The sequence below is a fragment of the Cygnus atratus genome, chromosome 2, assembly GCF_013377495.2.
Source record: "Cygnus atratus isolate AKBS03 ecotype Queensland, Australia chromosome 2, CAtr_DNAZoo_HiC_assembly, whole genome shotgun sequence".
Taxonomy (NCBI): Eukaryota; Metazoa; Chordata; class Aves; order Anseriformes; family Anatidae; genus Cygnus; species Cygnus atratus.
Genome location: NC_066363.1, coordinates 103,129,337 through 103,201,425, shown reverse-complemented (window position 1 = coordinate 103,201,425; position 72,089 = coordinate 103,129,337). Strand labels below are relative to the sequence as shown.

General features: G+C 38.7%; 1 long non-coding RNA gene across 3 annotated transcripts; it reads right to left on the bottom strand.

Moving 5' to 3' along the window:
* Window positions 1–15,991: 15,991 nt before the first annotated feature.
* Window positions 15,992–22,264, bottom strand: LOC118257406 (uncharacterized). 3 transcript variants are annotated; one of them, XR_004781551.2, is made up of 5 exons: window positions 22,143–22,264; window positions 20,020–20,137; window positions 18,554–18,623; window positions 17,386–17,425; window positions 15,992–16,713 (listed from the first exon to the last, which is right to left on the bottom strand). It is a non-coding gene; the product is annotated as an uncharacterized LOC118257406 (long non-coding RNA). The 3 variants fall into 3 exon arrangements; XR_007707935.1 differs by lacking the exon at window positions 22,143–22,264 and adding an exon at window positions 20,441–20,509; XR_004781550.2 differs by lacking the exon at window positions 22,143–22,264 and having other exon boundaries at window positions 20,020–20,353.
* Window positions 22,265–72,089: the final 49,825 nt, after the last annotated feature.

Genomic DNA, 72,089 nt, shown 5'->3' with positions numbered 1-72,089 from the left:
AAAACCCACTCCCCTAGGCCTACAATCAACCCTGTGTCTACTAGGATTTTCATTCTGGTTGCAACACGTGCAGAACTTTCTAGCATTATAAAATCTCTAAGGGCAAGAAACAAAGCAATGACAATGAAAATCTGCTACAACTCTGCCAGAAATGGCTGATCTACAAATGATAGATAGGGCTTAAGTATTGGATGAGACTGACAAGGACTGTTTTAATAAGAGGATTGGCTCAAATCATCTCAGTAGCTGAAAACTCCGAATGTGTTCAAACAGCCTGTAGGGAAAAAAGCTGCAAGGAAAGACAGGTAGTTGTACAATTCATCTTTCCTCTATGCTAAAGTTCATGGGTTGTAGAAAGTATAATATCTATTTCCCAGGACCAGTTTAGAAAACAGAATGTAGAGCTTAACACATTCCTCTTTACGAGACTAGATTTTCCTTTAGTTAGAAGAATAACAGAATGTTTCTAACATAAGAATCATGATGCTTCTACTAATGATTGACTGGATTTTATTGGTAAGTATTCACAGTTTAAAGCCCTAATTATTCTGAAGTTCCTATAACATGAAAATAAAATATGTTGTTCCCAACATGCTATAAATTACTTTCACATATACTTCTTTTGCTGAGTACCAAGATGTACCAGTAATTATTCTTGCAATTATAACTGGGATGAAGAAAGAGTAGAAAGATGAGAACAAATTATCATAACATAGTGTAGTTCACAATCATGCTATTCTAGTATAATTAACACTTTATGAGTAATAATGTTATATAGAAACTTACCTGTGCCAACCGCTTTTATAATCATTTGACTACCTTATTTTACTTTTCCAGATTGTTTCCTACATTAATCAAACATAGATTCTTTCTTTCTTTCTTCTTCTCATTTGCAGGATGTGTATATATGTGAACACACATGCATGTATATGTGTATGCGTGTGTGTGTATGCATGTGTGTATATGGAAATATATATTTACACACACATATGAAACTACCACTCACTGCTTAGTTGACTTGGAGAGTGCTGTTTTAAAAGCCACAATGACCCTTTTCTTTTCTTTCTTTTCTTTTCTTTTCTTTTCTTTTCTTTTCTTTTCTTTTCTTTTCTTTTCTTTTCTTTTCTTTTCTTTTTCCTTTCCTTTCCTTTCCTTTCCTTTCCTTTCCTTTCCTTTCCTTTCCTTTCCTTTCCTTTCCTTTCCTTTCCTTTCCTTTCCTTTCCTTTCCTTTCCTTTCCTTTCCTTTCCTTTCCTTTCCTTTCCTTTCCTTTCCTTTCCTTTCCTTTCCTTTCCTTTTTTCTTTTTCCTTTCCTTTCCTTTCCTTTCCTTTCCTTTCCTTTCCTTTCCTTTCCTTTCCTTTCCTTTCCTTTCCTTTCCTTTCCTTTCCTTTCCTTTCCTTTCCTTTCCTTTCCTTTCCTTTCCTTTCCTTTCCTATTTTCCTTTCCTTTCTTTTCTTTTCCTTTCTTTTCTTTTCTTTTCTTTTCTTTTCTTTTCTTTTCTTTTCTTTTCTTTTCTTTTCTTTTCTTTTCTTTTCTTTTCTTTTCTTTTCTTTTCTTTTCTTTTTTCTTAAAAAAAAAAAAAATCTGCCAAGGTGGCTTTTCAAATGCAAGCTATATTGTGCTTATGTGCAAGGTTTTGGTAGCAGGGGGCTGAAGGAGTGGCCTTTGTGAGCAGGGCATAGAAGCTGCCCGATGTCAGATCAGAACCATCTCCAGCTGGCTCCAAAAGGGACCTACCACTGGCCAGAGCTGAGCCAGTGAGTGATGCTGGGTGGGCCTCTGGGAGAGCAGATTTAGGAAAGGGAGGAAACTGCTGTGGAACAGCAGCTGGGAGAGAGTGAGAAAGTGTGAGAGAACCAGCCCTGTAGACACCAAGGTCAGTGCAGAAGGAGGGCAGGAGGTGCTCCAGGCACCAGAGCAGAAGTTCCCCTGTGGCCTGTGGAGAGGCCCCTGGTGGAGCAGGCTGTCCCCCTGCAGCCCACGTGTCCCACATGGAGCAGATCTCCACGCTGCAGCCCGTGGAGGAGCTCCCAGTGGAGCAGGTGGATGTGGCCTGGAGGAGGCTGCAGCCCATGGAGAGCCCCTGCAGGAGCAGGCCCCGGGCCAGAGCTGCAGCCCGTGGAGAGGAGCCCACGCAGGAGAAGGGGGTCTGGGGGGAGCTGCTGCCCGTGGGGGAACCCGTGCTGGAGCAGTTTGCTCCTGGGGGATGGACCCCCGTGGTACGGAGCCATGTGGGAGCAGTTCTGGAAGAGCTGCTGCCTGTGGGAAGCCCCAGCAGGATCAGTTCAGGAAGGACGGCAGTTCGGGAAGGAGCATGGGCAGAGAGTGACCGTGAAGGAGTAGCGGAGACAAAGTGTTAGGGACTGACCTCAGCCCCCATTCCCCATTCCCCTGTGCTGCTGGAAGGTAGAAGAGGGTGGATGAAGTGGAAAGTGTTTTTAGTTTGCCCTTTTTTTTTTTTTTTTTTTTTCACTGCTCTAGCTTGTTAGTAATAGGTAATAAATTACATTCATCTCCCTATGCTGAGTCTGTTTTTCCTGTGATTATAATTGTTGAGTGATCTCCCTCTTGAGCCCTTTTCATCGTAATTTCTCCCCCTGTCCTTTTGAAGAGAGGGAGTGAGAGAGTGGTTGTGGTGGAGCTCAGCTGCCCAGCTGAGTAAAACCACCACAGAAGCAGAACAGATTCATAAAGATGAAACCTGGACATATATCATTCTAGCTCATTTGTTAGGTGGGAAATGAAAATTTTAACTTGGAAACATATTCATCGCTGAGTAAAAGTGTGAGGACAAAGACTGAAACTCTGTGTCCCAAGTCACTTACCCTAACTAATATTCATTATTGTGCAGTCATGACATCATAATATAAGACCCAGATGCCAATAAAAATATGTAAATAAGTGTGCCTGTAAATCTCTTTTCTGAGATTGTTCAATACAATTCAAAACATACTTAATCCAAAATATTTTATCAGCATTCTGCAAGTTTTTTTTTTTTTTTTAATTAGTCTTATACTTACTTTTGATACAGGGAAATAATTCAATTAAAAAAAAAAATTGCCATATATTCTTCATCTTTTGCAATGGCATATAGACATGCCTAGAAAATGGGAATTCATTTCAATGCATAAATGACAACCATAATATTGTTTTTCTTATCAAATTTGTAGTTAATTAAAAAAAAAAAAAGGAAAGGCAAAGACTTGAAAAATTGTGCTTATTTTTATAAGGTAATCAGCACATATAGACTAATTTCATTCAGAGTCAAGACAACATTTTTGGCTCTGACTCTGTCTTTTTAAAAAAATATTTTAGTGTAATCTCAGTAAAACAAAGTCAAGGAAAAAAGTTAAGTGTCAGGTGGTCCTAGTACAAGGATTATTCTTCTGTATGCTGCTGTTGTATCTCTGGAGGCTGCAGACTATTAAACGCACTGATTATACCTGTTACCCTAATGCATTATACATGAAATTGGCACCACAGCATCTTCAAACAGTCTGTCATTTTCCATTACTTTCCATCAAAGAAACCATATGCTGTTCTCACAGTATATTGATACCAGGGCATACACAAATCAGACAGACACACAGAAACACTATCTGTTTTCAGATGAGCTTTTCAAATAATTATTATTAAACATCACTTTTATATAAACACTATATAAATATATATTTATATATATATATATAATATATATTTATTTATATATTTATATAAACGCTATATAAACACCACCGCCTGTTTGATTATTCAGTGCTTAAGCTATGGAACTTCAACAAGGAGAGCGATTGATGACTGCTTTTTCTACAGTGAAAATGATGCAATTCTCTTAAATATAAACAGCCTGCCACTCAATGGAACTGCACTACAAGATATTTTATGAAGGGTGTTGTACATCGAATCTTGTTTTGAAGTTTTGTTCTTCAGGTATCTCTCAATTAAACTTGGAATATCTAAGAAGCAGTGCTTCATTATGAGAAATCAGGCTTGTTCCCCTCCCTACTCTATGTGAAGTAAATCATGTTTTTGAACAACAAACTATGTTTTCATGATCACTTTTAAGTTAATCAACAACAGTCTAATTGTATGCATTAAACTTTGCTGAAAATTTTGCGAAATTGTCCAAACAATACCTGATCAAGGGGGAAGGAAGACCAAACAAACGAACAAACAAAGGCCCGGCTGGGTGCAGCCACGGGGAGCGGGGCAGTAGGCGGGGAGCGGGGCAGTAGGCAGCGAGGTGGGGAGGCTTCTCCAAGCGACCCCAGCTGTTGTTTTTTCTTGTCTGGAAGATGTGCTGTGCAGGTCGCAGCCACCTGGCAACTGGCTCTGAGGTTCATTAGAGGGGTTAGGTTGGAAATCAGGAGACGTTACTTCTCAGAGAGTGGTCAGGCATGGGGATGGGTTGCCCAGGGAGGTGGTGGAGTCACCGTCCCTGGGGGTGTTCAAGGAAAGGCTGAACATGGTGCTTAGGGACATGGTTTAGTGGGTGACATTGGTAGTAGGGGGATGGTTGGACCAGATGATCTTGGAGGTCTCTTCCAACCTTAATGATTCTATGATTCTAAACAAACAAACAAAAAAAAAAAACACTCCCAACTCCCAAAACCCTTTAGGTATCTCATGAAAAGAAATAATAATTTGTTCTTATAGACATTTGGTAATTCCACTATCCTTTTCTAAAAAATGTTTTTGTAGACAATTACTTATTTTATAATGTGATTTCTGTAAAACAGCAAATATATATATATATAGACTTCTTTAAAGTCTACTGATTATTTATTTATTTGTTATTATTTTTAATGGATTTCAATCAATGTTTAAATCCATTATCATCTGAGCCATCATTCATATCAACACTTTCCACTAAGATTTTAACTTCACCCTCTGTTCAGCATATAACAATTTTATGGGCTTAAAACAAAGAGGAATCAAACTCAGATGTACAGAAGGAGTTTAAAAGTAATGTTGGCTCAATTTCTCAGTGTTCTTTTTTCCTTTGATATCCCTAAATTAGAACTGAACTGAAAACTCAGAGTCTGGGTCACTAGTTGTCTACACGTTTGCTGGGAACAGCTGAGGTGCATTCAGTGGAAATACACCTACTTATGGTCCATGAGACTGAGTTTGGTCCTGAATGTCTAAACTAAGTCATGACATTAACAAGACATGGTAGGCACTTGAAAAGAGAGTTGTGGTGGGTCCAAGTCACTGTTACCTCAGTGGGATTTTGCCTTCTCTACTTCTGAACATGAGATGTTTTCTCACACACCCACACCCACACCCACACCCACACACCCACCCACACACCTGAAAAGCTCACTTCAGCTATATCTGGACGAAATTAAAAAGAACATGACCAAATAATCTGTTATATTAGAAACAACAGATTAGTCATTATCTCATATCTAATACAGTCAGTATTCAAGGCATCTAATTTTCTCATATTGCTTTGCCTTTAATGGATCTTCTTAAAGATAAAAAATTATTTCTAGTGGAGGTAGGCTCAGCATTTTAGTCTTCACAAGCTTAATATATGGGGGGGGGGTGTTTTTTATGTGAACTAATAATTAGGACTAGTTGATTCACACTCACTGGAGCCACAGAGTCATACAATCACACCTCCTACTTTCTGCTTCTGATAATGTAGGATATCATCCCAACTGTAAACCTCCTAAAAACAAGATCATTTCATTTGGCATTACAGTGAAGGAAAGATTTGAGTCCCACCTAGATCAAAAAGGCAGCCATGTGTCAAGGTCCTGCATGCACCAATGGGCTTTGCAACTTCTTCCACCCTCCTACGGTTGGAGTGGGGGTGGAAGCGGTTGAAGTACGGTTGGAGCTCTGCTGTGGGGTGGAGGTGACCTGTGATGAGGTCTGGGAGAAGTCTCCTTGGGACCTCTCCTCTTCCCGTGAAGGCTGCACAGGAGCTCAGGCCCTTGCCGGTAAGAGTGCCTCTTCTCTGAAGGAGTGCCTGTGCACTACTTCCTTGCTGCGCCAGTGTGGTGGTTTTACTTGGGTGGGCAGCCAAGCTCCACCACAGCTGCTCGCTTACTCCCCCTTCTCAAAGGGGAAGGGGGAGAAAATACAATGCAAAGGGCTCAAGGGTTGAGGTAAAGACGGGGAGAACCCTCAACAATTATTGTGATGGGCAAAACAGACTCAGAGTAGGGAGACAGTAAGATTTATTGCCTATTACTAACAAGCTAGAGAAGTGAGAAACAAAGGAAAGAAACCAAAACTGCCTTTCCCCCATCCACCCTCTTCCACCTCCTCCCCACCAAGTGGCGCAGGGTAACGGGGGAATGGGGGTTGTGGTCAGTCTATAGGACTTCATTTCCACCCCTCCTTCAGAGTCACTTTCTGTCCCTGCTCCATGTGGGGTCCCTGCCACGGGATGCCGTCCTTCCCAAACTGATCCTGCAGGGGCTTCCCACAGGCAGCAGCTCTTCAACAACTGCTCCTACACAGCTCTGTACCATGGGGTCCATCCATCAGGAGCAAACTGTTCCAGCATGGGTCCCCCATGGGCGGCAGCTCTCCCCAGGCCCCCTGCTCCTGCGCGGACTCATCTCCACAGGCTGCAGCTCCGGCCCGGGGCCTGCTCCTGCGGGGGCTCTCCATGGGCCGCAGCCTCCTCCAGGCCACATCCACCTGCTCCACTGGGGGCCCCTCCACGGGCTGCAACATGAAACCCTGCTCCACCATGGTACACCATGGGCTGCGGGGGGCAGACTGCTTCACCATGATCCTCAGCACAGGCCACAGAGGACTTCTGCTCCGGCACCTGGAGCACCTCTCCCCCTCCTCCTTCACTGACCTTGGCGCCTGCAAGGCTGTTTCTCACTCTTCTCTCTCTCCCAGCTGCAGTTTCACAGCATTTTTTATTTTTTTCCCTGTCTTAAATATGCTCTCACAGAGGTGTAAACAATATCACGTATTGGCCCAGTTCTGGCACCGGGGGCCCTTATCTAAAATGGGGCAGCTTCTGGACTCTTCTTGCATAAGCCACCCCTATGCACCTCCTCCCCTCCCCCACCCCCACCCCCCCCTACCCCACTACTTAAACCTTGCCACATAAACCTACTACACCCAGACCTCTCACCTCAGCAATACCTGTCTCCGTCCCTGTCCACATGGCCGTGCCCAACCACCCTGGCACTTTTTCTGACCCAGGTTACCGTCAGTGGTCTTTCTCTGCTCTCCTTGTTGAAGCACTATGGATGTAGCTTCATGTACACACTATCCTTACTTTATTTTGTTGCATTTTATTAGGTGAAATTTTCCTTTTCCTCCCCATGTGTGATAACATCAGCTTGTGTTCTCTGCCATAGCAGATGACCTTTAATTGTATCCCATATTGGGAGTCTGATGTTGTATGACTGAAGATTTACCTTGAGATTGTCTCAGTAATGTTTAATGGGTCAGTCGTAACCATTCATTCTATTTAAACTGTCCATACAAAATGCTTATGGATGGTTGGCTATCTAATATATGCACCAGATGTCTGGTACAGCTCAGCTCACAGGAGCATTGCTTTGATGATAACTGTAGGCAATGCTCTAAGACTCAGTGTTCAAGACACTTAACCATTTTGTACTAAGAGCATGAAGACAGCTGATGAGTGACTCCTAAAACATTTGATGTGACAGCTCTGAAAAAAGACACAGACATGCAGAGAAGTGGTGAGAACTGTACAGTACCCAATTTTATTTGAAGCCAGATTTTTTTCTCTGCCAAATATACTGCTTTTCCCAGTCACTCTACCAGCTTTTACTGTCCTGTGTGACTTCATTTTGAGGCATGCTTTCCTCGGCACACAATGCTAAAGTATTAGACTTTTCCTCAAATTTCATTGTGTACTACTGGTTTAACTTGTTTTCCATCAACATTCTGAAAAACACTTCAAGTGAAATAATTTGCCATAATTAACGTACTTTTACATACATATATATATATGGGACCCATGCATAAACCTGCATAATGATAAACGAAACCAGTGCAGGAACAGTGCTTTGTCTGGTGACATTTTAGGTAACAAATGTTTCTGACATTTTTGCTACTGACATTTTTTTCTGACATCTTTGCTACTGAAACTTGCTGTCTTAAAATGAGTAGCTATGGACTTGTCTGGACAGAAACCTCTGTAGATGTTTTCATAGATACTAGTAATAATGACTTTTGTTAGAGGCAAGGAGCATACATAGACCTTGATTTTGGTCTTTGAACTTTCCTCGATTTTGAAAATCAGTTTTTTTTTTATTATTATTTTTTATTTTTAAGATTTTTTTTTCCCCCTTGATCAGAAAATCACATCAACTTGGTCTTCACCAAACACATTGCCTTTAGGAAGGACTCTTCTAAACGTATTCTGCTGCCTCTTATTCTGTCAAGGACACCTTCCAGAAGCTGAGAGAAACAACATAACAGTAGTTTTCACTGTCACTATCATGCTTGTAGGGATGGATGACATTTCCATTTTCAAGTCCCAATCTATTGTCTCTTTATGCCATATGGTAATTGCCAGTTGCTATGGTGTGGGGAAAAAATAAATAAATAAATCTATATTTGAACACTTAGTCAGAACTATCATTGACTTTACTGGCAGCCACTGCCTTACCCTGAAGCATCTGGATAATGATTTCAAGACTTACTGATACAGCACTCCCAGCTGATCCGATCCTGAGCTGGTTGCTGTGGAACTCAGTTTAATGCTTTTCTAGTTACGGCAGATTGACAGTTTAATAAATAATGTGCACTACAACTGAAACCTCTGATGAGGACTTTTCATTCCAATTCACTACCTTCAGCTTTGTTCAGTCACTGAATTATAGCTGTGCCTAGAGATCAAGCTAGACATCTGCTGTTTTAAATATTTCAGTGTTTAATCCTATTAGGAGTTTGATTTAACTCGTTTTGAAACCATTAGATAGTTATTGACATATGACTCTTCATTAATCAAAGATCAGACCAGAAATCAGGACCATGTTTAACTTCTTATGGAACAAATATCAAAGTGACAATATCACTATGTGACCATTCTCTTTCAGTCAGCATGTAACTGAATATCAACACTGTACCAGTGAGGCCAAGCTGAAGATCTGAGAAATATCAAGTAAATCATAAGATGCTATTTGACTTTTCTATGCCACTAACATAACAACTGATCAATTTGTACGTTAAGATTTGCAATGTCATACAATTTATTTAACAATGCTATTCTGCAAAGATCAGCACGTTGCTCTTGACCTAACCTGGCCAAGTCATTGTCAATAGATAAACAGTACTCATGGTGCTATTAGACTAGGATATTCATGATGTCAGTTGGTTACTTACAACTTTACATAGTGACACGACAGTGATGTTCACTCCAGTACTGCCCGTTCAGGAACACTGAGACACATTTTCTAACATGCAAACCCAGTGTGAAATAGAGCTGGAAGGGACTTACCAACAGAGAGGAAGCTATGAAGAGCTGTGAGCTACAGGAATCAAGCACATGATAAAATTCTGTTCAGTCTTCATGTCGTGTGTCAATAGTACAGTGAATTGTTTATTGACACATTTAAGAACCTTTACAGATATTTGGTTTTGCTTTTTAAAATTTAAAATTAAATTAAAATTTAAAAATTTAAATTGTCTTTTTTTTTTTTTTTCCAGAAGTAAATGTAACAGACAGTTTTCATGAAGGGACATTTTCCTTTCACATCTCCAGAGTGAGAAGAGTAACAACATTGAACTCACAGATTATATGACTACTGTAAAGGGTATGAAACTTATTGTTTCTCCAGATCCCTGATGAATGATGACCTCTTTATGTCCAGTTTGCTACTGGGTGATTTCTAGCAACATCCTCTGCTGTTTGCCATTTTCTTTGACTCAAGATTTCATTAAGGACAATATATAAGACACAGAAGGGTCCACACAATTAGTTGATTACAGTGAGAAAATACCAGTCTTATCTTGTCTATGAATGTAATTTCTTCTATCAGTATAGCAGACTAAAAGTGTTCAACCGTGAATACAGAGCTAAAACTGACTGTCAAATGGGAACAGTATGCCTTGATACCAACTTCTTCTGTCTCTCAACTCAGATGGACTTTTTATTGTTATTATTTATTTTTAAGAAAGCAGTTCAGTTAAGAACAGAGGACACAGATCTCTAACAAATCTTTGTTTCAGTGGTTGACCATTCTCTGAAATCATGGAATCATAGGAAGGTAGAAAACATTAACAGAGGCAAGAATTTACACTTGCTAAAAATCTAATTTAGCTTAAAAACAAGACTCATTTTATTATTATTATTAAATTTAACTATTGATCATACTATTAATAATTCTGTATTTGTATTTATTAATATAAATAGATATAAAATTCATTGAAAAAGTCCTGTTAATTATTAACTTACAATGGTACCTATTCAGTAAGTGTAGTTTTAGCTTATAAATGCAGACAGGGATGATGCAAAACAAAAGTCTAATGAAAAACCTGAAATATATATTTAGAATTTGTACCTTTTACTTCTCTCTCTTATACATTGGAAGATCTTGTAATATAAAGGCCTTTAGAGAGTTCACATCGGATCTTTAAAGGTTCAAAGACATTGTTGCTTTAATTTGTTAATTTCTGGAATATTTCTTTTACAAGTGAAAGTCATTTACCATATATAAAAAAACAATTATTTAATGAAAGTCAAAGTGTATTAGAAAAACTATTTTTAGAAAACCCTCCAAATGTGTGTACACAATTTAATTATCAAGAGTTGAAGCACAGGACATTCTTGAGAAGAACATAAAGCCTGTGTATTTACTGAAGAATAAAGGTAACTGTACTCAAGATATCTAATTCTCTGTAAGCAAACTCTAATAAATACTGTCCTTAGTATTTATCGCCTAGCCTCCACATTGAAATGAATGTTTGCTGCAGAGTTTCCCAGATTTTTGTGTCAGTATAGAATTAAAATCCTGAATATGTGATTAACCCTACATATTTATTCACTTCAATTTTGATGTTAGGAAGTTATTTTTTGTATTTATACATATATATACATACATATATACAAACACAAATTCCCTGTACAACTCTTATATACTTATATACTTCCCTATACAAACTTACCTTATTTCTTAATAAGACTTCTCCTGTAATGTTTACTGCAGACGTTTTCCAGAGCTGTCAATATCGGACACACACTTGTCCTACTGAACACAATAGTTTACTCCAGTTTGAAGAACAATGGACTAATTTTGAACTCTTTCAAAATCTTTTTCTAACTTCTAAGATATTCATTAAAATTTACCGTACTGTGTTTTGTAGTAACAGAAACCTGACACAGACATTGAGGAATTTCAGGACTCAAAGAACAGCTGCCAAATGAATACATAAACAGGTACTCTGATTTTCCTTTGCTCAACATCTTTATGTTCACATCACAATTTATATTTTTAAGGTTCCACTTCAACATTATAAATTTAACATAAATATAATTTAACTATAGTAAACTGAGATTATTGAATCACAGAACCATAGAATATCCAGAGTTGGAAGGGACTCACAAGGATCATTGAGTCCAACTTCTGGCTCCACAGAACGTTAAAACCACGTCTGAGAGCGTTGACCAAACTCTTCTTGGCAGGCTCAGTACCATGACCACTGCCCTGGGGAGCCTGTCCCAGTGCTTGACCACCCTCTCGGTGGTCACCTTTTCCTAACACCCAGCCTGACCCTCCCCTGTCCCAGCTCCATGCTGTTCCTCAGGTTCTGTCACTGTCCTCAGAGAGCAGAGCTCAGCGCCTGCCCCTCCACTCCCCTCGTGAGGAAGCTGCAGGCTGCCATGAAGTGACTTAGGTGATAGTGCACTATTTATGTGTGTATAAAACATTTTCACATTTAGAGATGCTCACAAAGGGAGGTCAGGCTGAGCCTCTTCTGAAAAGTAATAAAAATTCTGAGGCAGTATGTGTATCTGATGAGATCTGTTACTATGGTAAAAATAACTAAAACTGTTATTCAGCAACAGAATAATTTTTATGTCCATCCTAAACCAGGTGTAAGTTTGACTGGTAATTTTATTTTCCCACATGAACACAATCAAGGTGGAATTCTCTTTAGTTGGACATCTATTTTCCTTTGATTTACATATCTCATGAGCACATAATGAACAACTCATTTCAAATACAGGGAAAGTCAATGAATAACAGAAGAGCTTATCTTACTGTTAGGAAAAACACAATTTCCACATCTTTCTGATAAACAGGAAAGATAGAACATTAAAGATTTCATGAAATTCTATTTGTTACAGTATTTTTTTTTGGGGGGGGGGATATCATTTGTTACTTTATTAATGGATCTACATTGGAAAACAATCATGAGTAGAATTCTATATCGCCACTGTTTCTATTTAAAGCAAGTAAAATTTCTATTTATAGCATTTAATCTATTTCTTCTTTTGCTTTTAGCTCCACCGCAAATTGCATTTTGATAAAACAAGGTCTTTAATAGAGGGCATCATATTAAAATGGACAGACCTTTCTGAACTTGCTCCAGGAAATTACTACATCAGAAAGAAATCAGGAATTATGTAAAGTACTTGTAGTAAAATACTCTCATTCTTCTTATGCTTCCAAAATGGCTTTCTTCCCATTTTCTTTTCTTCTTGATATAAGCATAAGTAGAAATTCTTGAGATGTAATCAGCTCACTGGCAGTGGTTGGCAAAAAAAATTTCTGTTGGTCTGTGGAGAAATGGCTACTAACTTGATGAGGAGTATTGTTGATTTCATCTCATAAAAAGCATACTAAGAAACTAAATGAATGAACTGTTGTTGATTTCATCTCATAAAAAGCATGCTAAGAAACTAAATGAACCCCCTCCACCACCTCACTTATTTCTGTCATTTGCAAAGAAACACAGTACCTTTTGCTATATTTATGCTGTTATTCTCATGTCAATATCATTTAGCTCACACAGCTGGAGGTATTTTCTCACAAAACAGTTATCACTTCCTAGTTTAAAGCTATCCTGCTCTAGTCTTCTGATATTTCTGTATCATAGAATCATAGAATGGTTTGGGTTTGAAGGGACGTTAAAGATCACCTAATTCCACTGTCTCTGCCATGGGCAGGGACACTTCCCGCTAGACCAGGTCGCTCAAAGCCCAATCCAGCCTGGCCTTGAACACTTCCAGGGAGTTCACAGCTTCTCTGGACAACCTGTTCCAGTGCCTCACCACCCTCATACCTATTTCTGCTATTCTCCATGCTACTAGGTTAATATTATGTTATTGGGAAAACAAAACAAAACAACAAAAAATATGTGAGGCCAAAACAACAATTGGATTGCAGATCTTTCTTGATTAAAAATAAATTAATATATTCTGGTGTATTTACCGATTTATTGATGCTATCTGTATAACAATCCACAAATAGGTACTACTATAAAGCATTTTTTTCTGTAAAAGAAATTATTTTTCTGCTTCTACAATGACATTCAGTTGACATATAAAATACTTTAAAATTATAAATTTAAAATATAACTATCTTTGACCTTATGAAAATGATTTTTTTTCTATCATCTCTTGCATTTCACTGGAACTTACAAATTAATATATAAAGAAAGACACATTTTTATTAGAATGTCTCACAGCACATTCTCTAGTCTCTAGAATACTGGAAATATTTATAACAAATAAATTTATTCAAACTGATTAGATTTTAACAATTCCAATGGCAGGAGATAACATCAGCAGATAATACATTTTTAGTTGAATGTTTCTCTAGAGTGATTCCATACCAGCATATTTCTGCCACAGTTCTCTCTTCTCAACCTGGGTAACATTCACATCTCATTGAAACAATTTGTTTAAATGCATACTTGGCTACCTGCTTTTCTCCACTCTGTAGTCAAAATAGAAACAGAACTATCAAATATTATATGTTTTTTTTTTTTTTTGAAACCATAGGAAAAAAAAGGAATAATAACACTGTGTTTTATGGTTTTAGACTAGACTATAATACTAGATTAGATACTGGGAACTGGAATACTGCAGAACACCTTGAAGGCAACGTAAGAAAATACAAAATCAGGGAATGTTCTGTTCACTTCTTTCTTAATATTCTTATTTTATACTCAACAGACTTTATTTTAAATAAATAAATAAATAAATATCATGTTGTATAATTTAGGCATGGAAGAGTAAGAAAAGTATGGACTTTTATTGAAGAAAAGTGGTGCTAATAAAAGGTGGATTTTCTTTCTTCACAGGCAGAAATCAAAGATATTTAATTATAATTTATTCTGCAGATGTAATTCTTTCTGCTTTCCTTTTAGGTTTCTCAGCGAAAGTATCCCTTCATTTTTCATCCACTGAAATTAATATTGCTGAGGAATTATCAGTTCATTACCAAAATGGCTTTTTGCTTGCATTGTAAAACTGTTAAAGATTTTTTTATTTTTTTTTTTTTTTCTCTTCTATGAGTAAGGATGCTGGACTTTATTTGTTTAGTCTTTCTAGTAGAGGGCTTATACCAAATATAAGTGAATGTCTTTCATTTTTATATGAATTAGTTTTTAAAAGCAGAATATTGATATTACTGTGGCAGAATTTTTAGTATTATCCCAAGTCCAGGACTAATATTGCTTTTAAGTTGTTAACCCAACAATAGTGTTTCTCCTCAAGTTTGTTTAAAAAAATAAGAAATAAAAATAGAAGTTGCTTGAGCTGAATGATAATTAACAAGCTGCTGTTTAGGAATAAAACTTTAATACTTATTTGACTGCAAGGCTTTTCTTTATGACAAAATCTGTGTTGTAAGAACATAGTTGACTAAGTATATAGATGATTTTTTTCTTTCTACTGAAGAGGGAAATACTTCAATGAAACATTACATAAGACACAAGAATATGAGCATGAACACCGATTAACTGAACTTCAGTCTGATTTGCTGTATTTTTTTATTACTTAATATGATATCACTATTAATGATTTGAGATCGCATAAACTTCGTGATTCAGGTTCAAATGCCAAGACAATCAAAATTAAAAGGTTTTTTGGTATTTTCTTGTTGGAGTATTTTACCTATGTTTCTTTATTTTTATATGTTAAGACAACACTAAATGAACAAAAAATTTTATTCAGGCAAATGCATCCCAATTACAAGATTGTAAGGTGCAATTTTAAGGTCTTGCATATTAGAAACAATATCTACAGTTCCATGTACTCTTGTTTCACTTGGTAAGGTGCACTGAGCCTAAGAGTTTGAAAGAATGAAGTGTGGAACCTACATAACTTCCACTGACATTTACTTCTGCATGCAGCTCTACTGAAGTAATGAAATACATTTTTCAACGTGGAAAGGAATGTATTTTGCTGTTGTGGTTTAGCCCGGCTGGCAGCCAAACACCACACAGCCGTTCGCTCACCCTCCCCCCTCCCTCTCCGGGATGGGGGAGAGAAACGGGAAAGTGAAGCCTGTGAGTTGAGATAAGGACAGTTTATTAAGACAGGGAAAATAATAACAATAATAATAACAATAATAATAATAATAGTAATAATGTGTACAAAGTGATGCACAATGCAATTGCTCACCACCCGCTGACCGATGCCCAGCCTATCCCCGAGCAGCCGGCCCCCCCACCCCGGCTACCCACCCCTATATATTGTTCAGCATGACGTCAGATGGTATGGAATACCCCTTTGGCCAGTTTGGGTCAGCTGTCCTGGGTCTGTCCCCTCCCAGCTCCTGCTGCACCCCCAGCCTGCTCGCTAGCAGGACAGAGCGAGAAGCTGAAAAGTCCTTGGCTTGGTGTAAGCATTGCTCTACAACAATTAAAACATCAGCATGTTATCAGCGCTCTTCTCATCCTAATCCAAAACATAGCACCCTGCCAGCTACTAGGAGGAAAATTAACTCTGTCCTACCTGAAACCAGGACATTTGCAAACACACTTGCAAACTGTCTTTATTCGTCTGTCTTAATAATAAGTAATAAAGGAAAAAATGAATTAATTTATATATTTATATCACTTTTTTTTTTCCTTCTTCTTGTATCTTATTCAGATTTTTATTTATTTATTTATTTATTTATTTATTTATTTTTGAGTGGTGATACTTGGACCTTTATTTATGGATTCAGACTGGAATTATATGACACCAAGATTTGGTCTTTTGATAGTTTTTGTTTTGTTTTGTTTTTGATTTTTTTTTCTTTTTTAGTAATATGAATGTTACCAAGTTCTGTCAATATCCGGCTAGCAATTCAGATTATGTTTAGCCCTGGCCCAGATAAACTCTTGATGCAAATAAAGCAAAAGAATACCATTTGCCTTTCTTAATACTAACATTTGTTTCGCAATTTAGATAGCGACACTTTGGATATTTTTTTTTCTTGTAAAATAGATCCTTCATAGCAAAAAAACAAAAACAAAACAAAAAAATAAAAAAAAACATTTTGTAGTGCTCAGAAAATCACCACAGGCTGATGTGATGCTAGGAATACTTAGTATAGGAACAACAGTTTTCATTATCTTTACAGATAAGTATACTCCCTAAATACTGTGCTATGGCTACATGCAGTGCTCTGCATTGACCTACCCTTTCACTTGAATTTTCTTTTGGGATTAGAAACTGTACTTCAAGCAGGCTGGCTTTTCTAGCAGTCTTGGGACCTCATTTCCAGGGAAGACAGAGACTGTCAAATGCACTTGAAATTCACTGCAGAATGGAAGAGCAAAAGAGATTCAAATCTTTCTTTCATCAGTCAGCGCATCCCTCTTTTATTATACACTTTGGAGAAAAAGATGGTCCCATGTCCTGTGTTTTTTGTTTTTTTTTTTTTCTTTTTTTCTCCTAATGCATTACACAAATTTTATCTTCATCCTAAAGGATAACTTTGGCAGGTAAAGGTGGAGTGAGGAAAATGGCTGTTCCTTGGTACAGTTTAGCAGTGCATTCAACAGGAACATAATAGTTTAGAAGGAGGGAAGAGTATGAGAGTTCCCAGAAAGTGTGGATACATACCTATTGTAGTAGTATTTATTCTGAATTGTTTTTAGAACACAATCTTAACTGTGCAGTTATAATGACAGCAAGAGCTTCCATTCATTACTGAAGGAAGATAGAGTCAATGATGATTAAATCTTTAATTAAATGTACTTTATTAAAAAATAACCTTTTTTTTTTTTTTAAGGCTATTTACCTAAGAAATTTAAAATAACAAATGGTGTCCTGCTATATTTTAAAAAGAGCATAAAGAATCTATCTGTGATACTGTAACAGGAGAAATATTTCTGATGCTGTATAGAAGTAGTATATTGTATCTCCTCAGCATTATTGTCTCAGCAGTTCTCATGTCACTTTTGGGGAATTAAGCCATTTCTCACTTACTTAAAGAACATGTAGACTTCAGTAAGCACACAGTTCCTTTCTAGAATAAAATATAGAAAATGTATTCAGAAAACAAGCTTGTCTAGCTATGTACCTTATTGTTTAGTTTCAAGCTCCATTTAAAATAAATAAATAAATAAATGAAACCAAACACCTATTAGTTTCATTCTTTGAGACACTCATTTTGTCCTCTATGCCATCATTTGGAAAAGAACATGTTTAACAAGGCTATTTACATGCCAGTGTTCAGATCATAAATAATTCAGATTACTTCTAATTCAATATTCAGATGATAAAATACAGATTACTTCTAATTTCAAAGTCATAGTGCTAGGAATTCTCTCCGTAGTCTTAATATTATTTCCCTGGCCTGCCCTATGGAGTGCTCTCAGGGAAAAATACATATCTCTTGAATTTTAGCAAGAGAAGGGAAGAAGCAAAACCCTATTACAATCCTGCAAAATCTCAGATTGTAAATATTTAAAAAAAAAAAAAAAAAGAAGTTACAAATCCCTTTCTTCTCATAGAGGCATGCAATCTATGTAATTATTACTTTTGGGAGCTATTGCATGCCAAATGTTAAAAACACCATTTCTTGTCCAGCATCCTACTGAATGTAATGAGTTTTAAAATGTCACATGAGTAAAGAAGTAGGGCAGGGAAGTCTGAAAAGATGTTATAGTCTCTGAGAGGCAGGCTTGCTTATATCCTGGGTACATTTATAACAGTCCCAGAAAATCCATGGTAGAACTAAGATATTATTTAATAGGACAATAAAGGTATTTAACTCAAATATGTGTAGAGATGTCCTTTTTACATTTGTCTATGTGTTTTTAGCAATATAGGATATATTCACGAAGAATAATTTTTCTCAAAATGTATAAAATGTTGCAATAAAAATGTTCATATCCTTCTTTGTAGCTTTCTGTCTGCATCTGTCCTCTTCTTTGTACCTTCTCCTCTGCCTTAATTACTTGTTTTTCTTTTAAAGAATAGCACAGGTTCCTACAATTAGTAAAGTAGTATGAAAACACTTTTTTTTTTTTTTAATTTAAATTCCAAACCATAAAAAGATTCAAGAATCACTCAGACAATACGACATAAGGGACATGATGCGACAAACAAGAAGAATTTGGTAGAAGGAAAAAAAAAAAAAAAAGAGGAATACCTTTTCAGGTCTTTGAGGTCTTGGTATGACTAATGCAAATTTGTGTTCTCTCCTCTCTGGATATGCTTGTCTATGAACAAATGAAGGATAAGAGAAATTTTAGTCAAAACTGCTCACTACGGTATCATAATCCTCAGGACCTCTTCTGACCTATCATTACTAGTGATGTCATGTTATCTCCTCAAGGCCACACAATTAGATCTTGAATCCTAGGCTGGTAAACCTAGGATTTTGTGGCTTTTTCAAGATCAATCAATGGACAGAGTTCACAGGTGTTCAGAAGCAGAGGAGCTATTTTGATTAATTTTGACAAAAGCACTGTGTCAGTGGATGTAAATAAGAATAATAAAGAAAAAGATTAAGTAATGTGTGATGCCACTGTGGGGAAAAAAAAATAAAAATAATCCTGTTAGTTACACATTTAGAAGGCACCCCTGAAAGTTATTGGGAACAGATACAGAATTTTCTGTGGAGTAAGGTAGTCTGCTCTCCTTTTTTGAGGATATGTAAATATAATTGTTGGGTCAGATTCAAAAGCTTTTTTCCATTCTCATGTAATTCAGTCTTTTTTCCTAAGGGATATTATGTCCAAGTAAACTCCTAAATAATTTGTTTAAAGCTAGTAGTGAAAACACCTATGAGGAATGTCACAGCTTCTAAGTTTACCTTGGTAAGTTTTATGAGTTGCACTGTACCCTGTCAAAAACTGTTTTCTCTGAGACCTTAAGTCTACAAAATAAGAAAAAGGGAACCTAAATACATCGACATACACTGAGAAACCCATGTAGAAATAACTCAGTGTGGGGGCTCACATCTGCACACATTATTGCTAGTTTTCTATTATGAGCAGACAGATGGCCAACACTTCTGTTTTTCTGCGAATATGGATACATGGACACTGTGTAAAAAGTATGGTGATTCTTGTGTTTGCCCACAAATTTAGGGTATTAATAGTGACTGAAAAGTAATTGTTATGATAATATGACACTATTTACAAAACCTGCCACTTCAATGAATAGTAGGGGATGACTATACTAATGAAGCACACAGGTTTCATCAGCAGCTATGTCATTTACCATATCTTACTGCTGATGTGCTGTGAATTATTGGGAATGGACAGGAAAATATTAATGTTGCAATTACAGATCTTTACCTTACCTTGTCTTTGTTGTTGCAGTGAGAAAAATTCAGTGTGATTAGAGAAATAAAATGAAAAAAAGAAATTATTTCTAGAAAGAAAACCTAAAATCTTCTGCCCTAGTTTTTCTGAGCAGAACCTCCTATCCTCCTATCCTCCTTTTCCAGACGCAAGTTGCTTTTAGGATCATTTACCCAACAATTAACCACAAGTCATTTGTAAACTGAATTCAGATGAGGGTGTATAATTCATGAGTCTCTGCAAATACTTGTGTTTAGTAAATAAAACCATAGCCTCAGTATTCCAGAAAAGAGAAGAAATGTGATACCTGCAGTCTCCTGGATGTCTGGAAAATGAGCCAACACTGAAGAAAATGTGCACTTTTCACTCTTTTATCTCAAACATTGGAAAAATCCAGCCAGTAATATTTGAAAACTGCTTAGTCTCTTAACAAAACAAACAAAAACCAGTTAAAAAAAAAAAAAGGAAAAGAGAAAGACATTCAAAGTAGATAAATGTTTCAAGGGCTTATGAAGTTCATTTTCCCAGAAGTTTCAAAGCAAATTCTTCTGTAATTCCAGTATTACAGTAAGCCATTTATTCTAAACACAACAGGAAAAAGAGTATCTATCACTTGGATATTTTTAAACTGCCTCCCATAATACATTCCTGATAAATGAACCATTGCAGGGCCAACCTAAAATGGGGAAAGAGCACTACCAGTGAAAGCATTATTGTCCTTGCACTACCTTTAATCTCAAACTGCAGATGCACAGATAGCCTTTGTTGCTTGGGAAGAAAAGTTTCTTTTTCACTGTGTTCAATTCATTTGCTTTGAATAGCACCAATACATACTTTTTCTCTGAGTTTTTCATCAAAGCACATACCAAAGTGAAGAGGCATTGAGCTTCTGTTCCTTTAGCATTTCACCCATATTGAGTCACCACCTAAGTAATGCTGTTTTGTTTTAGCTCTCATTTATAACCGTATTTGGTAAAGGATCATGCTGTCAAAATGCAGCATTTTAGATCCACATTTTTATCACTAGAGAAATGCTAAAGAGTGGTTAGGTCAGTAAGTGAGATATTAATAATAAAATTTAAAAAGTCTTTTGTTAGGAAAGGTAAATTTTATAATCGATTTGGAATCACTTATGAATTTTAGCAACTGCGTTTGAAATTTGCGTGGTCAAAGTGCAAGCAGAAAATATGCTATGTGAGACTATTTAACCGAAAAAGGCACTTCGGCCACTGAAACAAAAAAGCACTTCAGCATGAAGAATAATCACATTTCATTCTTAATGAGTCTTGGATTAGTACAGAAAACATTCCTTCATCAAAGCAACCTTCCAGATCTTTAGATGCATAAACTTGAAGGAGCACAAAAATGCCCTACTTGACATTAACACCAACCTCCACCTACACTTCAATTGATACATTTCAAAATTGCATTAGTTCATTAGGAAACACATAATAAGAATTACAAAGAATTTTAGAAGATAAAATACATTTTTTGAATAAGGTGAGGAACTCATGAATTTTGTCCAATTACATACCAATGTGCTTCCCTATTAATATAATAGCTAGTCATGACATGGAAGCCAGAGTCATGCGTGTGTTGAAATTAAAATGTTTGAGGAACATTGATTTTCTCTGAACACAGGGTAGGATAACACAGGTTAGGAGAGTTTTTCAAACAGAAGTAGAATATATGTCACACAAACCTTGGATAGGTTTTTCCTAGAACAGGTATTTCTTCTTCACACTTCCTCTTCCCCTCCTCCTCCCCCCCACCAAAAAAATTAATTAAATAAATAAATAAATAAACCCACGCATCACCACTAACAACTGCTAAAAAAAAACAAAAGTTTTGGACATTTTTAATTGTCCTGACTTTAAAGTCAAATGAAACAAAAGCACCATAATGAAAAAAGAAGAAGACCACATTACATGGGTATGAACTACTAATAGAGACAGCATACATTTCCGATATATTTGAAGTGTTTCCAGTAACATTTTAAAACAAAACAATCAGTGTAAATGTTTGAAGCAAGTAATTTTTAATGGCATAAATGTAAAATGCTGCAAATATGATTGCTGCACATGTCCATGCATAGAGTTTTCTAATTACATATGCAAACATTTGCTAAGAAGTAATTCAGTAAATAGCACAGTGAAAATGATTCCAAACATTTTTAAATGATACATTTATATCCTGAAAGCTAGAGTGAACAGTTTAAACACAAATATCATCAACTTTTTCTATTAAAAAAGCTAATTTTAAGTTATAATATGTTTAAAAATAATATTAATGTATTCCAGTTTTGTTAGGCTTATGATAAAGTTGGGTGTTTCTTCATGAACTCAAAACTTGCTGAATTCTTTTTTGTTACAAATAATAATAATAATAATAATAATAATAAAAATATTTTTTTTTCTCATGTTTTCTTACCAGATAGCAACTGCTCTCTTCTTCAGGGATGGAACTTACAGAAGTGCAAGCTTTTACTGAGCTAGTACAGGCTGTGTACCACCTGTAGAACTATGGGCATCATATCAGGGTGACTCTTTTCCCTGAACAGGCTATCATAATCAAAAAAGGAAGATCCTCACTCTAGTTGCATTTTTCCTTCCCACATCTGCAAAAATAGTTCCTAAACTGGTAGGAGCAATGTAGTGCTCCATATATGGGATGAGCAGCAGCAGATTTGGGCATCAGCATTTGGAGGGTCATTCTCAAAGCCCTCTTTAAAAAGATGACACTATTAATCAAATGTTAGAACACCACCTTCCAGAAGACCTCAGAGGGTTGCCATTACCCTTTGGACGAAGTATAAGCCAATGAATAATTTAAACCAACACATCCAGCTAACTATCCAGTGAATCTTGACAAAACCTTCTCCTTTGCTAGAATTAAAATTCCTACAAAGCCTTTTCAAGTACACCTCTCCTGTCAGTGCAGCCATGCAAATACTTAAAGGTACGATCAAAACACTCTATCAAGTTCCCTCGATTATATTAAAAACGATAGTGTTTTTTTTTTTTTTTTTGGGGGGGGGGGAGTTGTTTTGTTTTCTTTTTGAGATCCTATGATTTTTTTCAACTATTGGAATGATTATTTAAGGGGCTTTATTTTTTGTTTTAAAAAAACACTCTTCAGTGTTTTAATATTCCTCAATTTATGGATAGTAATAACTGGATCTCTGCAACAGGCAACTCTACTTCTGTTCCACATTCCCACTAATTACCTATTTTATTTATGACATTGAAAACTTCTACTTAACTGACTATTCACTTCAGTCTTTTGGAGTCTTTGCATCCTTGTATAGTTTGCCTAATACAGTCATTCTGTAAGCATAGATTACTTTACGTAGTTCTGAAATTAGTATTTCTCATGTCCTAGCTTACCAAGTGATCCAAATCTTCCTGAAGCAATGACCGGCACACTTTATTATTTAACAAGTTCTACAACCTTTTTCATCTTTAAAAATATTTTCTAGAACATTTTCTTTAAGGTCATTGATGAAAGTCTTAAAATAATATCAGGTCAGAAATCTATTCCTGCTTAATTTCCCTCAAAGGGCATTCAGTCATGTTGCCTTCAGAACTTAATCGTATTTATTCAACAGTTATTTGTGAAAATATTTTATGTTAAATGTATACACAATGTAAAACATTTAAAATTATATGTAACTTTTTTAACTGAAATAAGCTTCATGTTTTTTAAGGTATAAGACTAACAGTACACATACCAGGTTCTGGAAGGCATATTGATTAAATGGGCACCTATATTTAGTTATGTTTTAATTCCCCAAGGCAGTTGGCAGGGCATATTTTTACAATGGAAAATATATGAGACCAGTAGTCTTTTATCCTGCCTATGTGCACTCATAACTAAAACAAGTTTTCAGGGAAGCCATCCTCAAACTGACAAAAGGCTCCCTCAGCACTATCACTGAGCACATAAAGAATGTTTTGTACCTTGTGCTTGGGTAATTGTGTTTGAGAGCTAGGGGCTGGAACATGGAGAGTGAGCTCCTTGTTTACAGAAGACTCTAGACTTCAGCCTCTTACAGTACAGAGAGGCATATTATCACAGATCAGCACAGCACACTGCTATCCAATAGGCTTTTCAATAGGGTAATGAAGAATCAAAGAAATATTGGACTGCAACTTATAATGACAGATTCTTGTCACACATTTTCTTGGTCTGAATTTCATCTTATTGCTGGGTAGAAAGACTTCACAGACAATAAGAATGAGATTCCTCATTAAATATGTGTTGATTCTTTGACTGCATTTCTTGAAGTAGCTACCTTAGTTCACTAGATATTTCTTCTGAAGTGTTGAATAACTTATTTCCTCTTTTATTCACTGGAGATTCTGCAAACACACACCTTTTTAAAAATATAATTTCAAATCAATGATGTTTTCAACAAGATGATATCACAAGTCACATACAAAGCAAGCTACACTTCTGACCCTTTTCAGTGCACCCTTGAATTCCTTAGCCTATATTTGCCTCTAGAGCCTCCCCTCAAGAGGCAAACTCTCCCTACAGCCTCAAGGGTACATTATACTCCTATAATAAGGCCACTCTGTATAGGCAGAAAAAAAACTGCTTACAAAAAGCACTGGTGAATGGCTTTCAATCTCATGGAAGAGCCTGTCAAAGTAGTCCCACCTAGCATGTTCAACAACATGGAGGGCTTTCTGCACTCAAAAAGGGATCAGAACAGGAAGAAGTTAGTTAAAACTGATTCACCTGAAATTAAGATTGACAGTATTAAGACACTACAAGAACACATCACCTCCCACTGCTTCAGACACAGCTTGCAGCATTTACTCAAACAGCATCAGGCATACTCCTCAGCAGATCAATTCAAACTTAAAGAGACATGCCAGCCGCACAACTGGATGACAGCATCACAGATAAAGAGAGGGGATGCGGGTCTGGTACAAGAGCATATGTGGTGGCAGTGCTTTTTATTCCGTAAGATGATTGAATTCAACAATCAAATGCAAGAAGCAGTGGTATGTATATCTGTGCTTTGCTCCCAGATAGGTATATGATGATATTCCTTATACAAATACTCACTGTGGGTCCACATGACCTTGATGGCAAGTTGTGTGTGGAGTAAAAAAAAAAAAAAAAAAAAAAAAAATTAGATGAGCTCTGGTTATCCTGGCAGAGCAAAACTCTTCATAGACAGATGCAAAGAACAGATTAGGATAGCCTCTTCTTGTGCACATGAATACTTCTAGGATTATAGGTTAGTTGCCATCTCTCTGCTCCCCTCAGATATAATCTTGTATGTCCCCCAGAATGAGTAGTTGTCAGCCACTGTTTGGGTACCATTTTTATAATTCAAAGAACTTTTGAACGGAATTCGTCTCTATTATTTGTCAGGCAATCATGCTCATCTGAGGTGCCTTCAAGCAGTGCTCGTAACTGCTAGAGGGGAGCACTAAGGGCTAGGCACCTATGCTAGTATCTTGAACAGTTCATGTTCATTTTAAAAGTTATTTTGTAATATTTGCTTCAGGAAGAGAATACATGTAGTCTCAGAAGCTATGGCTGAAGGCACAGCTATATGGATGGAGGTGGGTCTCAGTAGTTTCATGAACAGGATGAATTGCCCTCAGGCACTAACACATATTAGTGTGTACTTGATCCCCACAAACAGATGAATCATTTCTTTAATGATTTGGCTACTTTTAGCCAAATTAATTTCATTCCTAGAAAGGAATTTGGTTGCTTAACACTGGTATCTTGTTCTTTATTCGTCTCATATTTAGGGAAACATGGTAAACTGAAAGCCCTAGACACAGGCATGCCCAGGTGTAGTCATCCATCATTGCCCCTTTCACCCAGAGTACTTCCTAGAGATGCAAAATCAGAGTAGAACTTAACACACACACACACCCCTTCTCCTTCCTCTCTATTCCCTTGCCAGCCAACCCCAGCCCCATGGTTCCTTTGTCCAGTCTCTGAAATTGTCATAGTCTTCAGTCCAATAGTAGTGGCTAGGGCACAGGAATCTTAGAAAGATCACTTTCCCCATGGACAGTATTTCAGAGCACATTAAGCTTCCACACTGACAGAAAAGAAAGGTGTTGAACATTTGATACTGTGTATCAGTGGGCATGTTAAAATTAAATAAAAATATTGAAGTTAAATTTTATCACGTATTCACAGAACCCCCCCTACTTATGTTCTTTGTTGTCTGAATCTCCTCTGCCCCTACTCAGCAACCCCAGGTCACCACACATGTGATATGATCACACCTCAAGAGAGGACCACCCTGTGTGAGGAATCCAGCTGTCACTGTTTGCAGTGCTGTCACCTGGGACATACATCACTTTCTGGGTCTTCAGTTCTAACATCCTCACATTTTCCATTTAACTACTTATTTTGCCATTCCCTGTCAGATCACCCGGGGGGGTAGCAGCTCCCTAGGGCTGGAGGCAACAGGGGCTCCCCGTGGGATTTTTAGGACAGGTTGTGGGGAGCTGGAGACTGACCCTGCTGGGCATCACTGGAGCAGGAATTGGGAGCCCCAGGGACTGACATGGGGTCCTGGGCCATGGGTAGGGACAGAAGTGCCACTGGGCCATGACACACTTTGATGTCCCTTGAGAGAAGCAAATGCCAGATGTGGCATTTTGGTACTTACTTACAAGTTACAGCTGCAGACTGGAGATACTGCATATGCCACGAAGACACAATTTGTCCTTACCAGACTGTGAGGCCACAGCAGCCAATCTTCCCTCCAACTTTTGAGGGAGCCAGCAACATTAGACCACCTGAGTGACCAGAGGCCCCACTCGACTGGGACTGGGACTGCCTGTATCCCTTCTGCCTCTCTAGTGATGGCAGTGTGCACCTATCCGTGTATGACCACCACCAAAAGTGCAATCATTCCACCTACTCTTACCTGATTTCCATCCCAATTACCCAGCTCTGTGCAGATGTTTTGAGCTGATATGCCACTTGGAGACACTGGCTGATGAAAACTGTCCAGGGAGAACAATCATTATCCCTGGTGTGAAACCCACAGAGGAGTCACATTTTGGTGACCTCAGAGAAACTCTTTCACTGCAGACTACAGGAGGTGGCAGTTTAAAGGAAGTAGCAGTCTGCGATTCATTATGGGATGTGGGGGGAAGAGCATTAGGGATTGTAAAGAACTTAGGGGGAGCTCTAAGATGATTGTGGGAACATGAGAACCTTATTACAGAATATTTAGGTAGGATATTACAGGATATTTAGGAAGGACCAAAAAGGGAAAGTAGTAATAGGGGAGGAACAAGCATGAGAAAATAGATGAAAAGGGAGATAAAAAGGTCTGGCCACATATAAACAAGGGGCTGGTGTGAGAGAGCCATGAGATTACAATAGCAGTCTATCTAATATTCTTGTTAAATTCTACTTCTAAATATTTTCTATGTGTGTGTGCTCTCAATTCTGTGTGAATGTTATCGATTCTGGGGTGTGAACTTCAAACTGGACTAGTCTCCAAGAATAAGAGGTCTGAGTGCCAGCAACTGTAGTGGTATCGCAAAGCCCAGGGGCTCATAGGCCTAAGCACCAGCAATAAGGGGAAATCAATGGATTCCAAGTAGCACCAGCTACTGGACAGGCTGAGACAAGCTTATCTAAGACAAGCTACAGAAGGGACCAATATATTGTGAGTGTACATGTTCCACTAGCAGACTTTAGACTCCATTGATAGAAGAGAAAGAATGAGAACAGGCAATCTTTGTTCATACTTGTGAATGCTGTAAGTGTATAAAGTGGGACAGTAAATGCAGATGTGACAAAAAAAAAAAAAAAAAAAAAGCATTGTTTTCTGTCTATAAAGAGCTGTGTAGCTAGCTATGTATTTATTTGTCTATTTAGAATACATGTTCCTCCTAACTATTGGCTGGGCATGGGGATACTTCAGCAACCTTGCATCAGTTGAAAAAGGTCAGGAGCAATCCCCATTGACCCCCAAACCCACTGCATTCAGCAACCTGTAGTACTGTGTATCTTGCCAGGTGATGTCTGGAAAACTGGCACAGCTGTCAAGGCCAGGGAAGGAGTCTGGAAGCCCCTGTAGCTGTGTTCATGGGAAGCAGAATTGTGGACTCTTTCATGACTCAGTAAAGGGAAGATAACAAGGTCTGGCAGTGGCTTTTTAATGTAATTTTATTGAAAGCTACTTGGTATATGTGTGTAAGTTGCGGGTAAGTTCTATTTCATTTGGCCATAACTGCCTTTATTATATGCCTATATTATACATAACTGCAACTCCAGATATTGCAATGGTGGTAGTGAAGATGCTTTGGCCACCAAGGGCCAAACTAGAAATGTGCTGAAGGGGAGAATAACACTTGATTTTCATGAAAGTGGGTTTTGCAATCCAGTGTTGGGTGTCAGGTTTAGCATGGATCTCTCCAAGTGTGGTGTGTCATAAGGAGGGTGCACGTGAGGTTGCTGTGCTAACATAGCAGGGACCATTGAGTTTGTAGTGTGGCTGTATAGAAACATGTGACTGGTGGCCCAAAACAATCTCCACTGTGTGCAGGTGAGCTTTTTACAGGTATTTCATTAGGTAACAAAACTGACAGACATCCTCCAAGAGAGGAAGCTCCCTGATGCCATTCCTGTAAGTACTGGGCTAATTAGAAATGCAGAAACACTAAATGCATAGCTGTCTGTCTGATCAACGTTGGCCATTCCTCATGTTTTGGGGAATAAAGATGCCAGATTTCTGGCAGTATTCCCAGCTACTTCAGCTACCCTCATCCCTTCATATGCCTGTGTGTGAGCTTACAAGCTCTGCCCTTTGGGGGACGGAGAGCATAACTGAGAGGACATGCAAAGGAGTGTGTTGTCAGATTCCCTGGGAGGTCTGGTATATTTGCTGATTCTCTCCTTCCCTTCTCACCTACCACTTCCTTTCTTGCTGTGTTTTAAGTGCTAGGCTGTGCTACAAAACTCCCTCCTATGTGCTGCGAACGGTGAATGGAGGAATTGCCAGGTAGGACACTGATGTGTGCTTAGCCCCAGGAAATGTACTTGACATTGTGTCTTTCTTGACCCACTGCCTACTGTATAGCTGACCTGCCTGTTAGGCAAGGGATGTTATATAGGGCATGGTGCCCTTAATGACACTGCTAAAGAAAGGTATTACAGTGAAGGTGTGGATCTTTGGTGGGGCGAACCCCCTGCGTTCACACAGAGCAGTATTATCAATCTGGGTGCCTGGGGTTCTGTGGGTATTAAGAGGAACAGAGTAGAACTGCCTGGAAAATGAACTAGTGACAGAAGTAATAGAATTGGGTTCATGTGACAAAGTTTTGGTAGCGGGTGGCTGCAGAGATGGTCTCTGTGAGCAGAGCATAGAAGCTGCCCCATGTCAGATCAGAGCCAGATCCAGCCAGCTCCAAAGGGACCTGCCGCTGGCCAGAGCTGAGCCAATAATCTAAGTTATCTGTGTCTCTGGGACAGTAGATTTAAGAAAGGAAAAAACTTTCTGTTAAACAGCAGCTGGGAGAGAGAGGTGAGAAACAGCCCTGCAGGCACCAAGGTCAGTGAAGAAGGAAGGGGAGAGGTGCTCTAGGCTCCGGAGCAGAAGTCCACTTAGGCCTGTACAGAGGCCCTTGGTGGATCGGGCTGTCCCCCCGCAGCCCATGGGTCCCACGGCGGAGCAGATCTCCACACTGCAGCCCGTGGAGGAGCCCCCAGTGGAGCAGGTGGATGTGGCCTGGAGGAGGATGCGGCCCATGGAGAGCCCCCACAGGAGCAGGCTCTGGGCCAGAGCTGCAGCCTGTGGAGATGAGTCCGCGCAGGAGCAGGGGGCCTGGGGAGAGCTGCCGCCCATGGGGGACCCATGCTGGAGCAGTTTGGTCCTGACGGATGGACCCTGTGGTACGGAGCCATGTGGGAGCAGTTCTTGAAGAGCTGCTGCCTGTGGGCAGCCCCCCCAGGATCAGTTTCGGAAAGACTGCATCCCGTGGGAGGGACCCCGCGTGGAGCAGGGGCAGAGAAGGACTGTGAGGGAGCGGCAGAGATGAAGCATTAGGGACTGACCGCAGCCCCCTTTCCCTGTCCCTCTGTCACCCTTGTTTGGAGAACATAAAGGAGAGTGGATCGAGGGGAAGGTGTTTTTAGTTTACTTTTTAGTTTCTCACTGTTCTAGTCTTCTAGTGACAGAAAATAAATTATATTAATCATAGAATCATTAAGGTTGGAAAAGACCTTCAAGATCATCTGGTCCAACCATCCCCCTTCCACCAATATCAACCACTAAACCATGTCCCTAAGCACCAGGTCCAACCTTTCCTTGAGCACCCCCAGGGATGGTGATGCCACCACTTCCCTGGACAACCCGTTCCAATGCCTGACTACTCTTTCTAAGAAGAAATGTCTTCTGATTTCCAACCTAAACCTCCCCTGGTGCAACTTGAGGCCATTCCTTCTAGTCCTATCGCTAGTTATCTGCGAGAAAAGGCCGTCCCCCAGCTTCCCAGAACTTCCTTTCGGGTAGTTGTAGAGAGCAATAAGGTCTCTCCTGAGCTTCCCCTTCTCCATAAGAAACAACCCCGCTCCTCATAGGACTTGTGTTCCAGACCCTTCACCAGTTTTGTAGCCCTCTTGCTATGTTGAATCTATTTTTCCTGTGATGGTAATTGATGAGTGATCTCCCTGTCCTTATCTCAGTCCTTGAGCCCTTCCCATCATATTTTCTCCCACATTTCTTTTGAGGACGGGGAGTGAGAGAGTGGTTGTGGTGGCATTCAGCTGCCCAGCTGGGTATAACAACCACAGTGATGGAAGGTGAGGATTGTACGTAAGCTTGCCAAAGCGTGGGAGGATGGTATTTGGTACATGTGTGCTCAGGTGCATGTTTTCTCTGTGTTCTCTGTTTCAGGAGGGAACCACTGTATTCATGGACACCTCTGTGAGGAATGCCTTTGATAAACTGACTGCATCTACCTGGAGATGTTGAGGGGTATTTTCCAGTAGACACCATTTTGTAGAGAACATAATTTACTTTGTGGAGATTATACAGGTGCTGTGCAGCATTTTGCCCTCTCTTTCCTAGGCTGTCCCTGAGGTGCCACCATGTTCACTGCTGGCCCCGGCCATGCCTTGCAGTGGGTCTGTTGGAGCCGGCTGGAACCGGCTGTGTCCAGCACTGAGCAGTCCTGGCGTTGCTTCATGGACGAGCCCTTGTGGCCCCTGCTGCCAGCATGTGGGCACCTGCACCCAGTACAGCCTAACATTTCCAAAGACACATTGTGAAAAAATAATACCCTTGCTAGTGATAGATTAAAAAAAAAAAAAAAAAAAAAGGTCCTTCACTAATTAATGCAAATGATATGAAAACATCAAAATTACACAGTAGAATAGCGTGTATCTTATTGCTGATTCATTGACAGGGCTAAACAGAGAATCTGGGTCAATTTATAGTTATTAAAGGCTTGGGATTTCCTTTCTTAATAATACCTGGACAAGCTTGAGAATTAGGCCCACATGAACCTAATGAGGTTCAACAAGTCCAAGTGCAAGGTGCTGCACATGGGCCAGAGCAATCCCAGACATGAGTACAGCCTGAGAATGAAGAACTCATAGAGAGCTGCCCTGCAGAGAAGGACGGGGGTTCTGGTGGATGAAAAGCTCGACATGAGCCAGTAGTGTGTGCTTGCAGCCCAGAAGGCCAACTGCATCCTGGGCTGCATCAACAGAGGAGCGGCCAGCAGGTGGAGGGAGGTGATTGTCCCCTTGTACTCTGCCCTCGTGAGGCCAACCAGGTCTGGAGCCCCCAGCACAAGAAAGATGTTGATCTGTTAGAGTGGGTCCAGAGGAGGGCCACAAAGATAATCAAGGGGCTGGAGCATCTCTCCTATGAAAATAAGCTGAGAGAGCTGGGACTGTTCAGCCTACAGAAGAGAAGGCTTCAAGAGGACCACACTGCAACCTTTCAGTACTTGAAGGGGACTTGTAAAAGAGATGAGGGGCAACTCTTTGCTCAATTGGATAATGACAAGATGAGGGGGAATGGTTTTAAACTAAAAGAGGGGAGATTGAGATTAGAGGTTAGGAGGAAATTCTTCACTCAGAGGGTGGTGAGGCACTGAAACAGGTTGCCCAGAAAGGCTGTGGATGCCCCATCTCTGGAGGTGGTCAAGACCAGGTTTGATGAGGCCCTGAGCAACCTGATCTAGTGGGTCACATCCCTGCCTGTGGCAGGGGGGATGGAACTAGATGATCTTTGAGGTTCTTTCCAACCCAAGACATTCTTTGATGCCATTCTATGATTCTATGAATTTCTCATTTTTTTCTGACTTGTGATAATTAAAATATTTGCAGAAGTGGTAAAGTGCTCTAGCTGAAAGACACAATGCTGATTTTGTGTTCTTCTCAGTGTATAGATGAATAAAATTTTTAAATAGTTAATACATGTAATCTACTATTCAGTTAATGTCCATTTCCCAAGCCACACAATGTAATTTTTAATCCAGCATGCTGGAGAGAACACATAATTTAATAAATAAATAAATAAAATGGAGAGAACTTATTCTTGATGGTGAGAGTGGACTAGTATGGAAATGGAAATCAGTGTGAACAATGTCACTCAAACTGCTCCATCTTCTTCAATGCAGTAAGCCTTGGTAACTCATCTTGGTTTAGCAGAGAAAAATAAATAAATGTACTTAATTATAGACTGTGTTTATTGTAGGAGGCCAGAAATGACACATAGGATAAACACTTCTGTTAAAACTACTGAGGCATATTGTGATTTTGACTTATCCCATATGGCTTGCCTGAAGAGATTGTTTTAGATAAAGCATTTTCATATTTTTCTGCAGAATTTCTAGTTTTCAAGAAGAAAAAGAAAATTGAACAAAATGCACTAGATCAGATCGTTATTACCCAACTCCAAATGGATTAGCAGAATGCTTTGCAGAAATACTGAAAAAGGCATTAGACAAAAATGAGGGTAGACTCTTGCAACAACATATTGCAAACTTGATTTTATTGTGAAGCTCAGCATCAAGCAACCACATGAACTCTCACAGTTATTTCTTATGATACAGTAAAATAAACTTTACTTGCCTAAGCAAGATATAACCAACAAAAACCATCTATCCCCACACCCATCTATAAAAAAGTTTTTTTTTTGTTTTGGTTTCATTTTTTGTGTTTTTTTTTCTTTTTTCTTTTTTTTTTTTTTAATGGTTTAAGAATTCCAAATTCCATAATTGATTCTCTGGTTTATTGGTATATGAAATTAAATCTCTCACGCAAAACTCAGACAAGGAATAAAGTGGTCTTGGCATGTAGTTTCATGAACACTCTTGCTGGACTTTTGCACAGTTGGATCATCTGGCAAATTAAATGTGTTCCATTTAGTGTGTACAGTTATCTTTTGGGTTAGTAAAATCCCATGAATGTCTGGTGGAGGGAAAAGGAAAAGAAAGGAAACACAGTACAACAGGAGATAAAAAACACTGCAAAATCACTGTTTTGTGGATTGCCAGATGCTAGGCCTGCTGTAGTGCTGTTTTTTTTTGTTGTTGTTGTTTGTTTGTTTGTTGGCGGGGGGGAGGGAGGAAGGTTCTCTGCCTGACAGCAATGTATGATGTTTCAGATTTTCAGATGTCCTTTTTTTTTTTTTTTTTTTTTTTTTCCCTGCAATCTTGGATGTGGTCTGAGGCTTTGCAGTAATTGCTGTAGCTCTTCTTGGACCCTTCTTACTTACTTACTTTCTTTCTTATGCTTATTTCTTTCACAAGGATGTATTTGGCCAGGAGGTATTGCGTGACAATTTTGATACTCTAACAATCTATGATAATGTTAGCCATTTCACATAGTTTCAAACATACCTGTTCAGCAGGTTTGAGAGTACATGAAAACTTACAAGGGAGGATTTCACTTCAGAAGGTGGAGAAAATGCTAATGGAGATTACCTGTCATTCTCATCCTGAATCTCCTGCATCAGAAAATGGACATGTGTCTACCCTGATTTATGAGAAGCTTTGATGACAGCCAGATGGTCAGAAACAAAAGAATAAGGTTGCAAAAATCCTGTTCAGTGGAAAAGGATGGATTGGTCAGTGAAGCTTCAATGCCAGCCATGTGCTACAATGAATTGACAGGAGCATGAATCACTTTAGTTGCAAGGTGGGATTGAGGAGCTAACATGAGCCAAGAATGACCCTACCTGTGTAAGGGAAAGAGGGGAGAAGACAATGTCATTTGGAATTTTCTGAGCCTAAATGACCTTGCAGGGTGAAAAGAAAGGGGCTTTCTTTTTTACAGAGACTGAGGATACACACAGGATGTTCATGCAGAATGTGGTTATGTTGGGATTACAAAGCTTTCTGTTGCTGCATGGATGCTGGCCAACTGCTGGAGGACTGATAGTAATACAGCCATACATATGGGTTTCGCTTACACGTGCCTTCTAGAGTTGGAGCACACTGCTTGGGGCCTGTGACTTGGTTTTGTCTTTGAATATAAGCCAACACAAGGTAACTGGAGATGGCTTTGGGTCACTCAATCTTTCCTTACAAGTAACAATTAGGACACTCATAATTCAACAGTTATTCAAACTGGGGAAAATCCATTATTTGTTCAATGCTATCCTAATTCAGTATTCTGATCATTTTGCTCTATTTCTGGGGGTGAAAAACAAGTTGAGAAACTGAGCAGCGATATAGATGTAGCTCTTAATTTTATGCTAATGCAGAAAATTCAAAAACAGACAGGTGTATGTACATGTGTGCTTTTTCTTATGTCTTTTTTTTTTCTGAAGTATTTTCAAAAGGAATTTATTTTTCAGCTGCATCAAACTACACAACTCATAAAAATTATGAAAGAAATATCAAAAACTGAAGGTGTCATCTTAATTGCATAACTATGTTTATGAGGCAAGTTCTCTGGCAACTATTAGTAAATATAGATGTTCTCATTTTATTCAAAATATTTGAAATTATCCAGGACATATAGGCTGGAACATAACTGCTTAAAATAACTTTCAATGTTTTAGTTTTTAAGCATCAAAGTCTTATCAGTGAGTCATCTTTATTTCTGCACCCCTCCTACAGGCCCATCAAGACTGCATTTGCATCAACAAATTATACATACCTGGAAAATGTACTGGGAGGTCACACAGATCATCTTTCTCTGTGTCACTCATTTAATAGACTCCTTCTCAGATGCAGTCACTATTTGACTTATTCCAGAAATCAGAGAACTATGTTTAGGTCTCATTCTGGTAGACAACCTGCTTGAGGTGGGCCTAGTCTTTCATGTGGTGGACCTCTGGGCTACAAGTTTTCAAGTACACTCTGAAGAGGTTTTCTTCCTTCTCTGCTTCTTAGTGCTGTTTTCTCACAATGACAGAATCCTTCCTGGAAAGCTGATTCCAGCTGGAATCAGCTTGTTGCTCCTCATTGTCCCCAGGATTCCCAGGATTTCCTTTATGTTTTTTTAATTATTTTTTTTTTTTCCTGTGAAGAAGTCTTCTCAGACTTCCTAACTTCAGTTACTGGCTGTGGTTCAAGACTGTCCAACTGTCCTTCTTTCAGCTGTGTTAATTTTCTTCCTAGTAACAGGTATGGTACTGTGCATATGGGGGTGCACAAAAAGCTGGGAGGGAACGGAACCAGGACAGTGGACCCAAACTGGCCAAAGAGATATTCAATACCATATGACATCATGCTGAACAATAAAACAGGGGAGGCTCTGCTTGGAGTCAGGCTGGGCATCGGACAGCAGGTGGTGAGTAATTGCATTGTGCATCACTTTTATCATTATCTTTTATAATTATTATTATTTGCCCTTCCTTTCCTTCATTTTCTGACCAATTAATCTGTCTTTATCTCAATCTCTGAGTTTTTTTTTTTAATTAATTTATTTATTTATTTATTTATCCACTTTTCTCCCCTATTCCAGTTGGGGGTTGGAAGAGTGAGCAACCAGCTGTGCAGTGCTTAGCTGCCTGTCGTTTTAAACCACAACCAAAAAAATATAATACATGTTTATCGATTCTACCAACATCTCAAAACAGTTGTAGCAGTGCTTGCCAGGGGCAGGGGTAGACAAGACTCTATGCTTTTGCAGACAATGTCTACAGAGGATTGCCTTGAAAGTCATTACGCACAAGATGGATTTACGAATTCTGCTGACTATGCTATAAACCGGAGGGGACTTCAAGATGGGGGATATATTAGCAACCTGCTAACTTAATTGATTGAAGAAGGCAGCTGTGGAACAGGCATAAGAAAGAGGAAATATATGGAGAACGGCTAGGTTGTGTTTGCTGTGAGGAGTGAGTAGTTTCATAATATTTCACCTTTGTGTTTAAGGCTTGATCTATATGGTGAATAGTATTGTGAAGCAGTTTAGTTTAAATACCAGTGATATTTCTGTATTTAAAAGAAAATAATAATAATGAGTTAGCAAAATATATATGTAATCTCATTATATATATATCTTCTAGCTAGATATCTTTTGTAGATTGACCTATTCAGTGATTCTAGAGTAGGGACCTACTAATGACTAAGTTTTGCTAATAAACCATTAATAATGTTGTCAGTTACCCACATCTTGAAGGCTGTTGAAATAAAACAAGGAGTCTGTTGCAGGGAATTTCAAAAGTACAAGCACAATATGATACCAGCATCCTAAGGGAATGAGGATAAATCACAAATGTGTCACTGTGTCACTAAAAATGAAACCTTAACATCTAGAGAGGTAGTAGGGCATAAATTAAATATGTACATATAAACATGTAGAATCATGTGTATGTAATCATGCTACCTATTTAAGCTTGCTAGGACTGAAGTCACTAGAGCCTTCCTGTGCTGAAGGGACATAGGAAAATATTGTGGCAAAATATATTTCTGAGGTAGCCCTTTCCTGGACTTCTCATCCTATATCTGCTATGTCTCTGGTTCTGAGACATATGTGCTGTGTCCAGAAGATCCAGAATCATAGGGAATTTGCAGTGTGTGTGTGTGTGTGTGTGTGGTGTGTGGAAAGCATGTAGCTGGAGACTTAGATCCTTAGTCCCAGGTCATGAAGCTGAAGAGGATCAATGGAGTTCTTCCATCTAAACATTTCATACTGCTTAGCATAAAACTGCCAAGCAGTCAGGACGTCTCTGGTCATTCTCTTTTGCAGAGGAGTAGTTTCTGAAGCATTGTGAGATTCTGTGATTCGTCTATGCAGAAATGCTTTGCATGGCTCAAAGAACACAATGAGTCAGGCCTTGCAATGACCCTGGATCATACTGATGTCTTTTAAACATGACCAGTATTAAAAGCAGAAGCATCTGCAATTTTATGTGTGGCTTGCTTTTGAAACTTTCAGTGTGATCATAAGGTGTGCATATAACAGTTAAATATTGTGCATTAGGTGCTGGGCAGTCACATGGCAAAGTAGGAAAGATTAAAAATGCTGCATAATGTAGTATGGTGTAGTTATTTGTATGGCTTATTTATTAAGCAATATGACATTAGCCACTCAGAGCCACCTGTCCTAGAGAACTGGGATGACTCTTCAGAATAAATATCAAGGTATTGCAAATATAGATACTATGATTAACATGCTATTGTGCTGCAAGTTTTGTAAAGATGTTCTTTATATCGTTGCAAGCCTACGTAAGCACTGGCATACACTCATAGTCTCAAAGACAGTAGAGGAATTTGAGGTAGAGAATGGCAATTATTCATCTAAATCCAGCAGTGATTGAGGACATTTTTTAATGATGGACCATTAATGATGATGGAGATTTGGCTTTTCACCTCTGTAAACATTCTAAACCTATATAGTATGCATGGAAAAGAGAACAGAAAGTACAACTAGTAGTCTTTACATCACAAATAACATCAGAAATATATTGATACAACATTAAAAAAAAAAAAAAAGGATCCAACAAGATCTATACTTTGGCTTTAGATCCATCCATGTATTGTACCAAACTAATGTTAGCAGTTACATTAATCACAGGGTGGTTAATGATGCATTTATAGTATTGATTGCATAATACATTGTAATAAGCAGAACTAAGGGGGTAGAAATTAGTGTTCTTTTAAATGTCAAAGAATTTGTTATAAGAATTTACAGTGATGTAAATGCTATATTCGTCCACGAGCTTTCAATTTATCACAGATGAAGCTTTTTCATAAAGTTATTCCTTCTTACATTTAACTTCATTCCCAATGTAATTTAATTAAATTATCTTCCTTCTGTTTAAGGCCAGAAGACTGCTTAAATCAGTATTATTTAATTGATAAGACTGCAATTTAGGATAGCTACTTACAATGTAAAATTGTGCAGATAAATAAGTGGAAAGTGATGTATCCAGAATTCTTAGCTGATTCTTAAATTCTAGCTACATTATGAGCATTTTACAGGAAAAAAGCAGTACTTTGTCTTTTTGACAGGAAAGGTTAGACTGACCATTAAATAGCAGTCAGGGTATATGTCAGGAACAACTTTGTTTAGCATATGTTTAAAAAATTCAAGAAGATAAAAGCCACCTCCTATGGTCTTTATCATAGCAGTCAGCAGGGAAGGTGATTTGTATTTTTAGGACTAATCCTTCAGGAAATGTAAAGTTTCTACAGTCTTCTAAAAGCAATGAGGACATATACTCATATTGTAGTTTTATACTGGAACCACTCTGAATCCCATTTTTTTCAGAGTTGTACAGTCATAGAATCACCTGCTGTCCATGAAATGTATTTAACCTTTTCATTATATGCAAACGTGGACCGTGGATTAGATTTTAAAAATGAAAATAAGCTTAGTAGCATTCTCCTACTGTTTTGTTTTTATTTTTTGCCAAAGACATTGTTCATTTTAATTTGAATGAAGAAGAGGGTGAATGTGTCACATAAGTGGTTATTTAAATATTTTAGAAGGTCATCACAGCATTTTTTTTTCATATGATTTATGTGAAACATAGAACAAAATGCACAACAAAAAGCAACAGAAATTACTAAAAAAAAAAAAAAACCCTTTTCAGTGGAATAGTGAGGAAGTAAATCTGTGTTATGGCTGCTTCTCCTGTGTGAAATTAGAAAGGAACTTTAGAGACAAGCAACTGACAAAAAGGAAAGTGTTTTTTATTTGGCTGGAATAAATAAATAAATAAACTATGTAAAATGAGAAAAATAAGAAGTAAAGATCCTTAAGAATGGACAAAAAACAACCATATAAAGAAAGTTTTTTTTTTTCTTTTTTTTCTTTTTTTTTTTTTTAGCATTTTACTTGATGCCTTCCCCAAATGTTTAGCAAATGTGTCAAGAAAAAACTTCCTGATTCAAGAGCAGAGAATTATTTTTCTGTCAGAAAGAGGAAATACACATTGCAATATTATTTAGAAAATTATTTTAGTTTCAGTAGACTCTTCTTTGAAGATTTTGGTTTGTTCCACACAAAATTCATTCACTGGTACTGAAATAATATGTTACTGAGATGAAATTAATGTTCTTACGACAACTACAGAGCTAAAAAGATTAAACTTATCTAGGGAAACAGTTCTCTTTTTTAAAATAATTATGGACAATAATTTAATGAACCAAAATGTTGCTCTTTTTTCTGCTATTCACAGGATATAAATGGCATGAACGATAGGAAGAAAGAGTAGTTAGGCACTGGAGCCCAGGGAGGTGGTGGAGTCACCGTCCCTGGGGGTGTTTAAGGAAAGATTGGACATGGTACTTAAGGACACGGTTCAGTGGGTGACATTGGTAGTTGGGTGATGGTTGGACCAGATGATCTTGGAGGTCTTTTCCAACCTTAATGATTCTACAATTCTGTGATTCTGTGAATGGTAGATTTGCTTAAAAATATCCTTCCAGATAAACAGAAATCAGTGAAAATTTCTGCCATGGTGGCCATAGAAGTTTCCTGCACATTAATCTCCTGGGAGGGAAATTTTCTGGTTGGCTGTTTAGGGAAATCTAATGATTCTCATTATATGTGTTACATGTGGTTTTATGTGTACAGTACTGGTTATTTTAATACAAATTAAACCCTCAATCCAAGTGAGAACCAAACCTTTCATTAACAAGAAATGCTTCTAACTGTATGTATTATGAAGCAAAATTGAACATTTTACTTAGAAACATAATAACTGACTTCAATACAGCCAACCCGTATATGGATAACATTTTGCAGACTCAGTACTCCTCTTAGTCTTTATGTGGTGCTATAAAAAAAACTGAATTCTCAGTTGTGTATGTAAAATGTGTTTCATCCCTAGGTTACCTTCATCATCTAGAATTTTAATTCAGTCTGTATTTGAAGCTATTCCTTTATAATAATAAGCCTAACGGGTATATTGTCTTATGCCTAAAGACTGGTCTCCAAAAATGCAGGTCAAACTGAATTATCAGTAAGTTAAATACCAGCCCTGTATAAAACTTAAAGTCTGTCTCTTATGACATATTATTTGAAAACTGCAATAATTATAGACCATTTATATCGAGATTTTGTCTTTCCTACTTATCATTTTAACTAGATTTAAAGAGAAAATAGTACCCAAATTTAAAATTGTAATTCCTGTAGTACATTCATAAAGTGCTTTAGAGCATAAATGCATAATTCTCCTTTTTTTTCCTTTACATTTTTTTCCTATTATTTTCAGGGTTTTTTGGTTGGTTGGTTGGTTGGTTTGGGTTTTTCTTCGCATTCTCAATCTGTTATATATTAAAAAAAAAAAAAAAAGCCAGTTTTCTATGATCTAACTAGTTTAGTCTACCTCAATAACCAAGCTGAACTGCAGTCTGTTAGCTATCACAACACACATGAGGTAATCATATCTGCTGATCTGTTTAACCTTCTGTGGAAAAGGTGTTCTGCTGGTTTTAGCAATAGAAACAGAAATTTAGAAATAGAGTTAATTTTCTTCATAGTAGTTTGTATGGTGCTGTGTGCTGTATTTTTGATGAAATCAGTGATGATAACACACAAATGTTTTAGTTATTGCTGAGCAGTGCTTACACAGCATCAAGGTCTTTTTTCTGCTCCTAACACTGCCCTGACTGCAAGTTTCCTTGTCCAGACATAGTATTCCATTAAAGGCTTATTTTAGATTTCTTCTCCAGCATAACGTATATTTTTTGGATGCAGTTTCCCGATTTACAAGGAGGATTTACTTTCCTTTATTCTCTGCCTGTATTACTTGCCATCTGGCTTCATGGAACCATGATACTAAAAGCTATCTAAGGCTTTAGGATACCTCCAGTTAGTTTTTTTTTCTACCTTTTGTAATATTCCACTCCTCCTCTTCCCCCATAACTATTTGAATGTTTGTAGTTGCTTCTATAGATGGTAATTTATACATATATACATATATGTTTATGTAGTAAGTCAAATGCTACTACTTCTTACAAATTATGTAGTAAATCAGAATATTTTGTAATGGTTTCAAGCCTGAATTTCACTGAATCCTGCGTTGCTCTGTCAAAGCTGTTGAGTGGTCCCTGCCAGGTCACAGAAGATACTGCCTACTCACACTGTAATTTGCCATCAGACTAATTCTGGCTGGGCTGGGAGGGTGAAACAGTGGCTCTTCAACTAAACTTTTCATTGTTGGTGAAGATGCTTGAAGCAAGTAAAAATGAAGAAAAGAAGGAAAACTGTTTCCAAAGATTTAAAGCATTTGTGTTACAACTTCAAGCAATGAATATATAAATAAATAAAATCCATTTGTGTTAATCCAATGGTTAGTCTTCAAAACAGTTAAATTTTGGAAACTTCCCCCTCTACCCGGCTGGCAGATGAGAGAGGATCTGGGCTGTTAATATTTTTGTGAGTATGACTACTGAGTATGTGGTTCTCTTTCCAGAGCTAGAGCTGACGTAAGTGGTAATGCAATAATAAAGATCTCTTTAGTAGGCAATAGTTTGCAAAAAAACAAAGTCCAGATACAGACCATAAACACTTTTTTATCTCCTGATTAAAAAGACACAGAAAGAAAAGAAAAGAAAAGAAAAGAAAAGAAAAGAAAAGAAAAGAAAAGAAAAGAAAAGAAAAGAAAAGAAAAGAAAAGAAAAAGGTAAAACAAAACCAAACCTAACCAAGCAAGCAAGCAAACAAACAAACAAACAAACAAAGGTGAGTGAAGGCCACTGGAATACTCAGGAAAAGACTAAATTTGCTGCAGGTTAGCTGAAATAAAGCTTCCAACATTCATGCTTAGGCACCTAATAAGCCATTTGTTTTCAGACTTCCTGAGTAATGTTGGTATGCAGAAGGAGCCTGGCTGAAAGAAGGGAATTGAGAGAAGTTTGAGATGTTCATGTACAAATTCAGGTGTAATGGCTAGATATATTCTGATAGTTAACAGAAAGTGAATGGCTAATAAGAAACTTGATTGATTAATGAAATTTGATACAAAATATGAGAGAAATTGTAGCTGAAAGAAGAAACTAGAAACCGAGGAAAAAAAAGGAAACATTTCAGGTTTTTCGAAGATATTGAAGATTGAAAAGTTTTGTCTCCCATAATGGTAAGGTAGTCAACCCACAGATGAAGAACATGATATTCATGGATATTCAGCATGTGATCCTATCTGATACTGTCTAATTTTGCTGTATTTCCCATTAAGTCATATCACCTTTTGGATTTTTGCCTACAGTTATATGTAATGGTTTCCAAAACTAGCTGTCTGTGAAAGATGAGAAAACTGCATCATGTGCTGTAGTTACCTCATTCTGAATAATCACATGACAATTGCATCCTGGCAGTTATGCAGGTTTTTTAGTCTGAGCTATATAATTTATTATTAATTATACATATTCTGAGCTATATAATTTATTTCCCACATAAATGAGTAGGATTTACTCACTACTGAGTGTCTAAATCTCACCTTCTATCATCTACCTTCTTCTCTTTATGCCAATCATCCACACCACAGAGAAACCCATTAGCTTGAGTTGAGCTTAGCCTACAGGCAGTGCACACAGGAGGTTTTTCAACCTTTAAAATAAATAAAAATAAAATAAATAAAATAAAATAAAATAAAAAAATTAATCCCTTTTATGACTTTGACATCTTACCTTTTGAATTAAACAAAATCAAGAGACAGGAAAAGAGAGCTGGTCATGTTTCTTTCATCAGACATAATGAGATTATATTGAACTTAAAAAATATACAGAATGCAGGACCAAACTGTGAAAGCTTGAAAAAGAACTCTTGATTTCATTTGACCCCCGCTAGCTGCCTCAAGGTTTCTCATAATGGATAGTTGGTAAAGATGGCTTCTCCACAGCCCCTGTGATGACTCTTCAAAACCTGCTTTTCTGCCTTGAGTCCAAGAGAGGGGAAGGAAGTGAGGAAGAGCTGGGATTTCAATAAGGAACGTATTTTGTGTTGTGAGTTTGTTCTCTCATTATCAAGTTTGTTCTCTCATTATCTCTCATGTGCATGAAGCACAGCATTGCTAGCCAGTCAAGGGAAGTGATTGTCCCGCTCTACTCTGTGCTGGTGCAGCCTCACCTTGAATACTGTGTGCAGTTCTGGGCACCACAGTACAAAAAGGACATGAAACTACTGGAGAGTATCCATAGAAAGGCTACAAAGACGGTGAAGGGCCTAGAGGGGAAGACGTATGAGGAGTGTCTGAGGTCACTTGGCCTGTTCAGCCTTGAAAAGAGGAGGCTGAGGGAAGACCTCATTATGGTCTACAGCTTCCTCACGAGGGGGAGTGGAGGGGCAAGCATCAATCTCTTCTCTCTGGTGACTAGCAATAGGACTCGAGGGAATGGAGTCAAGCTGCGACAGGGGAGGTTCAAGTTGGATATCAGGAAAAAGTTCTTCACTGAGAGGGTGGTCATGCACTGGAACAGGCTCCCCAGGGACGTAGTCACGGCACCATGACTGTCAAAGTTTAAGTGTTTGGGCTATGCTCTCAGTCATATGGTCTGAACTTTTGGGTGGACCTGTGTGGAAGCAGGAGTTGGACTTGATGATCCTTGTGGGTCCCTTCCAACTCAGGATATTCTATATGATTCTATGGAGATTTTCCCTCCTGTGCCCAGAGAAATACAGAAGCAATAAAGCCAGACTGAATTGAGCTTCATGTGGCGAATGGACTAAATGTGCTGCTCCCCCACTGATTTATCTTCTCTACCATACAGTAGTGCTATGTCATTTCCAATCTTTTACATTAAATAGAGTAGTAAGAAGAAGCAGTGATTTGATGGGTTTTAGCTTTGTTTGTTTGTTTGTTTGTTTCCTGCTTCTGTACATCCCCCTCTTCTCCAGCTTCTCCTCATGCAGATATGTGCAATCACCCTTCTGACTAATTCTGTGTGCTCTGCCTGAGAAGTAAAGGTCATGAGGGAATGAATTAATGAACTGGACAACAATATAATGCAGACTTTGGGGTTCTTCAGGATTATATATATATATATATATATATACACATATATTTACCTGAGTGGAGGATTATTGAATCCTACAATTGTTGAATTATGTGTAGAGTTGTTATTGGCATAGAATCTTCCACAGAATCCCATGACCACTATAGAAGTGGGAATAAGGATCCTGGAAAGAAGACCACCTTCCTCCCTCACTTTCTCACAACTAAATGTGGATGACCTCTTGGTCTGGATAAGCAACTAAAAGTGAAGCAAATTTGTATTCCTGAACTGCATTTCTAGAAATGAAGATGAAACAACAGGATAACAAGGTACAACCCATACACTTGTTAATTAGGAATCCTTGTCCATGTTTTCCTGTTAAGCAGATTGAGACCAGTGGCTTGGCAATGACTGCTCATGGCATAGGCAAAATGTGAGGGGAAAAAGAAAAAAAAAAAAAGGAAAAGGAAAAGAAAAAGAAGCTCTTATCCACACACTGGGAACAAGTGTGAACTCTATATTACTAAGTGCTATCAGCATAGAAATCTGCTAGTATTGATGAACAATTTTCTTTCAAGACATAGCATAGGTATGAGTACTAAAATTAATGCTGATAAATGCCAAGTTAGTGAAGAGCCCTATGGGCATCATGATGGCTACATTTCCGCTGTAAGATAATACCCTTTGTGATCACTTTTATTAATGAAGTATTGGAATAAAACCAGGGCATGCATACATTTCTAACTTGTAAAGAATATCCTTGATATGCATTTATTGAGGAAGGCTTTTGGGTAGTGCTCTTGAGGTTGACATTTTTTTCTCAGTTATTTTAATGAGGGAAGAAATGAGAGGGAGGAACTGCCTGTGCCTTCAGCCACTTCCTCAGTATTGTATTTTGTTTGTAAGGCTCTGGATGCAGATTTATGCCTGTCTGTTATACCACCAATGTAGTGAATATCCTTTAAGTGAGACACTGCCTTGTTGATAATGATGGCCAAAGCCAAGCAACAATTCCCCTCTGACACACGCTGATATTCCAGTCTCCGTAACAGAACAGGTACACATTATATATAATGATATAGGATTGATTGGACACACAAGGAGTAGTGAGCTGTTTTACCTGCAAGATTGGTACAGCATCTTCCCAGAAATTTTGCTTCTTCCTTAGACTTGCCTTTTGTCAGATGTCAGAAGTAGTGAGAGTACCTGTGTGCCCAGCAATAACTGAAAGTTATTGAGTGTAGCACTGAACAGGAGAGAAAATGCAGAGGACTCTGTGAGAAGAATGACATGAAAATGCTCTGGAAATCTGATATTGCTAGATAAACTAAGTCTAAAAGGGGGATCTGTCATTTCAGATGAAGACCTACATGTCTAAAACGTAACATCAAGCCATACAGCTTGAGAGAGACACTGCAAATAAAAATCTCAACTATTTGTACTCTAGCTAGTTAATTTAGATCAGATGAGTCTAAATCAACATAATCCATCTTGTACTCATTGTGAGTAGAGATGGAAAAAAAAAAAGTGGGATTGTTTGGGGAGATAATTCTGTTCTATGCTTTCTTTTTTCTTAGGTATTATGTGTTAATTTTTTATTAGAAAAATCTGCTTATCAACATGTAATTTCTAAATTGCTCCTACATAGATATCATTGTCTACCAATAGACCATAATGTTTTTCATTCCCCTCCCTTTAACTTCCACATAGACGTGGAAGAAGTTGACCAGTTGCTGCTGTTTTCAGGAAGTAGAATTAATAATATTTACACAGTTGTCTTCTGCTACATGACTGACTATATGCCAAGTCAGCCCACTTCACACTGAAGTCCTCTGTTTCACACACTGAAAGAAATGACACTTGGCACCCAAACTGCAGCACTCCATAGATCATCTCAGATATGTACCATCCAATAATAACACATGCTGTGGTACCAAAATATGATTCCACTATCTGTCTGAGTTCATGTTATTTAACTTCTATTAGCAAAATACAATGTCTGAAAATTAATAAAAAATGAATACATTTGAGAAACATAATTTGGACCTATGTCACGACTTCATGAAAGGCCTCAGGAATCCAATGATAAGGAATAGAACTGCCTTTGTTTTAAGGCAACTGATATGGTACAACCTATAAACTACTATAGAAATATTTGCATTATAAAGTAATGCAGAATTAATGCTTTACTGGGTTTATGTGGCAAGGGCTTGGTAGCAGGGGGGCTGCAGGGGTGGTCTCAGTGAGCGAAGACAAGCAGCTGCCCCATGTCAGATCAGAGGCGGCTCCAAAAGGGACCTGCTGCTGGCCAGAGCTGAACCAGTGAATGATGCTGGTTGGGCCTCTGAGACAGCAGATTTAAGAAAGGGAGAAAACTGGTATGCAACATCAGCAGCTGGGAGAGAGGAGTGAGAAAATGTAAGAGAACCAGCCTTGCAGTCACCAAGGTCAGTGCAGAAGGAGGGCAGGAGGTGCTCCAGGCACAGAGCAGAAGTTCCCCTGTGGCCTGTGGAGAGGCCCCTGGTGGAGCAGGCTGTCCCCCTGCAGCCCATGGGTCCCACATGGACCAGATCTCCACGCTGCAGCCCGTGGAGGAGCCCCCGGTGGAGCAGGTGGATGTGGCCTGGAGGAGGCTGCGGCCCATGGAGAGAGAGCCCCAGCAGGAGAAGGCTGTAGTGGGTTTACATGACAAGGTTTTGGTAGCAGGGAGCCATAGGGGTGGCTTCTGTGAGAAGAATCTAGAAGCTGCCCCATGTTAGGTAAGGGCCCCGCTGCTGACCAGAGCTGAGCCAATAAGCGATGTTGTCTGCGCCTCTGTGAGAGCATATTTAAGAAAGGGAAAAAAAACGCTGCTACACAGCAGCTGGGAGAAAGAGAGGAGCAAAGAACAGCTTTGCAGGTGCCAAGGTCAGTGAAGAAGGAGGGGGAGAAGTGCTCCAGGCGCTGGAGCAGAAGTCCCCTGCGGCCTGTGGTGAGGACCATGGTGAAGCAGGCTGTCCCCCTGCAGCCCATGGAGTACCACGGTGGAGCAGGGTTCCACACTGCAGCCCGTGGAGGAGACCACAGTGGAGCAGGTGGACCTGCAATGATGGAGGCTGCAGCCTGTGGAAGACCCCTGCCAGAGCAGGCCCCAGGCCGGAGCTGTAGCCCGTGGAGAGGAGACCACGCAGGAGCAGGTCACCTGGCAGGAGTTGCTGCCCATGGGAGACCCAGGTTGGAGTAGTTTGCTCCTGAGGGGTGCACCCTGTGGTATGAAGCCGTACCTGGAGCAGTTCTTGAAGAGCTGCTGCCTGTGGGAAGCCCACACAGGATCAGTTCAGCAAGGACTGCATCCCGTGGGAAGGACCTCATGACACAGGGGATGAGAGTGACCGAGAAGGAGCAGTGGAGACGAAGTGCTGTAGACAGACCACGGTCCCCATTCCCCCGCTCCCCTGCACCACTCAGGGGGAGGAGATGGAAGAGGGCAGATGGGGGGAAGGCATTTTTGGTTTCTTTCCTTTGTTTCTCACTTCTCTAGCTTGTTAGTAACAGGCAATAAATCTTATTATCTCCCTACTCTGAGTCTGTCACGATAATTGTTGAGCGATCTCCCTGTCCTTATCTCAATTCTTGAGCCCTTTGCATCATATTTTCTCCCCCTTTCCCTTTGAGGAGGGGGAGTGAGAGAGCAGCTGAGGTGGAGCTTGGCCACCCACCCAAGTAAAACCACCACACAGGCCTCGGGCCAGAACTGCAGCCTGTGGAGAGGAGCCCACGCAGGATCAGGTGATCTGGCGAGAGCTGGTGTGGAATAATTGCTGGAGGTGACTTACTGAGGCTAAACTTCTGTCCATGTCTTAAGAGAAGGTTCAGTGTTGAGGAAACTTCCAGGGTGAGATGCGGCAGATATGCAAGGAATCTGTTCTATGATAGTCCCCTCGGCACCATAGTCTGCAACCTTAGTTATTGGTGATACCAGGTGAGCGTGGTGTGCTGACTCTACGGGTTACAGCACAGAGGGTGAAGTGCAGTGAAGACACCGCAGTCAGGTTCTCTGCTATCACTTCACGTAGCGTAATGACCACACGGACACCAGAGTTCTTTCAGGATCAGTAACTGCTACTACTTTATTGATGACATAACTTCATTTCTCTCTTACTGAGGGCCTAACTTCATCTCTCATATTGAGGGCATAACTTCATTCTCTCATTGCATCCCCATATGGAGGACAGGCTCCCTTCTTGTACCATTTGCCCTACAGCAGTACTTTTCCACTAACTATTCATTGGTCAACAACTTTGCCCGGCAACAGCAAACACCCAGCAACTTCCATGCCTTAAGGGCTGGAGAACAAGCAACCCCAGACAACAAGGCGTCTCCTGAATCACCCTTCTTTGTTCCCTCTAAACTCTTTACATTCCTGATGGCTTCATCGTTAAGAGTCTGATGATATCACCAACCACGAGGCTTGTCGACTCCCATGGCCACACTCCCACAACTTCACGGATAGGGAACTGGATGGTATTGTGGAACTGATAGACTGCATGGCCAGCCCTGATTCTAACTGATAACCTAATCATGTCCTTTGGATGAACTTTGCTCATTATAATTCCATTATAATGCCAAAACACACCACCATCCCAAAGGCTATCTGCCTCCAAAATGCAACCATCCATCACTGAGCATGCAATCAGAATTTCTCTGAGCCTATACCTTTAAACAAAGGCAAGAAAAACTTATACAAATAACAATGAAGACACACATGACTAGTCATTCAAGCTCCACCTAAAAGTAAGAAACATAACCCCATTTTTAAAAAGGAATAAAAGGAAGACCTGGGGAACTATAGGCCAGTCAGTACCACCTCTGTGCCTGGCAAGGTCATGGAGTAAAAACCTCCTGGAGTCTAAGTCACATGCCAAGGCACATGGAAAATAAGGAGGTGATTGGCAACAGCCAGCATGGCTTCACTAAGGGCGAAATGTTCCTGACAAAACTGGTGGCCTTTTGATAATGGAGTTACAGCACTTGTGGATAGGGGAAGAACAACTGACATCATCTACCTGGACTTGTGCAAAACATTTGACACTGTCCCACATGACATCCTTTTCTCTAAATTTGAGAGATATGGATTTGACAGATGGACCACTCAGTGGATAAGGAATTGGCTGGATGGTCACACTGAGAGAGTTTCAGTCAACAGCTTGATATCTAGGTGGAGGTCAGTGGTGCTCCTCAGCGGTTGGTATTGGGACTTCCACTGTTTAACACCTTTGTCAGCGACACTGATGGTGGGATTGAGTGCATCAAGACTGCAAGTTTGCCAGTGATTCCAAGCTGTGTGGCTATACCATCCAGAGAGACCTTGACATCCAAGGGATACCATTCAGAGAGACTTTGACTGGCTTGAGAGGCAGGCCTCTGTGAACCTCATGAGGTTCAACAAGGCCAAGTGAAAGGTCCTGTACTTTGGTTGGGGCAATCCAAAATATGAATACAGGCTGGGTGATGTGGATTGAGAGCAGCCCTAATGAGAGAGACTTGGGGGTGTTGGCTGATGAGCTCCGCATGAGCTGGCAATGTGTGCTTGCAGCCCAGAAATCCAACCGAATCCTAGACTGCAGCAAAAGAAGCGTGCTTGGCCAACAGGTCAAGGGAGGTGATTCTCCCCCTCTACCCTGCACTTGTGAGACCCCATATAGAGTACTGCATTTAGCTCTAGAGCTCCCAGCACAAGAAGGACATGGAAGGATTAGAATGAATTCAGAGGAGGGCCACAAAGATGATCAAAGGGCTGGAGCACCTCTCGTATGTAGACATGCTGAGGGATCTGGGGTTGTTCAGTCTGGAGAAGAGAGGGCTCTGGGGAGACCTTATAGCAGCCTTCCAATACCTGAAGGGGGCCTACAGGAAAGCTGGGGAGGGACTCTTTACCAGGGAGTGCACTGATAGGACAAGGGGTAATGGTTTTAAAGTAAAAGAGGGTAGATTTTGATTAGATGTAAGGAAGAAATTCTTTAGTCTGAGGGCGGTGAGGCACTGGAACAGGTTGCCTAGAGCAGTTGTGCATGCCCCGTCCCTGGAAGTGTTCAAGGCCAGGTGGGTTGGGGCTTTGAGCAACCTGGTGTAATGGGGGGTTGGAACTAGGTGACCTTTAAGGACCTTTCCAACCCAAACCATCTATGATCCTATGATAGTAACCAAAATTCTTTTTGGTAAGTCATATTAGAGTCTCCAAAGTGCATATACAATGAAATACAAATGCTTATACAAGTACATATGCAATGCACTTATTTTATTATAAAATAGAAGCAATAAAACTTATTTTATTATAAAATAGAAATTATGGAATAATGCCTGTATCAAAATATGTAAGAAAACCCATACTCGTGTTTTAAATTGTATACCTTAATGACTTGTATGATTACGTATCTTTTTTTCCTTATGTGACTACTATTTATCTTTTGATTTACATACAGATTTTTTCATGTCTTTGTGAGACATTTTATTCAAGAGCATAAACTGTTTTCTTTTTTAAAGTCCTATAACCCAAGGCAGGTAGAGATTTTTTTTTCAGTTATTTAGTTATACTTGATTTGATTGCACTAGTACAATTAACCCCTTAATACTGCAAAATGCATGGGACTGAAATACCTCAATTTTCAAAGGAATATAAGAATATAGATGTTGTGTATAGTCCTTCTTTCCTCAGGAGGAAACACTATTGCAGTTTATTGGTGACTACACCAATATACATTATTATTAAAATAAAAAATAGTTCTTGACCTCAAGCACACCCTTTAATAATATGTCTTGTGATACGAATACAGATAAAAAATAAAACAAAACAAAACATTATATTTCAATGCACTATTGAAAAATGAAAGGGTAATCAGCTTTGCTCATTGCATAAATAAGGTTTATATTTGACATAAAATATTTAAAACAATTCATATTTCCTTCTTGCTCACCAGTCATTTCCAAGTGTTGCAGATGTGAACACGAGGGGAAAAAAGATAATAAAAAAAAAAATGTTATTTGAATTCCTATAGCACTTAAGATGTTAGAAGACCTTGAGCTTCATTATGCTAAGCTCCACATAATCTAATAGCAAAAGACAGTCCACAGTTAAATCTGAGCTAAGCAGACAGAGCAGGAGAAAAAAGAAAAAAAAAAGAAATCAGTGTGCAGACAGATGAAATGAAATTTCTCCACAGCATCTTTAAACAGCAAAGCAAGAGGTAACATTTCCTTAGTTCATCATGGCCACTATTTGTCTGTAATTAGTCAAAAAAAATCCCAGAGGAACTCAGAGGACTTTTATTTGTGATTGATTTCTGTAAACCATAAATCATATTATATTTTATATATATTTATATGTATACAAAATTTCCTTATTGGTAAGTTTTGTACTGGGGTTGGATTTCTATCTTAGAATTAGGTTCCTTAGTGACTGTAGCACAGAGACCATGAACTTACTCTTTTATTTATTTGTTTATTTATTTTCAAATGGCAATAAAATCAGACAGCTACTTAACAGCCTTAGCATTGCCCAAAACCATATGTTCAAAATGCAGAAGATTGATGCAACCTATTAAGCTATAGTAAATAAAATAAGATGAGAAGAACAGAGCTAACGTAAAGCTGTGTGACACACTCTACCTCAGATAACAGAAGAAGGGAGCAAGTAGTTAAAAACTCTTATTGTTGCTATGAACTACATTCTTTATTTTCATGATGGGTGAGGAAGTAGGGCTACAGACCTTCTGTGCACATTAGCTTACTGCAAGGCTTCGTGTATATAATTGGCTGAATAGGGACCTCCAGTATTTTTCTAAATGTCATAGGCCTTATAATCTGAATTAAGTACCTTAAGGCTGAATTGTTCATCACTGAAATACATAATAAGCCCTTGGGAGTTGCAGGCATGTGATTCTGTTACTAAAAATGTATAACAGAAGGCATATTAGAAGGGCTCATACATAATAATGCATAAAGGACAACATAGTCAATTTATACTAAATTTCTGCATTAAATAGCTTATTGCTATGAAGTTATTCCTATTATGACAGATAAAAGTGATTGCATATAAATAATGCTATATGTTCAACATTTATTATTCATGTTTGACATATGCATACTGAAAGACTAATTGTACATTCTACTCCCCTGTGGCAACATCTAAAAGTGTTATAAATTAATAACTCACAAATTGTCGTACAAATTAGAAGCAATCATACACGTTAGTCTCTTGACTTATAGCTGGACTTTGCAAGCTCTAGTCATTGTCAGTTATGATAATCCTCAGTAAGTCTTTCTGTTTAATTGCGAACCCTCTTGTATGCATATGATTTAATAATTCATGCAAACTACCATGCTGTTTGTTGTGATAAAATTTTTATCTGTTCACACTGGGAGCAGATGAGGAGTAGTATTAGTGCTCAGTTTATTCTTTCCCGATAGTTCATGACATTTACATTGGTCTCCTGTGATCATTAATATGCCAATCCAACAGTTATTTTCAACCATCCTTTTGGATGATTGGCACACTGTCTATGAAAATCCTTTTTCATAAATTGAAGCCAGCAATATCCCAATGCTTTTCTGAATGGTATTGAATTTGTGATTAAGTCTAATTTATTGGTCAGCTGCTCACAGACACTCTTTGTTTATTCTGTACTAGATGACAGTCTTAGGATCCAACATCAAAACTGGTATAATTTGGGTACTGATGCTCAATGCATGGTCTTTATCATAAAAATACAGGAGGAATACATTAAGTGTTAAGCAAAAACATGAAGACCAGTTGATTTATTCAGTAAGGCTTCTATTTTCATTGGAAAAAGATTCAATTCAAAACACTTTGAACAGAATCAGACTCTCCCCCTTCAAAGAAAAAAATGTGCCTTTTACATTTGTTTATGATGGAATCTACTTTTAAAAAGTCTAGTCATGTACAAGTGTATTTGTTTCTTAATACTCACTGTCTAAGAAAGCCAATAGGAATGTTTGGAAGTTAGCAAAACTAAGGAAATTAATTGAAAGTGCATGTGCATGTATGTGTGTATTTTTTCTGCAAGACTGTCATTTGCATAAGAAAAACCCACAAAGGAGCACATATATACAAAAATATTTTCATGCACCATACCTACACACTTAATAGTGCTAAAATATAGGTAGTGTCTTGAAAACAAGACCAATAACTGAGAGGGTAGAAACAGAAATTAAAGCCACTAAATAACTTTCAATTTAATAGAGGACTAAGGTGGTGGTTTTTTGTTGTTGTTTTGTTTTGTTTTTTCCTAAACCGATATCGCTTTTTTTTTTTCTTTAATCTTCTGAATTTCATGACATACCAGCGGAGAAGAGAAAAATGATGAATTTGTGGAGAAAAAAAAAAAAGTATTATAGCTTAATATGGTACAGTAAAAATAAGACTAGAGATATAAGATGTAACCTGCTAATATTTCTTATATATTAGTTTTGGATCTAGAATCCATAACATTATGGAAATTGTAAAAATTCCATTGAGATCTGATAACCCTTAGTGAACCTGATTTGAGAAAGAGTAGGAAGTCATTATATTATATTATCTTTAAAAAGAGTACAATTGCACATTAGAAGAAATCTCTCCAAGTGAACTGATTGTTGTTGTTGTTGTTATTGTTCTTAGTAGTTTGGTTCTGTGCTTTTTTGTTCATGTGTATGTGTATGTTTATTTTTATTGTATTTTTTGTGTGCAGTGTAATGTCTTCTTGTGGTGTCATAATGAAGTATCACATGGATAAAATAAATTTTTCACTAGCCAAAATGTAAACAAATTGATGTCAAATGTGACCTCAGATGAACCATTACTAGAATTACTTACTTGTGAAAAATAAAGCAAACACCTTATTTCCAAATGTGAACTCTGAGTTCCATTTGAAAATATTGCCACTTTTCTACCAATTCACCTTGCTCAAGTGGAAAGAGAAGATAATCATTTAAAGATGAAATTAAGTGAAATACTGCTCTTTCCTACCTTGTACAGAATTCAAGTTGTCTGTTTCATGCTTCTGTTTTCTGTTTGCTCTCCTTTGTTTGCTCTCCTTTCTTTCTTGTACCTTTCCATCTTTTCCGTCTGTCTTTTCTCTCTTTCTACATTTTTTTCCCTTGGGGTTAAGGGATTAGTGCTGAAGAAGAGTGACTAGTCATGGCTAGGCAAATAGGATTTACAACCCGAAAGAACCGCTTCCATAGTTGATGAGGCTATGAAATGATACTTGATTCTGTAACAACAAAAAGCAGTGATTGCAAAGGCAGAAGAAGTACTTCCATCATTTAGAAACATGCTAGCACTCAAATATTAACATTTAGTGGGGAAAATGAAATAGACTAGATGTGTAAAATTAAGAAAAAAAAAAGTTAGGAATTTCTAACGTCAGAATTACAGCACTTTCTTATTTAAATTGACTCTTTATATAAAATAAAATAATTATATTTATGTTAAAGAAAAAATGTGCTGGAAGACTCAAGTTCTAAATGCATTTAGTCATGTCCTTTTATTTAAGCTGAGATAAAACTAATAGGCCAATGAAGAGTGTTAGATGGGATTTTTACCATGGATTTTTGTGTAATATCTGATGTCAATATTCATGTTGGAATATAAGCCTTCAACTGATTCTATTTATCACAGACTGGTAAACCAAATTATTTCTTATATCTTTCTAGATGGGAAACTCATCTGTTCCTGGCAGAATGAGGAACATTAATTACCAAGTGATACAGCAACATGGACACGGATTCAAAGTGAGATGCTCCTGATTCTCATCTGATTTGTGGGACTGGTTCCAGGTAAATGCTTGGGACAGGAAAAGCTGTGTCTCTTGGCTACCTGAATGACTGCAATGGTAATAAGACAGCTAGGTGAATAAATGTGGAAGTCCTATAATGTCTGCAGAGTTATTTTATTAAGAGCAAACTGCATATAGATAAATAGAAATCCAATGGAAAGAGAGAAGCCCTAGGTTACATCCCAATTTTCCCATGAAGTGCCAGAAGTTTTACTTCAGTTTCTTGATTGTAACTCTGATTACTTTTAGAAGACACTTGGTGAGCATGCTTGCATTCTAAAACAAAAATGAAACTTATTTTATCTGGCCTAAGGCAAATTCTACTGGAATGTTTCCATTGGAATCTACAAAAGAAAATAAATTATTAGGGAAGCTGCAAATAACAGTAAGACTTAAAGCCTTGATGTTTCTCGATACAGAGACATGAGCAGTAAAAGGAAAATAGCTAACAAGGATAATAAAGCTAATAAGTATAAAGATAATTTTGTAGCTAAAACTGTGGTTGATAGACAAGGATTCAAGGTCTGACTAAATTATGCTGGTATCAGTAGGAATGATTAAATATTTAGAAAGTTTGGATAATTATGGAAAGTTTCCATAGTTATGGAAACCACCACTCCTTCACTGTTTCTTCATTGTAGTGCTATGTCACTTTCTCAGTATTGAGAAGAATTTGTTGCCAGACTTAACTTATTCTGGTGTTTTAGTCTTTATTACTTTACCATTGTTTCATTTCTAATTTTTCTTTTCATAAGGACAAGATAATCTTTATTAAGAAATGTTTAATTTTGCCTGTTCTGTGAGATTGTTCTACAAACTGAATTTCACATACTTAAGGCCAGGATGCCTTTTTTTGCATCCGTTGTTACTTGGTTCCCATTAGTTTAAGGACACATATTTTAAACATATATTTTAATCATCTTTTGTTGTTATCATTACATGTGTAGATGGCATGATCTGGGTGGGTCTGGCTTTCCCCACAGCAGCCCATATACAGCTGTACTCTGCATTTGTAGCTAGATATCACAGCGCTGATGTTGCACCAATGTTTTTTCTATTGCTGAGCAGCACTGGCACAGCATCAAGACTCTCTCCAAACCCCTTCAAAGCCAGTAGGCCGTGGGTGGGCAAGAGGTGGGGAGAGGGCAGCAGGCAGCTTGCCTAAACCAATGAAACCTATATTCCATACCCCATGAATGTCACACTCAGCAATAAATGCTGGGAAAGGGGAAAAATAAGGAGGGGCTTTCCTCATGAAAACGTCTGTCCTCCTGAACAACAGCTACGCACATTGAGGCCCTGCTTCCCAAGACACAGTCAAACATTGCTCATTGAGGGGAAGTGGAGAATAATGTTTTGTTTGTTTGTTTGTTTGTTTGTTTTTCTCTCATTTTTTCCATGAGGCTTTTTTTATTTATTTGATTATTTATTTTTCTCTGTCTTTTCCCTTTAAGTAAATTATCCTTATTTCATGCATGAGCTTTTTTCTTTCCCACTGTACTTTCTTCCCCCCCACCCTCCCTTTGAGGAGGGGGAGTAAGAGAGCTGTTGTGGTGGAGTTTAGCTGTCCAACAGGGTGAAACCACCACAGATGGTGAATGACATCTGAGTGGTTCATGACTGGTAATTCTGTGTTCAGAATCCATATTTGGAGGCCATTGTGAAACATATATACTGTACTATCTTCCTCCCTTTCTGGCCACATGATTGGATTACTGGAGCACTTGTGCAGATTTTTATAGCAATTCTTTCGGTGTTATTCAATGCAACAATGTACTGACATGTAGTTATTCTGTTATGATTTTATGATCTGATTGTGATTAGTTTTGTAACTGTGGATTTTCTGGCCTGCCTTTTGAGATTTACTTGTAGAAGAAGAATACCTATTTTGTCTGGGAGATAAAACTTTCACCAGCTCAGTAAGTAATTCTTCAGTAGATGCATAGCTACTGATATGATCTTTGATCTTTTGTTTCTTCTCTGTCTCCATTCATTGTTGGTGTGAAAGCTGATTTCTCCTCAACGGGGAGCACAATTCATTCAGCCTATTGTTTACAAAAAGGATGGTGAGGATCTGAGCTTTACATTTTCAGAAAGAAATCTATAGCAGGTATTGCACCATAAGAGATATTTTGGAGTCTAATAGCTTTTGTAACTGTATATCAAAAATTGCACTGTTGTTGGCCTTTTCCTTAAACCTTATTGGCTGATGAGATCAATGTGAGTAACTATTACATAGTTTCACTTAAAGATAACTCACTTTTTGTTTGGATCCTGTCAAAGGACCTAAATAAAGGCTATGTCAAAAAAAGAGAGAGATGGAATAACAGAGAAAGGCTTTGGGTTGATTTTATGGATCCAGGGTTGGTGATACCATGTCTGGTCAGTTAAAATGTTAAATTACAGGGGTTTTTAGATCACTTCTCAATCAGAGAAACACCAGTGCATATGTGTATATACATAGTCAGTTAACATCAAGGTTGTCATTTACTTGCATGTAACGTCACTTAGGGTTGGTTTTAGATTGAAAAGATTATACTGTTCTTCAGTATATTGTAATTACAAGTTAAAGCTTTTGGAGTAGAACTCATAATTCCCTATGCAGTATATATGGGGAAATACTGTACCCACCATTCTGTTAGACATTTGCTTCCTTTTTGATGCACGTTGCTAGGAAAAGCTCTTCTCTGACCAGAGATCTGTGAACACTGAACACATCCTTCCAAGAAAGGAGATTATTCCACTCTTCCTTTGGTCATGAACTGTAGACATTGGACCTTCAATGTAAGTGTTTGTAGGAAGTATTAATATGAAAAAAATAGTGCATTATATTGCTTATTTCCAAATAATATGAGGACCACTATGTCTTCCCTTTTTAGTTCTCCTCTACAGGAAGATACAGAAGAATAACTTTAGACCATCCATAGTTATTACCTTTTCAGTCTTCACAGTGTTTAAAAGATGAGGTAAGGGGGGGGTTCTAAAATTTTTGACCAAGGCAGGTAGTGCTCAGGACCATGCAGGAATAGATATACCACAAGATACACAACAGAGGCAATAGGTGGTAATTCCTAGGGGAGCTCTGCGGGTGATCGTTAAAAGCAAGCAAGTGTGGGACTAATCATTTCTATAAGAGCTGTTCAGAGCATCCTTCTCTTTGTCGTTCCTTTTTTCCTGAATCTGTCCCTCAGGACAAGCTGCCAACCCTTTCTCTCTTCATAGCAGGACACAGCAAAGATGTCCACTCTGGTGGTAAATAGGTTTGGGCACTGTGACTGGGGTGATGATTAAGTTCACTGGGGACACCATATGGAACATTTTCTTTTAGTATGCATATGTATTCAGAGAGTCACACTTGAATGGCTTGGGATTCAAAGGCATTTCAAGAGCTCCAGCTTGGCTTTCCTATTTTATTCTGTTACCTTTCCTTCTAAGTTCAATCATAACTATCACTTCTCTCAGATATAAATTAAGATAGAAAATGAGCAAACAAATGATAGAACAATACTACTCTGCTTATTCTGTTACTTTCTAAATCAAGGTCCTCAAGTTCTGTGATGGTGCCACGGGATTTATCTTGAGTGGATTGCTTTTGACCTTGAGTCTATTGGCTCGATCTGAAATTACACCTCACTCATCACTGTCAGTGTCAAAAGATGTATCAGTATGCACAGCAGCAGCAGCAGTAGTGGATTCCTCAGAGGAAAGAAGTGTATCTGTTTACTTTTAAGCTTGTCAGTTAGTCTTTATCCTCTATATTTAGGCTTTATCATCAGTTGCTGATAGTGTTTCCAAAAGCACTGTATGAAAAATAAAATTTAGAATTACAAATGCTAAGGAAAAAGAATATTGTATTTGAAGGCTTGCTTTTCAAATTAGAAATCAAGAATTCACATTATAGTGCATGCATGTGGTTTGTTGTGTGTTTTTTGTTTTTTGTTTTTGGTGTTGGTGAGGTTTTGGGGTTTTACTTTGTTTGTTTGTTTGTTTTTGTCCTTTTGATTAAAAATAGAACTTCATCAGCAGATTTTCAGTTCCTTTTTGTTTAAGTGATGTTGTTAAAATTGCTTTCTTAATGTAGGCATTGAGACTTTAAAATTATTTTGGTGTTCTACCTTAAAAAAATGTTGTTGAAATACTTTTTTCATTAGAATTATTTTTAAATTATAATTTTATTAAAGAATGAAAGAAAATTTCTCTTATGGTTCGATGCCATGAAGATTAAAGTCAAAGTCATCCTACCATTCTGTAAGGAACTGTGTCATGTCTTGTGTGTTGTCCTCCCCTCCCCCACCATTTCCAATATGATATACCAACAATACCTACCACTACTAATTTGTCAATGATTATTTTAATGACACTGCAAAACTGTGATTGAAGCCGATCACAGACATTTTTCCCAGGTCATATGCCTCCAAACTACTAAATTGTTATATTAACATCATAATATTTTTCTCATTCTTGAAAAATACATCTGGAGGCTGAAAGCTTTAGCTCATTAGTCTGCTAATGACAACAAAACATAATCTTTCCCCAAATTGTAAGTCTTTTTGGTACCAAACATGCCAAACAATAAACAGTAGTTTTCTTTCAGCTTGCATATTGGGTTGAAAAACCTTAATGTTTCTAATACAAATTTTACATATTCACGATTTCTTCTAGTCAGCTTACATTTGATTTAGATTGTATAGATTTGTTCTTTCTTTGCACTTGTAAGACTTCTTACAATAGGTGAAGATGAGTTTTTAAGACAGTTTGTTAACAAGTGTAATGATAAAACATCATGCATGTATGACTGTCAAATTCTTCTACTGTTTTACAGCATACTCTTTGGTTAAAATCAAAATGGACTACAGTAGGGAGAGGTACACCAAATACTTATTCCACCCTGAAGTTTTGACCATAGATATTAGATGCCATAAGAAAGTATAACATGCATTTGGCTCTACAAAGTTTAATCATCCCATGGAGAAACAGAAACTTTGGATAACAGCAAGTGGTTAATTGTTACATGCTTGCATCCAGGATTTTGTATACTTCCCTCATGGACTGTATGAGAATGCTTATGTTCATGCTCTGCCTTCACAGGCTGTTCTGATTTTTAACCCAGTAAAATAGTACACTTCTCTAAACCCCTCCTAATATCTTTGCCACTCACGAAATGATTACGTGAGAAATCTGTAATCATTTTTTTTTCCTCAAATACTAAAATACTAGTAAAGAATGGTAAAAAGCTTCTTCTAATCAAAAAGGATGGGATTTTTTTTTTGTTTTTAATAAGTAGTAATATTTTTTTCTTATTCATTAAAATGTAGACACAGACACAGACACAGATTTCTAGGTTGGAAGAGACCTCAAGATCATCGAGTCCAACCTCCGACCTAACACTAAGTACTCCACTAAACCATATCACTAAGCTGTACATCTAAACGTCTTTTAAAGACCTCCAGGGATGGCGACTCCACCACCTCCCTGGGCAGCCCGTTCCAATGCTTAATAACCCTTTCGGTAAAGAAGTGCTTCCTAACATCCAACCTAAAACTCCCCTGTCGCAACTTTCGCCCATTCCCCCTCGTCCTGTCACCAGGCACGTGGGAGAACAGACCAACCCCCACCTCACTACAGCTTCCTTTAAGGTAACTGTAGAGAGCGATAAGGTCGCCCCTGAGCCTCCTCTTTTCCAGGCTGAACAAGCCCAGCTCCCTCAGCCGCTCCTCGTAAGACTTGTTCTCCAGACCCCTCACCAGCTTGGTCGCCCTTCTCTGGACTCGCTCGAGCACGTCCATGTCCTTCCTGTAGCGAGGGGCCCAAAACTGAACACAGTACTCGAGGTGTGGCCTCACCAGAGCCGAGTACAGGGGGACAATCACCTCCCTAGACCTGCTGGCCACACTGCTTCTTATACAGGCCAGGATGCTGTTGGCCTTCTTGGCCACCTGAGCACACTGCTGGCTCATATTCAGCCGACTATCAACCAATACTCCCAGGTCCTTCTCGGCCAGGCAGCTTTCCAGCCACTCATCTCCCAGCCTGTAGCTCTGCTTGGGGTTGTTGCGCCCCAGGTGCAGGACCCGGCACTTGGCCTTGTTGAACTTCATACAGTTGACCTCAGCCCATCGCTCCAGCCTATCCAGATCCTCCTGCAGAGCCTTCCTGCCCTCGAGCAGATCGACACACGCACTTAGCTTGGTGTCATCTGCAAACTTACTGAGGGTGCACTGGACGCCCTCATCCAGATCATCGATAAAGATATTAAAGAGGACCGGCCCCAGTACCGAGCCCTGGGGGACACCACTTGTGACCAGCCTCCAACCAGATTTGACTCCATTCACCACAACTCTCTGGGCCCGGCTATCCAGCCAGTTTCTAACCCAGCGAAGCGTACGCCAGTCCAAGCCCCGAGCAGCCAGTTTCTTGAGGAGAATGTTGTGGGGAACGGTGTCAAAAGCCTTACTGAGGTCAAGGTAAACCACATCCACAGCCCTTCCCTCATCCACCAAGCGCGTCACTTTGTCATAGAAGGAGATCAGGTTCGTCAAGCAGGACCTGCCTTTCATAAACCCATGCTGACTGGGCCTGATCGCCTGCTCGCCCTGCAAGTGCCGCGTGATGACCCTCAAGATAATCTGCTCCATGAGCTTTCCTGGCACTGAGGTCAAACTGACAGGCCTATAGTTCCCCGGGTCTGCCCTCCGGCCCTTCTTATAGATGGGCGTCACATTGGCTAGCCGCCAGTCAACTGGGACCTCCCCCGATAGCCAGGACTGCCGATAAATGATGGAAAGCGGCTCGGCCAGCTCCTCCGCCAGTTCTTTCAGTACCCTCGGGTGCATCCCATCCGGCCCCATCGACTTGCGCACATCCAAGCTCCTTAGCAGGTCGCCAACCATTTCCTCCATGTACTTTAAATCACAAGAACTTTCAAAACTGTAGACATTTGCAAATTATTGACACTGACATAACACAATTCTCTATGATCAACCTATTTGTAAAAAATACTCAAAGAGGTCAAGAGAATAAAAATTCAGTTAATGCTAACTGTCTTTGAGTATTTACCCTATTTATTTAAGGTATTCTGTAAGTTATTACAATAAGTCATTTATTAAAATGATAAAGGACCTCCGTATAACCTTTTGTGAGGATTCTGTCCTAGTTTCGTAGGCACAAGAGGTTTAAGTAGATTATACCCACAGATTGTAAAGGAAAACTGTTCAAACTCATGTCAAGTTTAATTATATTATCATAATTCTCTTCCAAGTATTCCACGGGTTAATGCAATAAGTAAGCCTAACATGAAGTTTAAAACATTTTTTTTGCATGTTGATTATTCTTACTCAATTCCCATTGACTCAAAGCCATGAAAAGGGATCAAAATTTCTTTTCAAGGGAAGAACTACTATAGACATAAGGCTAAAAGATACTTTTTACATCTTAAAAAGCATGAAATTTGGAGATTAATCTATGATCTAAGTAAGACTGAGGAGATAATTGTATGATGACTCCTATTGGCAGACCCTAAAACCTTTGCATGAAGCTGAACCCTTCTGATTCAGATTCCCCTTCCTTTTCAAACAACCTGATTTTAAAATACCTACTCTTTACAATAATGATAAAATGAGAACACCTTTGTGTATATTTGACCTGAAAAGAAGTATTATAAACACAGTTTAAATTTGTTCTAGTCTACTAAAGTAGTATCTAATACAATTATATTGTTATACTACCTTTTGTGTAGCAATTAGAATTTTATCTTTATTCAACCATTTTTTTAAAACATTATTGTCTTTGTATCATGTTCACAATGCCTTGCAGCACATTTGGCCACACTACTGATGGTAAGTGCTTTGAATATTTGATAGTAATACAAAATGTAAAAAAAATGGGAAAATGTACACATATTTTACTGTTTGACTTAACAAGGGGAAAGCTGTAATAATCAGCTAGGGAAAGACAGAACTTGAAAAAAAATGTGAATGGTCATCTACAAATGTGCATTCATGTCTGTGTACATCTGTACATTTTTGTTTTATGCATTTTAACTTCCCTGGCTTTTCCTTGATTTAAATGTCATCACACCTCTTATCACAACATTATTTCTTACTATGTATCCTGTTTCTCTATCTACTTTTTAAGGGTCTTAAATCTTGCTTTATCATTTTAAAGCCCTTCTTAGGGCTTTAAAGCCTTCTTAAAGCCAATCTGTTCTTTTAATATTACTGTTAGATTGAAAAAGTCAGGTTCATATGCATTCTACTATACGGAATCATGTTATCATCTGTATCTAGTTCTAATGATAATCTAATCTGTCTAACCTAACTCAGACTGTAAATGCCACCTCACATTTAATTGCATGTTACATACCTACAAATAACTTTGTTTTCAAGAGGATTTGGCCTAGTTGATTAGTTTCAACCCTTCTTTCAAAACCTGTATTAAATGGGAGAAACAAGTGTGCAGTGTGATAGAAGTCTGCCATATCCAGTTAATTACTTTATAATTTTGTATCATCTTTAAATGTAAATCATTTTTTTTGCAAATTAGTTAGATAAAAATATATCTACAGCCTATCTTATCTGTATTCATTTGCTTTATATCATCCCATGCTGTGTTCTTTTATAAGATTCTTGTACGCCTGTAGATATTAAAGAAATTGAAGTATTATCAATGAAATGATACTTTACAGTTCAGTTTGAATCAACAGTTATTTAATAATCGATATTTACAACTTGAACTCCCTCTAGGTCACTATTTCTGAATTATCTATATTGGTAAATATGTAGATCCTGTAATAGTATACCAGGTTGGACTATCTCATCTATATATGTCTATATATTAGCATGCTCCCGATAAGTCCACATGCATCTTTATGCCCTAAAACACAACAGTTTTCTGAGGTGTTTGATATCAGTCCTAAAGAAAAAGCTGTTTTATTCCTCCTTAAACCAAACATCTGACATGTCCTCTTGGTCTGTTACTGGTATAAATGAATAAGGTCCTAGAGAAATGAAGAAAGGTGTTTTGCCATGATCTTCTTAGGAAATACTTGGAAGTTTAAAAGCTTTAAAGAAAATTGATAGCTTTTCTCCAACTGGTCAACCAGAGGTTTGTTTTTTTTTCTGAAAACTTCACTCACAACAGCATTCCAGTGCTTTCAGAAATAATTGTGACACATAACTACATCTCTCAAACCTGTATGCATTTCTCCATATGTATAATCGACTTGGATGTACGCAAGTCGATGGGGCCGGATGGATCCACCCGAGGGTACTGAGAGAACTGGCGGAGGAGCTGGCCAAGCCGCTTTCCATCATTTATTGGCAGTCCTGGCTATCAGGAGAGGTCCCAGTCGACTGGCGGCTAGCAAATGTGACGCCCATCTACAAGAAGGGCCAGAGGGTAGACCCGGGGAACTATAGGCCTGTTAGTTTGACCTCAGTGCCAGGGAAGCTCATGGAGCAGATTATCTTGAATGTCATCACGACGCACTTGAAGGGCAACCAGGCGATCAGGCCCAGTCAGCATGGGTTTATGAAAGGTAGGTCCTGCTTGACGAACCTGATCTCCTTCTATGACCAAGTGACGTGCCTGGTGGATGAGGGGAAGGCTGTGGATGTGATCTACCTTGACTTCAGTAAGGCTTTTGATACTGTTTCCCACAACATTCTCCTCAAGAAACTGGCTGCTCGCGGCTTGGACTGGCGTACGCTTCATTGGGTTAAAAACTGGCTGGACGGCTGGGCCCAAAGAGTTGTGGTGAATGGAGTCAAATCCAGTTGGAGGCCGGTTACTAGTGGAGTCCCCCAGGGCTCAGTGCTGGGGCCGGTCCTCTTTAATATCTTTATCGATGACCTGGACGAGGGGATCGAGTGCACCCTCAGTAAGTTTGCAGATGACACCAAGTTAGGTGCGTGTGTCGATCTGCTCGAGGGAAAGAAGGCTCTGCAGGAGGATCTGGATAGGCTGGACCGATGGGCTGAGGTCAACTGTATGAAGTTCAACAAGGCCAAGTGCCGGGTCCTGCACCTGGGGCGCAACAACCCCAAGCAGCGCTACAGGCTGGGAGATGAGTGGTTGGAAAGCTGCCTGGCCGAGAAGGACCTGGGAATACTGGTTGATAGGCAGCTGAATACGAGCCAGCAGTGTGCTCAGGTGGCCAAGAAGGCCAACAGCATCCTGGCTTGTATAAGAAGCAGCGTGGCCAGCAGGTCTAGGGAGGTGATTGTCCCCCTGTACTCGGCTCTGGTGAGGCCGCACCTCGAGTACTGTGTTCAGTTTTGGGCCCCTCGCTACAAGAAGGACATGTAGGTGCTCGAGAGAGTCCAGAGAAGGGCGACAAGGCTGGTGAGGGGTCTGGAGAACAAGTCTTACGAGGAGCGGCTGAGGGAGCTGGGGTTGTTTAGCCTGGAGAAGAGGAGGCTCAGGGGAGACCTCATCGCTCTCTATAGGTACCTTAAAGGAGGCTGTAGAGAGGTGGGGGTTGGTCTGTTCTCCCACGTGCCTGGTGACAGGACGAGGGGGAATGGGCTAAAGTTGCACCAGGGGAGGTTTAGTTTGGATATTAGGAAGAACTTCTTTACTGAAAGGGTTGTTAGGCATTGGAATGGACTGCCCAGGGAAGTGGTTGAGTCGCCATCCCTGGAGGTCTTTAAAAGACGTTTAGATGTAGTCCTTAGTGATATGGTTTAGTGGAGGTTTTGTTAGTGTTAGGACAGAGGTTGGACTAGATGATCTTGGAGGTCTCTTCCAACCTAGCTGATTCTGTGATTCTGTGATTCTGTGATAAATGTATTTCTCCAGATTATGGAGCAGGTTATGATTAATGTGATTAATGAAACATTAATGTTAATGAAAACTTACAGGGACAGTATTTATTGTCAAAAAAAAAAAAAAAAAAAGGTATTCCATTTGACACTACCTGAGGATTTGACCCTGAAAGGGATCAGATGTGCCATACCTTTTTTCTTAACATTATTCATTGTGATTCAGTGGGACAATTTAATTTTAAGACAACAAACTTGTCAGGAGATTAGATGAACATTGAAACATTTGTGAAATATAAAAAGAATCTCCAGAGTCCCTCATGCTCATGTTTTGTCACTTGTACATTTTCTTTAATTCATATTCTTTCATATGCAATGAACAATTACAAGAAAAGTTACCCTTGCAAAGATAAATGTGTGTGGTCTTCTAAGGACCATGAATTACCAACAACACTGTAAATAATAAAACACTGCTTGTTTAACATACTCTTATATCTTAAAAGCCAGCTGAACATGTAAGGGTTTTCTGGATATCCTTTAAAGCAAAACTATAAAATATGTTGATTTATGCCTCAGTATGATACTGAAATGCATTATAATTATCCTAATCAATGTTTTATGTAGCAACATACCCATTCCATAAGAATTCCAGTATGGCATTTTGTCCCACACAACCATTCCTCACAATGTAAAAAATATATGTACATGTATTTATATTGTATATCTTTAGTTATGGAAAATATATGTATGTATATATCAATATAAAAACAACAACAACAACAACAACAAAACAACAAAACAACAACAAAAACGTGGTACTGAAAAGTCATAAATGTATGTACGTATGTACTGGTCCTGACAAACCTGTAGTCTAGTACTAATACTTTTGCATTTCCACAGTAGAATATTAGATCTCCATTTTGATGAGGAATATTCATAAAGTCAAGATATACTTATCCCATGCAGCATAACACAACTTAAGGAGTATAAATTTGGAATTTACTTCAGTCTTGTGTTCTCAGAGGTGACACATTTATAGAGTTCTCAGACTCTGGCACTGTGACACTTCATGTGGAACCCAACAATAACAACCCAAAATAATAAATGGGATAGTTCCACCCTAAACTTGATGGAAGAGACTGTTCTTTTAGGGGAAGTCTAGAAGGAACTTAATCTCCAAGAGAAATCAAATACTAATGTATTAACCACATTTCTTGTTCTGGTATGAACTGATCTGTGAACACAGGTAGATTTTTAAGAATCTATTTCTGTAAAAATCACAGCCCAAAATGTACTGACAATATTTAACAGAGGCTGTGAAGCAAATAGTAAGTAGAGGGTTATTACATGTAATGAAAGTCTTTTTGTAATCTCTGAATCAGAGATGCACTGGAATCATTACTGGCATCATAACTACTGTTTAGCACCAAAAGGATGCCCCTGGAAAAGCAGAATTGCTGGTGCAGATGAGCTTTGATGATGCTTCTGGTATTGTTTGAGTTGTTCAACAAAATGCTTGATTTTTCTAATTTGAGTTTAATGTCTAGCAATTTAACAATTTACTAGTTTGAAGGTATATAACCTGGTGTTGGTTCACATTTTTACAGTGTCATTATGATAACCATTTAGTATTATTATTAAACACTTGTCAAGCTTTTCATTAAAAGTCTGTATTACAAAGAGTTTTCAGCAAACATGTACTTTTAACATATTCTGTTTTTTAGGATAACAAGAAAAGGTGGATACAATTCCTTGGAGAGAGGGAGAGGGAGAGAAAGATTTAGACATGAATCTGTAACAATAGCTAATTCTTGTTAAGTGAAGTAAAGAATGTGGCTGCCTCCTCCTTTAGCCGCTCCAGACCATGAATGCTCCTGTCCGGCCTGTGGTCTGCCTGGGCTGGGGGCTGTGGTTGCTACTTTCCCTTTTACAGGTTCAAACAGTAGCAATGCCGAGCATGTATCCCAGAGAAGAAGAAACACACAGAGACAGGACACTGACACAACCCATGTCAACACGGGCTCATGTTGTGCCTTCAACAGCACTTTCTCACAGGACACACATAAAACAGACACAGACAGCAGAGTGCTCTTCCTCCTCTCTGGCTGCTAGACACAGAAGTTCACACGTGCAGGCACACACGCACGTGCACAAATGCACACACCCACAGAGAACTCTCTAGGTTCACAAGCACATTTGTGGATCCTGGCAAGAAATGGCACACCCTCTCTGTCTGCCCAGCACCCACAGCCCTGCTTCAGCTGCCCATGTGGAGTTGTCCCACACTCCGCTCAGCAGCTGTCCCCCAGCAGCTGGTTTGGGAACCCACACTGCTCCCGCCACATGGCTGGGGGTAAAAGACCTCACTTGCTCAGTTAGCAGATGCTAGGGCCCCACTTGCTCCTGTAGCTGGCACCACAGTCCGCAGGGCCTACACCCCCAGCCTGACTCCAGGAGCTGGCAACAGTTTCACTCCTGTACACAGGTCCCAGCAGTACACGTGTGTACTATGTGCTGGCACGTGGTCCTTCAGCATACACACACACACAGGAGAGACTACGAATACACAGAGAGAGTTGAGAAAAGATTTCATGATAAAATAGAAGAGACTGTGGTGATCAGGCACAGGGCTCAGCCAGACAAGCACACTGACTGGCTCTGTTTTATACACAACTGGCCCTTTTCAACCCTTTTCCACCTATGCCCTCTTTTTGTTCCTCCTGCTCCACCTGTCCCCTGCGCACCTCAGTGGGTTTGTAGAGCTCTGCAGCTACTGCACCCTCCCAGTCCAGGGCCCTCTGGTTCATGATCTTATCAGTTGCCAGGTTCATCCTTCCTGGAAACGGTGCCTGCAGCTTGTTAGCCTACTAAGTAGTGAGACTGGGAGGTTTGTTTCTTGGGACTGTCTTCCACCTTAGAAGTCCTCTATCAGATAACCCTACTGGCATAAATATTCCCACATTCTCATGTGCTCTCATAAATTAGTGCCACTGACCAGACTTGGTTCCCATCACTGCTTCCCTTTCTTACTATCCCTTGTTGCCTTGGGAAAGGTCCTTCACCAGGTATCCTCAAAGGAACAATCTCTTTCCACACACCCTTTGAATTCTTACCCTGTGCTATAAATGAAAAGATGACTCTGGAGGCAAACCTTATTTTCAGAATGTGCTGCTTCAGGGAAGACACCTTAATCAAGCTAGTACTGATATAACTAAGCACATGCATTACTTCCAGCAACCCAAATTGTTATGTTGTATGTAAAGTGATGAAATTAATATTTCATAACAATTCCACTAGGAATAGACAGTGTAAGGTAAGTATTTGTATTTTAGAATCTCATAACCTTGTGCTGAAAAAAAATTTCTCTAAACTGGGCTGATAATCTAAGGTACTTTTGTGGGTTAACCCCAGTTGGCAGCTAAGCACTACATAATCACTTGCTAGCTCCCCTCTCAGCATGATGAAGGAGAAAACCTGAACAGTGAAAGTGAGACAACTCTTGGGTTGATATAAAGACAGTTTAAAAGAGTAAAAGAGAAACAGTAACAGAAACAAATACAACAACAACAACAAAAGAAAAAAATGAAAGAAAAGGAAAGAAAAGAAAAGGAGAAAGGCAAGGAAAGGAGAAAGGGAAGGGAAGGGAAGGGAAGGGAAGGGAAGGGAAGGGAAGGGAAGGGAAGGGAAGGGAAGGGAAGGGAAGGGAAGGGAAGGGAAGGGAAGGGAAGGGAAGGGAAGGGAAGGGAAGGGAAGGGAAGGGAAGGGAAGGGAAGGGAAGGGAAGGGAAGGGGAAGGGGAAGGGGAAGGGGAAGGGGAAGAGGAAGGGAAAGGGGAAGGGAAAGGGAAAGGGAAGAGAAAAGAGAAAAGAGAAAAGAGAAAAGAGAAGAGAAGAGAAAAGAGAAGAGAAGAGAAGAGAAGAGAAGAGAAGAGAAGAGAAGAGAAGAGAAGAGAAGAGAAGAGAAGAGAAGAGAAGAGAAGAGAAAAGAGAAAAAGAAAAAAGAAAAGAGAAGAAAAAGAAAAGAAAAGAAAAGAGAAAAGAAAAGAAAAGAGAAGAGAAAAGAGAAGAAAAGAGAAGAGAAGAGAAGAGAAGAGAAGAAAAGAAAAGAAAAGAAAAGAAAAGAAAAGAAAAGAAAAGAAAAGAAAAGAAAAGAAAAGAAAAGAAAAGAAAAAAGAAAAGAAAAGAAAGAAGAAAAAAAGTACAAAGGGAAAAAGTAGTACAGAATAAAAAGTGATGCAGAAAGCTATCTTCACCATCACTTGGCCAATGCCCAGCAAGGGCCGGGCCTGACAAACTTCCCACACCCAATCTGACTTTTAAGCATAATGTTCTATGGCAGGGAATATCCCTTTTTGTCAATTTACATCAGCTGATCTGACTGTGTTTTTCCTGACAGCCTCTTGTACCTCCACAACCCACTCACTGGGGCAGCAGAGTGAGAAACAGAGAAAGCTTTGATGCAGTGTAAACACTGCTTAGCAATAGCTAAAGCATCAGCGTGTTATCAATATTATTTTGGTCACAAATCTAAAACATAGGGCCAAACAAGTTACTATAAAGAAAATTATCTCTATCCTAGTCAAAACCAGGGCAGGTACCCATATCACAGAAGATGTCTATATATAAGCACCATTGTTCTGAATACCTATAAAGGGCATTTGATCTGATAACATTAAATAAATAAAAGTTTCCTCATACAGGAAGTCTAAATTCATTTACCATCACAGTTAATGAAAGATCTAATTCAAGACTATGTAACAGTAGAAACAAGGAAATTCACAGTGTTTGTCTGTAACCTTCTAGAGTCATGAATTGTAATATATAAACCCAATGAGCAGTCTCTTCTGCTATATGAAGATTATGTTTCAGAGGTTCGGAGGTTCAGAAGTTCAGAGGTTCAGCATCTGCATTACAAGGGAAAGTGATAAATGAAGGTAATGGAGGTGTATTTGCGATAGTTACCTAATGCTATTAGTATCTTGTTATCTCGTCTTAACTACTAAGATGGTTCTAAAGAAATGTCTGATATGTTATAAAGTAGAAAACCCATTTTTTTTAATCACTTGAACAGTCAAGAGATGAAAAATGCATCTAGGTCTGACAACAGATCTGATATGAATCACAAGGATGAATTTCATAACTTTGATCACATAAAAAGCCATTGAGATTTGGTTATTAAAAAAAGAAAGGAAAGAAAGAAAGAAAGAAAGAAAGAAAGAAAGAAAGAAAGAAAAAGAAAGAAAGAAAGGAAAGAAAGAGAGAGAAAGAGAGAGAAAGAAAGAGAAAGAAAGAGAGAAAGAGAAGAAAGAGAAAGAGAAAGAAAGAAAGAAAGAAAGAAAGAAGGAAAGAAAGAAAAAAGAAAGAAAGAAAGAAAGAAAGAAAAAGAGAAAAAGTTTAAGTGACAAAAGAAGTAAACATGATTATTCTAGAATTTCATAAGTTTGGGGAAATGGACTTGTCAAGAAGTAGATTGCTTTGTTTTGGCATGTGGCAGTAGAAGAGGAAGAAAATAATCCTTTATGTCATGAATGACAACAATTTCCACAAAATAACCTGCCAGGAAATGAACTCCTATTTTGATTCTGAAAATAGCAAACATGATGCAATAACTAAGAATTTATCCAGATCCTGCAAGATACAGAAGGACAGGATGTGGAAAGAAAAAAAACATTCTCCATAGTTAATGCATGCTGTTAGCACTTGAGAACAGGAGAAAGCAAATGAAAATGTCACGTCAGTACTGAAAATATAAATTATTGCCATATTTTCAAGCAAAAACCCCACAGGTTGTCTTGTCAAATGAAATAAATTCAAAATCAAAGAGTGGGTAGGTAACAGGTAGATAACGTATAAGAGGATGGTTATCAAGGAGACACCATTCTCCTGGCACAGAATAAAGATTTCTTTTTCTTTCCTGTCAAGAAGTGTTCTTTCCTCTGGAGGGTGCTTCTTTTCTGAGAACAGGATTTTTAAGGGATGTAGGTTTTCTGTAATGTTCTTCTGGGACTTTTGTTGGTCTAGTTATATTCCAGTTCAACATATGGTATAAAATCTAAACAAGAGTGAAATATTACAGATTCACTAACATTAAATCTGTTACCGCATACTGACCACATAATAATAATTATTATTATTATTAATAATAGTAATAAAAAAGTAATAAAAAAAATAAAAAAATAAAAAAAAAAGGTTGGGTCAGGCAATGAGACATTCTAAATCTTTAAGGCAGGGCCAAATTGAATTTTCATTCATTGCAGTTTGAAAATCATTATTTTTCCGAAGAAAGAAAAAGTACTTGAAGCAACAAAGAACTAATGAAGTACTACATGAGTAGTACTTGAGTAGAACATGAGTAGAACAAATGGGGTATAGATACAACATTTAAAACACGGCAGTGAAGACAGAAACTTCAGCCTTGTCAGCAGACAGATGGTTGTTAACAAGTG